The sequence below is a fragment of the Scleropages formosus genome, chromosome 18, assembly GCF_900964775.1.
Source record: "Scleropages formosus chromosome 18, fSclFor1.1, whole genome shotgun sequence".
Classification (NCBI taxonomy): Eukaryota; Metazoa; Chordata; class Actinopteri; order Osteoglossiformes; family Osteoglossidae; genus Scleropages; species Scleropages formosus.
This window is the reverse complement of record NC_041823.1, coordinates 24,520,190-24,581,137: the sequence shown is the minus strand read 5'-3', so window position 1 is coordinate 24,581,137 and position 60,948 is coordinate 24,520,190. Positions and strand designations below refer to the sequence as shown.

The window sequence follows — 60,948 nt, the reverse complement described above, 5'->3', positions numbered from 1 at the left end:
AAAGTGAGAAATCATGGAGAACCCATACCTAGCAGATCTGGGCCTGTGTGTGCAACAAGCTGAGTCTGTGATCTGGCCTGGTCCTTCTCAGCACCAGGATAACTAGATGTGTAATAACAATAAGGGACCAGGACCTTGACTAGTCTACCATACAGGAGGAGCAGAATGCTACACTGGTATGATCTCACACTCTGTGTAACAGTGCACAGAGCCATAGAAAGAGGGAGAAGAAGGTAAAGAATCAGTCAGAGGTGTTGCTGGGCCACAGTGTGTGCTGCAAATTTATGGTCATGAAGTAGATGAAAGTGTAATTTATGGTCCACATTCTACTGTTCTCTTCCCCCACCACCGATTAATGACAAACTGCTGTTTTTGTTGCAGAAAGAGGCTTCATAACGCCCCCTCTGGTCATTTCGCATCCTTCATTTTTAATTTTGTCTCACAATTTTAAAGGCTTTGCCTGGTTGCCAGGCTTCAACAGCACTTGGAGCCATGCCCTGCATGGAGCTGGGTTCCCCAACGAGCACATGGATGGACGTGCATGTCTCAGCAGGGCAGGAAACACTAGTCTACACCTGAGGTTTGTGCTAGACCAACTGAGGCTCAGTATTGGGAGATCCAGTGCAAAATCTAGCTAATATGTGATTAAACATTCATAAAACTTGGATATTGACAATCAGCCGTTATTGTCATTTCAGCCCTGAGCAACTGTCATGGTGAAGCACTGAGCGTGTAGAGAAAAGCAGGTCAAAGTGAGCATTTGCTGCTGCTGCACTGGTCCAAGGGTCACTTCCCAGTTGCTGGATGGCAAAGTCTATCTTGTAGCACAGCTCCCATATGCAGAAAACAGAGAAATAGGAAAAAAGACATTTTTGTACAATCCATTTTGGAGTGTCATTCAACACTAAAATAAGATTGAAGGGTTTCTACTCCTAAGGGGGGCGCGGTGGTGCAGTGGTGCAGTGGGTTGGACCACGGTCCTGCTCTCTGGTGGGTCTGGGGTTCGAGTCCCGCTTGGGGTGCCTTGCGACGGACTGGCGTCCTGTCCTGGGTGTGTCCCCTCCCCTTCCGGCCTTACGCCCTGTGTTACCGGGTAGGCTCCGGTTCCCCGCGACCCCGTATGGGACAAGCGGTTCAGAAAATGTGTGTGTGTGGGTTTCTGCTCCTAAGAAATATCCAAACTTAATCTCAAAAATATGAGTTCAAATAAGATCTGTAAAGACGTCTCATTTAACGTTCTTCAATGAACATAATAACATTAGTATAACATAATGTTTATTGCTCCTAAGGGACTATTAGGAGAAATAACAAATGTCATGAAAACTCACTGTGATTCATAAACTGCTTTATCACAAGATTGAAAACATGTTATAGAAAGCAACAAATTTTTCCTCTGGGGTAACCACAATGCTGTAATTGGAATAACAGTATTTCCTGACTAGCTTGTAGGGTGAGGTCCTGGATAAATGATTTTGTCAAACATTAGATCATGTTGAAGAGGTTCTTACAATCCCATCAATGTCCAACTGATTCTTAATGTTCAAATATCATTAAATTCCATAGTGTCATGCACCTGTTTTTCAGACTTAATATATCACAAACCAAGCACTTATATATTATAGTGGTGCAAAGGTTTTAGAGCTAAATAAATGACTCCAATATATTCTTTTTATTTAAAGTGGCCATGTTGCTTGTTTTGTCATTGATTCTAAAGACTCTATCTAGTTATCAGGGTTCATCTCTCTTTCAGAGTGGTCCTTCATTGTTTCTGAACCCGAGTAGAACACAGTACTATCCAGTGTTGATTCGCCACATGCAACGCATCAGTACCAAATTATGAAATGCTTCCTGCACTCAGCACTGTGTGGGGAAAGTTTTGTCTAGAGAAAACAGGATTACAAATATCATGCGTGTAGGTGTAGAAACTCAACAGAGAAGAGACCAAGCCCCAACCCATTGTCACAGGTGGCATTTCTGAGTGTTATCAGTCCCAGCTTGGTTAATAAATAATGTTGAGATATATTATCACAGAGGAAATTCAGTTATGTGTAGTAAAGAGAACACAGAACAAAAAGTATATGTTCAAGCCTCTTTTAGTTTATGTGTTAACTGCATTTGCACATTTATTAAGTATATGGTCTTTTCCTGTGTTATATTTCACTGTCCAGAGCTTCCACAGAAATAAGGGAATTTATAAAATATCTTTTTATAATTATCAACAAACCGAAGTGGACATTTCAGTGTCACAACCCACAACAATGCACATTGATATTTTATAAGGCTAGTATTTGGTGTAAAGCCAACAGATCCAGGTAAAGTTTAGGATGGAGGTGAAGATCATGACAGAACAGAGTAATGTCAAATGTAGAGCGATTTGGTCCTTTTCATCATGGAGTCAACATCTGCAGAAGCAGCCATTGACTATACAACACAAGAACTCCTTTACCTTAGATACATATTGTATTTTAATACTCACCCACTGAGGCTGTGCAATATTTCTGACCCTGTTGCAAACATACATGGGTACTGAGCAGCAGCTGAATGCTTATATAAATCCAAAGGCCTTTGATTATTAAGAAAGAATAATTTGCATTAAAATAGCTTCACTCTTTCCTGTCCATCCAATTTTCTGCTCCACAGGATGTGCCAGTCATTGCCATTTTGTATGCACATCCCTATACTCAATGTATGTATGGATGTATGTATGTATGTTACTGTCCAGTTGGTGTCATTTCATTTTAATCAAAGCATTATTTTTAAATAAATGATCAAGCAGCTACATTTTTACTTTTTGTCTCATAACAGGCCAACAGTATGAGGTCTGTGACAATGCTTACCATATGTTTTTGGTATTTTCAGAAAATTTTAAGCAAATAAGGGGAAAAGTTTGAATTTGAAGTTTTTCTGCTTTATCAAACCGCAAATTCCAGTGTCTTTCTCTTGTTCCATCATAAAACAGAAATACAAATAAAACATCTGAATCCTGTTCATTTTGCCCACAGAAAATTTGTAACACTCCTATAACCTGCTGCGGTACCTGCGGTAAATGTGAATGTAACCAACATTGGAGGTTTAAAACATAAGTTACAATGTTTTTTTTAAAAAAAAAAATCATTACTAATGGTCTGAATGTAACAAACCCTTGATCAAGCGGCATCCAGCCAAACTTCTCGCAGACCATAGATTCCATAGCTCAGCCAGTCTCTCAAGTCCTATTACCAAGTCGTGCAAGGAAAACAAAAGCATGAACAACTGTTCAACAGCCCCAGTGGGGAAGGTTTTTTGACAGGAGGACCTTGTTTGTATGGTGTAGTAGGTCTGAGGGTATGCAGAAGATACCACCACCTTCCTTTCCTTACAGTTCGGTCCCTAGATTATTGCAGCAAACCTCCTGTTCTAGAGCTTCTTCTTCAATGCATAGCAGCACAGATCCTTTTTCTTTCTTAGTGTTTTGTCTTGTTTCTTCATTTGCATATACCTTGTATATATAGTATACGGTGATGGATGTAGCCCTGGTCCTGTCCCCCACACTTCTCATTTCACTCAATCACTAGAGACTATTTGCTGCCACTAGGTGTGAGGGTAGGGGCAGTAGTGGCCCGGTTTTGGAACTTCCTCCTCTTTATACCATCTTTGGCTTCACGGTTCCTGTTCTTGCCATTCTCTTTGTTCCGCTGGTCCTCCGGTTTTTCATTTCTGTTTTTCCCCTTTTCTAAGGGGTAGAAGAAGAACATATCCCACTATTAGAACTCATCTAAAATCTTACTTCATTTCAACCAGCTGAATGTAATACAGTGGACTCTGTCTTCTGTTAGGTCACATAGTTAAGAGATTGATGAGAGTATTATGATGACATATTTTAAAACCAGGCCTTGGTTCTACATTCCATTTTTATTGGAACTGGAAAAAGGGTAAGCATGGTATTTATGACTGTTGAAGTCTGTAGGTTGCAATGTAGGGACAGCTTGTCGGAATCCCTGCTCTTCTTCTAGCACCCACTTACCTGTAGTTGTTTTGATGTGAACACCCAGGTGTACAAATGTGTAAACAATGGTACACTTGATTATCTAGCACTGTAAGTTACCTTGAATATAGACATCATCTAGGTATATGGTTTTGAAAACTGCTGGATGTCCACAGTTAACCTAAGCTTTATTCAGTAACAAAGTATGTATGTGAGATAATTTTGTCTTTACAAACTTCCTTAAATCTTAATCTAACTCTTCAAACCTCCCATAGCTGTTTGAAAGAACCATCTGATTTAAACCTTTTTTGGCCAAGGGCCACAATCATTATTGGGAAATTGTCTTTGGGCCACAAGTGTAAAAATCATCAAATATACTGAATCTTAGTTGTCTAAACCGTAGACAATAATTTATTTTATTATATTTATTTAGGTATGGCGTTTGTTGAAGTTTGTGTGTAAATTATGTAACTCAATAGAATTTATAGTATTTATGATAGATGTAGCATATATTTAGAATTTTTACAAATGATCTTGCAGGCTGCATTACATGACGCAGTGCGCCACTTGCAGCCATTAGACAACCCTCCTTTAATTTAAAGGTGTGGAAAACTGCATCCTTGTTTAACATCCTTTATCAGCCCAGTTATCTCACTCCCCTTCCTGCAGTAAATCATACACAGCTTTGTAGTTTCAGTAGCAACTGAGTGGAGGAATACACAGCCTGAAGAGAACGCAGACAATGCCTCACAAGCACCTGACTGATCCATAGATCTGCATTGTAGCAGGTCGCCAAATCACTCTTGTTTGATTTTTCTTACTAAGTGTGTCCCCTCCCCCTCCGGCCTTACGTCCTGTGTTGCTGGGTAGGCTCCGGCTCCCCGCGACCCCGCATGGGACAAGCGGTTCAGAAAATGTGTGTGTGAGAAAAACAGCTTTTTGCTAAACTTGTAGAGGCTCTCACTTGCAACTGCAGGGCCCAGTTTGCACTCAGGGAACTTATTGTACAAAAATTGCTCAGTAGACCCGTGCACTCTAAACAAAGACAAGCAATCATACAATGCAACAGTTTTGTTACCATCAACAGTACACCTGGTGCCTTTATCCAGCACAGATCCTGTCAAGGATTACAATGAGCCATTACAAATGTTACACTAGGATGTGGAACTGGCTGCCGCAGTAATGTGCCGAATGTTGTCACGGAGCCTCTCCTCATAGCCGTTTCACATTTCAACCGAAGGCTCCAGCTTTCCGAATCTATAACCTGCTGAGATAAAGAAACCAGAGACCTTCAAACGCACCCTCTGGGCTGACACAAGGCAGTGCTGGGGCTTGCTTTATGGGAAACACACTAAGGCTCTCTGTTTTTACACCATAACTACAGCAGGGAAAAAACATAATCAAGGCCCCTGTGTGAGAAGATGGCAACCAGAAGACGTTTTAAAGCCCTGTTTATGTCTTAGAGATGGAGACAAACGCAACATAATGGCCTTTGTAAACATCTCATGGGATCTGGCTGAGCTACTCTTCCAAGGGCACTCACCAGCCTGCCTTGAACCCCAGCTCCCGCTTGTCATGTTCTCCAAGTGCCCAACTGCCTTGGCACCCTTATACAAACATCCATTAGCAAGCCTGTCAAGTATCTCACATGTGAGATAAAACTGTGTAGGGTGGGTCACAGGCACCTATGTCATTTGCTGTTAACTGGCTCAGTAAGCATTCCCACTGTGTGTGACAACAGTGACAACTGGAACTAGGCCTTCTTTTCCACATCCCATTGTGAACCTCACTTTTATCAATATGAAATCTGGCACTGGCTTCATGATAAATTTCCTGCTCTTTCCTCTTTGTTCTCACACTACAGAGACTGCAGCATGAAGGAATATTTTAGTCAGAGTGAACTGTATATTTTTTTATTTTCTGCTAATTTTTATACCTGGAAAAAGTGAAAGTTCAAACATGCTTTCATTTAACCACTATTAAAGACATTTAGGAACCATTAAAGAACAAGGCTTGGGTTTAAATATTTGTTTTCCTTTGAAATGGGATTTATTTGACATGTCAGCAATTGCCAATGCATTAATAAACCCGTGACCCTATAAAAATTTTAAGTAGTGTTTATTCTTGACTAAGGGGGCACCAGAAATAAATTAGTGTAAGTTTTTAACATTGGTCTGGCATCCCTCTTGTTTTGTGGGGCATCCAGTTTTTGTCTTCAGTGAAACAGCAAACTAAGCCAGCTTAAGCCAGAGTGGTCCCACTATACAGAAGACTATCCTCCAGCCAGTCATTCCCACAAGAGCAGCATGCAACTGATGACTCAGTTTAAGAAGTTCTTCATGTCTGCTCTTATTAAATCTCCCATCAGTCTATAACACAGACTGATAAGTTTGATCCCAGTTTGAAACAGTACTGATGGCCATGATGGTAACAACAAAAAGACAAAAGTTAGCAACACAGACTACGTTGTAGAGTTTCCTGAGTCTCGTAGTCAATAAACGATCGACTAAAAGATCAACTTGTTCACTTGTCAGTGTTCATGCCAACTGGTTGTCAGAAAACAATCATGCTAATCATAAACAATCACTGCACTCTTCTCAGTTTTCACAGAGCAGGCACTTAATGTGCTTTTTTGTAAGTCTTCTTTCGGAAAGCAAATAGAAGATCCAGTAGCAACAGCCAAGTGGTCCAGTTTCACTAGCTTTTCTGCTCATCACCATCTCACAGTTAACCACTAATGGAGAGGATGTCAAATATATTAATGCATGGGAAAAATAACCATGGCACTTTTTGCTCCAAAACTGAACATAAAGGCCTAGCAAGGGCCATCACACAGTTTTTAGAAATTTTCTAAAAACTTCATGTGAATGCTTTTATTAAGCTAATGAAGGGGAAAGAAGAGAAGTGAATCTGGCCAAATCAAAGCATGAGCTTCACAGAGCAGTAAACAAGTGTTATACAAGCACTACCCTCTTGTATTTTTATTACCCATAGGTTGGCCAATTGCGCAAATGTGTCCACCAAGAATCTAATTTATCATGCCACGCAAAGCTCATGCAAAGGAAAAAAGTACATTGAGGTCAAACATTTATTGTTCAATCATATTTGCCTGTGGTTCTGCAATTAGACTGAGAAACAAGCATCTTTTATTCAAACCTGCTGCAAGAGACACTTTGGGAAACCTCTAAGTGGCAAGACAGTTCCTTCTTGACACAATGTACCCCTGCCTCATACAAATACACACACCTACAGAGATTCACACACACACACACACACACACACACACACACACACACACACACACACACACACACACACACACGCGCGCACAGAGTCCGCAGTTTAGAGATCTGGCAGGCCATGCAGCATTTTTATGGGGCAGTTTATAATATTTCACTGTTAATTATTCCTCTGAACTCAGAGTTGAAATTCTTTCCAGAAGGCAGGCGTCACGCAGTGTAAATCTGCCCCTCATTCCTCAGGCAGTGCTGTTACGGCCTGTCCGGGCCCAGGGCCCTCTTCTCCCAGAAGAATTACAAGCCAGGCTCTCTAGCCTCCCACCTCCAGCTTGTCCCTTCATAGTGGGGTGATGGAAAACAAGAACGAGATAACGTGGAAATAAGAGAACACTGCAATTACTTGTTCCAGGAAGGTTCTGGCATTCAATGGCTTAATCAAACCTTACACTATAATTCCTTGCTTTTTCAAATCCTGTGTAAAACATGCTAGGAAAAAAAATAAAGGACACGTGACATTCAGTGTGGCTGTTTGGGTCACAGAAGTATGTTTCAGTGAGATAGGTAAGCATATTTTACTTGTTATACAACCTCAAATTTTCACAGCGATTTCAACAGTAATCCAGGGCACCTGTTTTGAATTAGAGAGCTGTGATATAATTAAGACCTGGGTTTTCCCTCTATAAATCCCAGCTCACTAATAAAGACAAAACAAACAAACACACACACACACACACACACACACACACACACACACACACACACACACACACACACACGTACGTACTTCTGTAAGCTTGTTTCATTATCTATAGCCACTTACTGTAAGAAAACAACCACAAGAAAATAGTAATGCAAGCCAGAAGACACACTCCTAGAAAGACAGGAAGATGACATCTGAGAGCAAAGTGAAATCCCTGACTTGCCGCATTAGCTTTCTTGTAAAACATTTCTTCTTTCGTTTTTTTACAAGGTCAACTACCAGATGCAAATGGCACTTTCGTGATCCATGTTGTGCTTTGCAGTGTTTTTGCTTAGGCAGAACATTTCTGTTTGTTAAAGTGAGATATCTATCAGATACCCATCCTAGTAAAATTAAATGCTCACAATGACAATTCGGTCCAAATTTATTCTTTAACAAAAATGCTTATACTTTAGCTACTAAATAAAAAATAATCCATCAGTAAGAAAGACTAAAGTTTTTTAAAACAACTTAAATTGTTTGACCCTAAAATCATAACACCAAACAGGCTGGTAAATTTTTTATCCCGGGAAAAAAATCTGCATACAAGGGTTCAATCAGCAAAAGTCATAGGTCAGTTTTTACAGATGTCTGGACTTTAACCCATAGGGGTCTGGCCTGTGGGGAATGATACAGCAACAGTTTGTGTCCTCCCAAGGGCAAACTTTAGGCAAATTCAAATGCACGATTCCTAGTGCTCCAGTGCTTTCCTCTGCTTCGATAATCCAGGTATCACAGTAACCTTTAATTGCATTCCCTCCAGAGGAGTCCAAAAAAACACCACAGCATCTACTCCAGATTTTCAAAGTTCTAATGGATTACAGAGTTGTTGGCTGTGATGTTGGGGACAGTGAGGTGATAACTACAGTATATATCCACATTTGTTCCCAAAATTTCTTGCTCTTGTAGTACCTCCACATACCACCAGGGGCAACCACATACTAGACTCTCCCCCTTTAATTTTCCTCTTTTTCCAGAGCGTAGATTCATATATTTCAGACATTTAACAGCCCATTGTTCTCTGTAAGAAATTAGACTTGGGTTTCCTTTTCATTCTGTTACCTGTAGTACATTAATACACCTCATACACCTCATTGCTCTGAGATCTGAGTGCCTCTGCTCATTTGATTGTACTCCATGCTCATAATTTTAACAGCACACTAAATACAGGTTCTTTTAACTCTTTTTAAGAAATGCAAAATTATTCAGCATTTTGGATGCCTGACTTACAGTTCCTTGAAACAGAAACTAAGAAATAATGGGTTGACCATTTCAGTACATGTTTTATTCACACAATATGGAGGCATCTGTTGAGAACTATGGACTAAGTAGCAGGACAATCTTACAGAATCCCAAAGAAGGCATCTCTTCCTCTCCCACCCACCCTACTATTCTGTAGGTCTCTCATTCTTAAAGTTAAAATTTCCTTTTAAATCCCCCCCCCCCCCCCCCCCCCCCCCCCCGCAGCTATACCCCCTCCACTCTCACCTCCTTTGTTGCAAGGTACTTTCCTCTGCACTGTACACTTGCGGCTCTCTGCCTCAGGGGTGCAGGTAAGGGGAGCAGCCGGCGAGGCCGAAGTGTCTGGGCTAGGGCTCTGAACAGGCTCTCGCGCGCGTGTCTGGGTGCCCTTCTTAAACCCACAGGTCTTGTTTTTCTTCATACAAGGACCCCAAGAGCCCCACTCACCCAGCTCACACTGTGCTGTGGAGGACCAAAGAGGGGACGTGAATCAAAAAGAACACATTGGTACCACTGTGGGTGGTGCATCACTTCTATAGAGGTAGTTCTCTACTGTGGTCTTGGAAGTTGTGGTGAGTTCAGATTTTCAGTCTACATATGATCTACTTAAAAACTCAGTTAAACTGATTATTTCCCTAATTGAACTCATTTAGTCTTACCTCCTAGTACTGATTATTCTAGATTTAAAAAGAGCTGAAAAATACTCACACGCAACCCAGCTAGGAGCAGAGTTGAGAGCCACTGATCTATATGCATAAAATTTCAACAGGCTGTGAGTTCAAAGCATAGGAAATCCAGAAAAGAAATGAGACATTACAGAGTCTGCCCTAAGCTTCAAAAAGATTACAGTTACTATATGTGAGGAACTTACCTTTTGCTTTTGTTAGATGGTTTCACACTCAAGTCATCCCTACATCTGGTGAGCACTGTTTTTCTTAACACAGAAGGAGAATTTCGACATTTTTTTAAACTGTTCGGGTGATTCATTTTGGAATCATGCTTTTGAAGGGAAATGGGTCTAGAAAGGTTTTGAGTTGCCAAACAACGACAGAACGCTGAAAAACTGAGGAGATAAGAGGTGCTGCAGTACTGGGTCAAGGAGGGCAGGAGGGAGAGCGTTACGCCAACTGGCCTGCTTTGAGAATGAAGGCCTCTTTCCGGAGCTGGGGGGGTTGGTCCCAGAAAGCATCAATGTGTTTCTCTGAATACAGCCCTGTTTGCACTGTTTTTGTTTATTTATGACAGCGGTGTTTCAAAAGAAATCAATAAAATTGTGAAAACAGAATATGGGCCTTGCTCCAGAGCGACAGACATTGAGAAACAACAGAGGAGATCAAGAGAAAAAACAAGAAAATCCCTCTGAGTGGTCTTGCATATTCTGTTGTATTACTCAAATTATGCTATTTTGTTAGTGCCTTTTGGGATTTGGAACTTTTTAGAACCAACACGTGTTTTTACTAATACAGTCAATGGAAATGTGTGAAAATATAAAGAGAACAGTAATCACATAGTTCATAAACTATTTCTGCTGCAGGTTTAAAGATGTTACGTGCGGTTCGATTTTAAATTTGAGATCCTTCACCAAATCTCCTCCCCCCAAACCAGGAATGCATATTTATCCATTTCTGAGTGATCCTGTCAAGAAAATTTTGATTTCCGACACAGGAGATAAAACAAATGTCACGTGAACTTGTTGCTGTAATGGAGGTGAGGTGGTGACAGCACTCACCAACGCTGGTGCACTCCGTTGTTCCATTGGTAAGGCTGAAGCCGTCAGGACAGCTTGGATAGCATCGCCCCTTGTGTGCGTATAAGCCCTCCTTACATTTTGTGCAAAAATTTCGACTGAAACAGTCTTCGCAATTCTCTATTCTACACTCTGTACAGAGAGATATAGAGGAAAGCATGGAGTCAGGATTCAACGATACAATATCCCACAATACCTTTTGGCATGCAATGTTAACTGCCAGTTTTTAAACATTAACGCATATATTTGTTAATTGTTAAAGCTTCAAGATAAAGACTGTCGTGACTAAAACCGATTAGTTTGCCAGCATACTTTTGTTTACATATCACCCATCTCAAAAATTGCTCTGAAACAATCAGTTTCATGTACATTGATAACTTCTACATAAAGACAGAAATTCCAACCATATCCTAGGAGCAGACTTCCAAGAATCACAGTTGAACATACTGGGTATATCATTAGCTTTAGTGATGTTACTGTTATTCAGTTGTTTGTCAGATACTTCAGTCCAAAGAGATTTAGTTTACAAGTCTAAACTTTTACCTCTTTGTACAGCTGGATGTTTTTGCTGAAGGAATTGAGATTAAAGCACCTTACTCAAGAACAAGAGAACATAATCTCAGATCAGATCATGCAAACTTTTGATCACAATTCTATATCTTTTAACACTTGCTAAGCTGCACTCTGAAGGCCACTCAGCAGCGCCCTTACTCTTCTAAATTATTTTTTTAAAAACAGTCACATTAAGTCTAAAGAATTCAGTTCCAAGACATCAGTCATCAAGATTGTTTATGAAGTTACATCTCCAGCTCATCAAGAGCCAGGAAAGGAACTTGTTCCTTCAAACAAACATTTAGAGTTAAAATAATTGGTAACTATTGTTGCGGAGTGAATGGAAACCAGACCCAGAGTCCAACTTCAAGACCAGCAGTGTGTTGTTGTATTTCAAACAAAGGTGAGTCCTATATTTTAGTTATTGCCTTGCATATGGGGATGCTTAACATTCGGCATATTCGCTGACATAAGAGAGATGGTGATGGTAGTGGTTTAGCAACTGGGCAAACCAAAAAAGTACTGTCAGTACTGCAGTTATATTCATAAGGATGACATGACAGCTGTTTTAGTAGACTCAATTTTTAGTATATATTCAGCAGTTTAAGTAGACAAGGACAGCTGGTAGCATAGTGGTTAGTGCTGCAGCCTTTGAATCCACAGGTTGCAGGATTGGAATCATATTGTCACACCCACACCCTTGAGCCGATGCGGAACACCTGGGATGCAGCGCAGACTGGGGAATAAAAGGTTGCGTCAAACCACCAGCTGATGCGGAACCTTGTTCAGCCTTGTTGTTAGCAATCTCCTAGCCTCTTGCTCCACTCCTTCCTGTTCCCTGACGCCTTCCCCAATCCCGTCCCTTGCTCCTACGTTTCTGTACCTTCCTATGATCATCAACCTTTTGCCTGTGTACCGACTTTGCCTTTTGGATTCTCCTTGTAACGACATTCACTCCTCAAAGACTGATTGCCTGTCCCTTGACCTCCGCTCTTGGATTTCCCTGAATAAACCCCAAATTCCACTCTGCATTTGGGTCCACTGCTTCCTTCCGGAACCAACCATGACACATACGTCTGGTTATAGCACCCATGGGCAAGGTACTTACCCTAAAAACTTCTCCAGTAAAATTACCCAGCTGTTTAAATAGGTAAATAATTATGAGTTGCTTTCGAGATAAGCATCAGCCAAATGAATAAATGTAATACAGGATGGGGTCAGGATGGCAGAATCAAAGATGTCAAGTAAATACTAAAAACCCACAATCTAACCTTTTTTTCTCCCCTAGATTGGTTCTAAGAGGTTAGAACTGACAAATCGCATGTTGCCTGAAGGACAAGAACTGTCAAAATTTTTCCACAAGATGCTCTCAGAAAATTTAAAGAGCTAAGAATGAAACCAAGGAAAACCAGTCAGCTTTGCAGTCTAAGGCTGTTGCTGTGGATGCACTCAAAACAAATGGTTATTTCTGCTTTTGCTTTTAGTTGTATCTGTTGTCCTCTGATGAAGAACTTGTACAAGGAGTGAAAAAGATACGTGGCCAAATGAATATTATGTTTGACTGAATGATTGTAAGCTCATTAAGCAGGAATAAGTAAGCTGGAAGCTCAGTTTGCAAGGTTGGATGCTTGAAAGTTTTTATCCTCTACTGTGGCAATCTATTTGTGGAAAGAAAACTTAACCAGCCTTTGAAAACTGGAATGACAAAACTGAATATAGAATTTCTGCTATTTCTGCTAGGATTGAGATGAATCACAAGCTAAATCAAATAGCTGTGCTGGAGTGAAAAGCTGAACTGTAACAAATGAAAATGGATAAGCTGAAAAACAAAAACCTGCACAATAATCAGAAAATCATGAGTTTACCTGCGAATGCTGAAGGGAATCTCCAAGTATGGCACTTTTTTAATACACCTTGCCTTTCTGGGTTGGTGTGTCTGTCCCTAATTCTCAAAATGAAATCAATCTAGTATGCAGGTACCCTGCTGGTGCAATTGGCCCAAATGGTCCCCAAGATGGTTTACCATTTTTTTTAACATCAGACAGGAACCTTCTAATGCGATCTCACAGTTCATTGCTGCTCTTCTAATGTCTTCTTTGTCAGAAAAGCCCTACAATAAAACCAGTACACAGGCTTCCCTTCCATATATACTCTATCTGTATACTCACTTTTGCTTCTGTTTCCTCCCATACCCCAAAGACGTATGTTTCTAGTGAAATGGTACATCTAAATTGGAGATTTGACACTACCCTTAGAATTTTTATGTTCAAGTGACTGAGTGTGTGATTGCCCTGTGATGGAGTCCCATCCAGGTTGTACCCTGCCTCTTGCCTTATGCAATCCAAATAGACTCCTGATCATCACATGTGACATCTATAACCACAACGTAAGACGAAGGCTTTTTTGGTTTGACACTGACAGCATCCAGCAATCTGAGCTTTCACACTGCTCATTCTGACAAACATTAACTTAATTTAGTCAGGTACCTATTTCATTCATCGTTCAAGCTTTTCATATGATGGTCAACTGATACAATTAGAAGCAGGACTCTTTTCCTTCATTTCTTACTTAGTTTCTTTACCTTTCTGAAAGTGTATTGTAGCAAAAATGAGATATTCCTTAGCAAAAATTAAATACTTCATTTGGTCACATTATGAGTCTTCTGAAATAGCAATATATGACCACGCATGCTAAATATTGTATTGCCCTTTAGCTGTGCTATATACCTGTATGTATTTGTACTTTCTTGGTAAGCCCATTCCTACTCTATGTTGCTGTGACTCTGTTCTGAGGGAAAAAAAACTCTGTCTCTCTCTCACCAAGCAGGGTTGCAGCAAACCAGAGCCTAACACAACAACACAGGGCATAGGGCTGGAGGGAACACACCCAGGACAGGACACCAGTCCATCATAAGGCACCCCAAGCAGGACTGAAACCCCAGACCTGCCAGAGAGCAGGCACAGGCCAAACCTGCTGCGCCACTGGGCCCCCTAAGAAAACCTGCATAGTATAAACATCATGAGTTACCTTGGATATGGGCATCTCTTGTGCCAATACTATAGTGTCTTAAGGGTGATTCATTAGTTAAGGTAGGTATGTTTGCAAAGGCACTGTAGTAGGCAAGTCAGGGCAGCCATGTAGTAAATAACAGAATAAACTCATGAACAAAATCCCAGGCATCTGCAAGGCTTTGGGTAATACTTCCTTTCCCCATCACCCCTACCCACAACCAGGTTTTGGCTGGGGGGAGGGGGCTGCTGTGCGTGCTAGCTTTTCCTCTAACCTCTGTTCTCAATTACTTCATTAAACTCTTGACAGCTAAATTTCACATTAGTAACATTCACAGCAAAATACTTTTACACTCAACTGTTTAAAAATGTGCTCTTAACGCAACACAAATGTTGCTAACAAGACATCTTGGGATCTGGAGGAGTATCAAATGTATGCAGTTAATTGGATAATTACAACAACCCAGCCACTGAGGAATTGGTTGGAAAAGAAAAAATCAAAGTGCAATGCAGCTTTCTGGCCTGGATTGAAGACACAGAAATAGAAAAACTAGAAGGGCATAACAAAACAAAAGCTAACTGTCATACAGTTATATTTAAAGGACTCAGAGTATAATACTGAATTGAAATTTGATTTCTGTATCCAAAACAATGCTGTAGTGACTTCCATATGTCATGCTGAATTCACTGCAAATACAGATAATAACTGAAACCACATGTGCTGTATATGGTACTTATTATGAAAAAACCTTTAGTTTTCATGTTTGGCTTTGATAATAACAAGTACTTGGTATTTACATAAAAATAAAGCGTTGCTGGATCTAGTTATCTTAGCTCTAGGCTGTGACTCTCTCAGGGCATCCAAGCCCTTCTACACTATGAGCCGAATATTGCACAAATTTTTCCGTACAACATTGCACTTTTTTTTTTACCTTTAATATTGGACTCCACGTCCATATTTTGCATTTACATTTACATTTCTGGTGGGCTGTAGGGCCACCTCCTTGCCTGAGGTGCTGAGTGGGCTATCCACTGCATCTAATCCCACTGGCTTTGTTTCACTTCCTTAAGAAAATCTCAGACATCTGACCAAAGTTAAACTCGGCTACAACTGTATATCAAACAAATTTACAACATTAAAAGAAATACAGCTGGCATTTTAATCGTGCAACAAAATTTAATGGCTACAAGCTGCTCTCTGTAATTGCCTACCAAAATACACAGGCATCACAAAATAGGAAGAGAACATAATTTACAATCCTTTCCCCAGGAATCACAGCACAGTGCTAAACTTTTTCTCTATCTCACTGGAGGTGTTGGTTTGAGTCCATTAGCCCACAACTTTATAAGAATGCCCTCAAGAGACATAAAAATGAAAAGATTTAGTGGACATCCCTATGGCGGTGTCTGCTACATAATACTCATGTGGTTTTGCCACATTTACATAGTTTCGTACTGGCGTGAACTTTATCGTTTCAAGCCAAAATAAAAACGCAGACAAACAAGAGCTTGTTCTGTTTTGCTTTTGTTTAGATTCCTCTTCCCTCCGTGGCTGGTAAGAGGAAACAGAGCCTGGCAGGAAAACCTGGCAGCTCTGGGTAACAGACACAGGCCTGTGCTCCCGTCCCAACATCTTTCCCAATGCATCAATGGGGCTAGGCCTTTCTAAACCATTACAGCTGTAAAGGGGAATTCTCTGTGCCACCTCCTCTTCATTTAGCCACCCCCTCTCTACCTTCATCTCCCTCTCACCTCACTTTATTTATTTTCATTTCCCAAAGCAAAAGGCACACTCCCACTGACCTAAAATTTCTCTGCCATTGCTGTAATGTAGAGGCGATGTAGGGGATATGTTCTGAATAAGGAAGGGGGGGTTTCCCCTCTCGAGAGTCTACTCCTTTTCCTCTTGTGTCAGTCGGGTACATTACGATAGAACGTGTGGTAATAAAACAAGGCCCCTGCTTAAGAAACTAATTTCATGTGGGAATAAATGGAACGGTAGGCAGTCTCTTACTGTTGCACTTGTTCATGTCAGGGTTCCGAACACCGAAGTATCCCACGGGACAGGAGGCCAGGCACACGCCGATCTGCCGGATGTCATTTCGCTCCAGCAGGATGAACAGCTTGGGCATGCATTTCAGGCAGCCGTTGTACTCAGAGCACAGCTCGCAGCCCCTTGTACAAGATGGTGGCACTTCAGTACTTACTAGGGCAGGCCGCAGGGAGAAGGGTTGGGAGGACACAATAAAGACAAAAGTCAGAGGAAGGCATGGAGAAAGTGTAAATTCTATTCTAAATGTAAAATTAAGCATCATTGGAATATGCCACCTAATGCCCCACATTTAGCAATCCATAAAGTCAACTATAAAAATTAACTATAAAAGCTAATGTCAGTGTGCATTAAAACAGTTCCTAAGTTTGGTATGATTGGCCTTCACACACAAAATAAACCATTTTCCACTGTTTATTTACCCAAAAAATCAGTTCACCCATAACTGAATGCTGAGGTAAAAACACATTCCAATGCTCTCTGCAGTGATGGGAAGCAACCATGAACATATCCCACACACATTAGCTGAACCGCCTGTCCCATACGGGGTCGCGGGGAGCCAGAGCCTAACCTGGCAACACAGGATGTAGGGCCAGAGGGGGAGGGGACACACCCAGGAGGGGACGCCAGTCCGTCACAAGGCACCCAAAGTGGGACTGGATCCCCACACCCACCAGAGAGCAGGACAAGATCCAACCCACTGCGCCACCACACCCCCCACCATGAACATCAATGGCATTTATTTAATGAATAATAAAAGTGACAAGAGTTGCTGGTAGCTGATCTAAAGCCCATGCTAAACAGTCCTTGATGAAGATCATACTCACAGCTTGAACAGTCCAGCCTAAGTCTTCATAACTATATTGTTTGTAATATCTGAAATATCTTAAATACTTTTTAGGCTTTTGCCCATTTATACATCTGAGAATCTGTAAGTTTCCAACACAGATCCCTTCTTAAGTATAAAGCAATAACGCCCTTTGTGGTGTAAGCTCATTTCCGCTGCCACTACACTACTTCTCGTTGACATCACATACAATGGTCCATGGGAGTACAGGGTGTGGAATACCGGACAAGAGCCATCAGAAACAAAACCCTACCACTGCGGCACTAACAAAACTGGCTTCCTAGGAGCCACAGAAGGAGAAGACACAAGTGGCTAAGAAGCTACATAGGAGGTGAAGAATGTAGGTTTGAAATCAAATTCTCAACCTTACCATCCATGGCCATCAGCACAATCTTGGCAAAATCCCCCATATAAATTCATCTGAATGTTCCTGTGTTCTTGCCCCTCGTTCCAACAGAGAAATGGCAAAAGCACTTTTCTTAAGCAACTACAGAAAGTGTGTCAAAGTGCATTTCCTTTATCTAGGGGCCACTGAGTACAGTCAGATCTGTTGATTTGCAGACATTACATGCTGTATAAGCTCTAAATATGTACAAGTGCAGCACAATCCATCAGCCACACTGTCTGAAAGAGATAATCCAGATACTAAAACCGTTAAAAATGTTCTGTTTCCCAGAGCAATCCAACCAAATCCCAGTCATGACTACCCTACACGGGATATAACGTACAGTATGTTACCTTCACAGATGAGCTTTATACTCACACACACTCACTTTTGTTAACTGCTTGTCCAAGTCACCCATTTACCACAGACACATTTGGACTGTGGGAGGAAACCAGAGCACACAGAAGAGGACATGCAATCTCCATAGATACTGAGCCAGATTTGAACCTACATCTGAACAGCCCAGGCACTGTGAAGCAGCAGCATACTATACTTCACCACCTGAAAGCTTCATAACTTATATTAATTGTGATTTAAAAAAATGGAAATTGAACTACAATTCAAAGAGAGCCATTGGCAGCCTCTTGCCATTTTTTGGGCATATATTTATACACACCATTATGCTGTGACAGCACAGTTCCACTGCAGAGCAAATAAACATGAAATTCTCTGATTACCACATTCAAATGCCATGGTGACTACAGTTTGCGATGAAGATTTTAAAAAGGAAAGTAAATACTTTAAAATTTGTCTTCATCAACATCATCATCACTTTTTATTCTGACACCTCCTCAAAAAAACTCCATTTGACTCTTCACATTTTGTAACGTTTACGTTGTTACTTTTATTATGGATGGCATCTCAGTGTAGCGTCCAGAAGGGAGTCCGACACGGACGCGCGTTGCTATTACGTCCGAACACGGACGAAACGTAAAATGACCTCACGTGCAGTGTGATGTTAAAAGTGCACTGTGCATATTGCAAGACACTCGGTGGAAGTGAAACAGGAAACACGAGACCAGGAAACACACACGGTGTTTGAACTACGGTGAACAGTGAAACGCTACTCTGTGAGTATGACCGCAACCCCAAGACGTGACGAAATACCGGACTGGAACACTGGACCAGGACTGGAGAACAAGAGGCAGGAACTGACAGGACGGGCACTCGGGACTGGAGCATGAACACCTAGGAAACAGACTGAGGGAACAAGATACTACGAATCGCCAAGAGAGCACAATAGAACCGCTGATTAAGAATCCGCAAGTAGTTCTGCTCCGCTGGCTCCTTTAGGCGGTCGCCCCCACAGAGCGGGCCGATCTGGATGAGACCTATGGAAATCCTCTATAAGAGCCGGGTTCAATATGTCCCGTGCTGGTACCCAAGACTGCTCCTCCGGCCCATAGCCCTCCCAGTCAACCAGATAGTACAGCATACCCCGTCTCCGTTTGGAGTCCAGGAGGGCCCTGACGGAGTAAGCAGGAGAACCATCCACATCCAACGGTGGAGGTGGAGAGACTGCCGGGCTCTGCAGGGTGGAAACACAATGGGGCTTGAGGCGCAAAACATGAAACGTGGGACAGATACGATAATGAGAGGGCAACTGAAGGCGGTAAGAAACCGGGTTGATCCTCTTCAGGATCTTGAATGGGCTGATAAAACGGGGGGCAAGCTTCCTCGAGGGCAAATGTAGTTTGAAATCCTGGGTGGACAGCCACACTCTCTGCCCCGGTTGGTACAATACAGTCCTACGCCTCTTGTCGGCCTTCTCCTTTTGGCTGGATGCCACCTCCTGGAGACGGACATGTGCGGATTCCCACACCGATTCACTCCTCTTGTACCAGTCATCCACCGCTGGTAACCCACTGGTCTCCATCGTCCACTGGAACAGCGGAGGCTGGTAACCGAGCACACACTGGAAAGGAGTCAAGTTTGTGGACGAATGGATCAGGGAGTTCTGGGCGTACTCTGCCCAGGGGAGGTATCTGTTCCAATCGGCTTGATTCTGAGCACAGTAACTCCGCAGATAACGTCCAATCTCCTGGTTGAGGCGTTCCACTTGCCCATTAGACTGCGGATGATAACCAGAGGAGAGGCTGACTGAGACTCCTAAGCGGGCAAAGAAGGCCTTCCAGACCCTTGAGGTGAACTGGGGTCCCGTGTCGGAGACAATATCCTCTGGAAGGCCATACAGCCGGAAGACATGTTGGAACAACAGTTCCACGGTCTCCAGGGCTGTGGGCAGACCTTTCAGAGGGACCAGTCGACAGGATTTGGAAAAGCGATCTATGACGACCAGTATGGTGGTGTTTCCATCAGAACACGATAGATCAGTAAGGAAGTCCACTGCTATATGGGACCATGGACGGTTTGGAATTGGGAGTGGTTCAAGAAACCCTGCTGGCAGCTGTCGTGGGACTTTGGCCTGGGCACATGTGGTGCAGGCAAGGACGAAGTCTCTTACGTCCTGTTTCATGGATGGCCACCAGAAGCGTTCAGAGAGGAGCTTCAACGTTCGGTTGACCCCTGGGTGTCCTGTACTGGGACCATCATGGGCCCAGTGTAGGAGCTCGGACCAGATGGTGGAGGGGACGTATTCTTTCTCTTGGGGCTGCTCGTTGGGACCGGGTTCTTGACGTCGGGCCACTTGGATATCGTCAAATAAAGCCCAACGGATGGGAGCCCCAAACTGCGCCAGGGACAAGATGGTGTCTGGTGGGGAGAGCTGAGGCGATACCTCAAACAAGCGGAACAGCGAACCGGCCTTGCCGTTCTTGGAACCAGGATGATAGGTCACCGTGAAACGGAACCTGGTGAAGAACATGGCCCACCGCGCCTGTCTAGAATTGAGCCTCTTTGCCTTCTGCAGATACTCCAGGTTCCGATGATCAGTCAACACTAAAAACGAGTGAGTAGCCCCCTCTAACCAATGTCTCCACTCTTCCAAGGCCATCTCTATGGCTAAGAGCTCCCTGTTTCCTACATCATAATTCTATTCAGTAGGTGACATTTTGTGTGAAAAATACGCACATGGATAGAGCTTCAGGGGATTTCCCTGGCACTGTGAGAGCACCGCCCCTACCCCTACCTCAGATGCATCAACTTCCACGATAAAGGGCAGTTTGGGGTCAGGGTGCTTCAGGATTGGGGCAGAGGGAAAATGCTTCTTTAGGTCTTCAAAGGCCTGACTAGCCTCAGGGGTCCAGGTCAGGCGCCTAGGGGCTCCTTTTAACAGAGCAGTCAGCGGGGCTGCAACGGAACTGAAGTTCCTTATGAAGCGCCTGTAGAAATTCGCAAAACCTAGGAACCGTTGCAGGTCCTTTACTGTCTTTGGCTGGGGCCATGACAGAACTGCCGAGACCTTCTTTGGATCCATCATAACCCCTTTGGGTGTTAGGATGTACCCCAGGAAATCCACAGAATGCACATGGAACTGGCACTTCTCCCCTTTCTCGTACAACCTATGCGCTGCTAGCTTTTGCAACACCTCCCTGGCATGTACAATATGTTCCTCACGGGACCGAGAAAAGATCAGAATATCATCCAGATACACCAATACTGAGCGATTAATCAGCTCATGGAGTACTTCATTGACAAAAGCCTGGAATACGGAAGGTGCATTCGCCAGGCCAAAAGGCATGACCCGATACTCATAATGGCCTAGGGCGGTGCTAAAGGCGGTCTTCCACTCATCCCCTTCCCTAATCCGAATCAGGTTATATGTGCTCCTAAGGTCCAGTTTCGTAAAGATGTCATCACCGGAAACCTGTTCGAGGGCCGACGTGATAAGAGGCAAGGGGTGCGGGTACTTCACAGTAACGGCATTTAGCCCCCGATAATCAATACACGGGCGCAAACCCCCGTCTTTTTTCTCAACAAAGAAAAAGCCAGCAGAAGCTGGAGAAGTAGACGGCCGGATTAGTCCGGCTTCTAGTGCCTCCGCTATATAAGCCTCCATTGCCTGATGTTCAGGTTGGAAAAGAGGGTATACCTGCCCCCTAGGGGGTGTGGTGCCAGGCAAAAGATCTATAGCACAATCCCAAGGTCTATGAGGGGGCAGTTCTGCAGCCTTGTGTTTGCTAAACACCGCCGCTAGATCAGCGTACTCCCTTGGAATCTGCAGGGGCAGATCTGCATTAGGGCTCTCTATGGATGTGGAGTTACAAGACATCTCCAGATGTTTGGGACACTGCTTTCCCCAAGACAGCAGTTTCCCAGCACTCCAAGAAATAACAGGGTCATGGGTGACTAACCACAGATATCCCAGAACAATGGGGTGATCAGGGGACTTAATCAGATAGAACCATATCTGTTCCTTATGGAGGGGCCCTATCTGCAAAGTAACGAGCTCTGTGTGCTGCTCTATACGCTCAGACCCGATTGGAGCGCCATCAATAGCTTTAACAACCTGGGGTTTAGAGCATGGGGCACAAGGCAAGCCCCAGAACGCAGCGATATCACTATCTATGAAATTCCCTGCAGTGCTACTGTCTACCATAGCTTTTGTCTCCTGCTGCTGCAAACCCCAGGATACTGTAACTGGTAATATCAACAGGGAGGTATTGAGAGATACATCACTCACCAGTAAGTCGGTCCGTTGGGATCCACGGGGTGGCCGCACTGGACAGGAAACCTGAACGTGATCCACAGCTCCACAGTAAAAGCACAAGCGTTGCAGAAAACGGTGCCTCCTTTCCTCCTCTGTCAAATGCCCATTACTGAGTCGTATTGCTCCCTGCCTGACGCACTGTTCTTCGAGCCTTACATAGCTGACAGTGTTGTGTGCTTTTGCCGGCTCACTGTCACATAGGGCAACCGCAGGCTCAGCGCAGGGACACGAGGGGGCATCAAGAAGACATGTCTGCCAATAATGCATTTGTGAACTGGTCAGATCGGCGCCATGCCCACGGTGACTGAGGAGTCGTGTCAACCACTCCAAGTGATCCGTTATGCGGCGAGCGACGTTTGTACAAACCCGGAGTTGTTCTTGGTTCGCCTTTGTCAGCTCCACCAGTTCACGCCATTCTGCTGAAGTCATATTAGCGGGCGGATTCTTCTGTAGCGTCCAGACGAGAGTCCGACACGGACGCGCGTTGCTATTACGTCCGAACACGGACGAAACGTAAAATGACCTCACGTGCAGTGTGATGTTAAAAGTGCACTGTGCATATTGCAAGACACTCGGTGGAAGTGAAACAGGAAACACACACGATGTTTGAACTACGGTGAACAGTGAAACGCTATTCTGTGAGTATGACCGCAACCCCGAGATACCGGACTGGAACACTGGACCAGGACTGGAGAACAAGAGGCAGGAACTGACAGGACGGGCACTCGGGACTGGAGCATGAACACCTAGGAAACAGACTGAGGAAACAAGATACTACGAATCGCCAAGAGAGCACAATAGAACCGCTGATTAAGAATCCGCAAGTAGTTCTGCTCCGCTGGCTCCTTTTATACCTCCGTGTCTTATGAGATTGTGAGGTGATACGTGAGTGTTACCTAGCGGCACTGAGTGGCGCCGCCTCTGACCAGGAGGGGCAGTGACCCCGTGGGACGTGACACTCAGTGTTATCTATCTCTACTGAGTTTACACTATGAGCAGTCATGACACTTTTATCACCACAATTCAGCAGACATGTGCTGTATATTCCAGTAGCAACATCTTTGGCCACAAAAACACACACATAAAGATGTAGCTACACTCCTCCTGGAGGCATCAATGTATCAAGATTGTGTGGAAAAATTGGTAAATGGCGAGGCACACTGCCAAGTCAAAACATTTCCCAAATGGCTTAGAGGAGAACCTTGCAATACCAGCTATACCAAGGACTGATCAAGTGGGATACAGGTGAGGACTTCGTTTTGGATCTGAAAAATTTCTTAAATTCCAATCTGGAAGCTGAAAAGAAACCCCTGAAACAGCATTGGCAACAAAATATACTGAATATTTATTAGGGTTCTACTGAAATCAAATGCAAATTATGACATGGTATATGGAAGAAAGGGCTTACATTTAAAGTCACCGAAATACACACCGAAACTGCCATCTTATATTTTGTTTCTTCTGGATAGCTATAGAAATGAATGCATCCTAGAGGTCACCTCAGAATTATGTGGTTACAGACCAAAAACAAAGGGAGGTAATCCTTTGGCAAAATGATTACTGGGAATCTGCAGAAATGGATATCATTGCATGACAGGATGAATGCATAGTGGCTCTTAAAAATGTATTGCATCCCTGCCAACAGCTGTTGGGAACATCCCCTGCAGCCTCTGTGGTCATCATGTACTGCAGCATTTCTTCTCAGTCCTGGTATCACCACAGCAGACACTCCACTCTCCATCAGTACCCTGCTTCCCAGTGGCACAGCTCTAAGTCTCTGAATGCCAGAGTTGTGAGTCCACTGGAGGCCAGTAACACAGCACAACATTACTTGAAATGACTTGAAAAGAACCCTTTTGGTGTTTCTTTCAACAGGACATCGCCAAACCTAACTCTGATGGTATATTCTTTTGGTTCTAGAAGGGAAAAATAGTCAGTTTAAAGCCAAACTACATTCATAAATCAGGATCTTAATTACTGCAATATCAGAACATGGAAGCTTGTCTGTAAAGCGGAACCAAAAAACTGATGTACTCTCTGCTCACTCCCAGAATAAAAAGTATAAGTTTATCACAAGATACAGCACCTGCTCTAAATTATTTCTGAGAACAAGCAGTTAAGGTTACAGAATCGCTGAGCCAAGAAAACTTTCAGTAACCAGGATGAAATTGCAGAGTCTAATGCCGGGCACAAGGCTGGGGGAGGTACACCCTGGACAGGATGCCAGTCCATCACAGGGTAGTCGTAGGGTAGTCACACACAAATACAAATGCACTCTCCCACCTATTTATACATTATAACACATTACACATAGCTAAAATGCGGAAATTCCTTTGTAGACGGGATTCTGAGAAACTGGTCCATGTTTTTGTTTCCAGCAGGCTGGATTACTATAATGCTTTATTGTTGAGTTTTCCATACCAGACTGTATCCAGGCTACAGTTGGTACAAAATGCTGCCTCGAGAATTGTCACTAGAACTAGGAAGTTTGACCACATAACACCGGTACTTAAATCCTTGCATTGGCTTCTGGTCTCTTGTAGAGTTGATTTATAAAATCCTACTTTTGACCTATAAGGCAGTACATGGCATTGTTCCGGCTTACCTTTGTGAGATCATTAATTTTTATATCCCAGGACGATATCTCCATTCATTAGATGCAGGTTACCTTAAAGTACCTGTGATCAATAAGACCTCAGTAGGAGGTCGCGCCTGCCACGCCCACACCTCCGGGCCAACAAGGAACACCTGTGACCCAACACAGACCGCAGCATAAAAGGCTGCGTCGGACAACCAGCTGATGCAGAACCTTGATCTGCCTCCTCGTTAGCGACCTTCTCCAGCCATTTCCTGTTCCCGAACACCTTCCCCGAACCCGTCCCTTGTTCCCCCGATCTACTGCCTCCTTCGGATCATCGACCTCTTGCCTGTACACTGACCTCGCCTTTTGGATCCTCCCTGTTACGACGTTCGCACCTCGAAGACCCTTTGCCCGTCCTCTGACCTCCTCTCTTGGATTTCCCCGAAGACACCACGATTACCGCTCTGCACTTGGGTCCGCCGCTTCCCTCAGACGCGACCATGACAGAAGGTTCCGCCTCGTATACGGATCCAGCGGAGCTGAACCAACTCCAAGCGGAGTTGGATTCGCGTGAAGCACGCTTGGCAGGTATGGAACAGACGCTCCACAACCTCATCGCCTCTTACAAGCAGGTGGTAAGCGTGCTGAATACGTCGCGTGCGCCCACACAGCCCATTGAGAAACGCGCAGCCGGTCCTGCAGCGCCTGACTCGTCGAACGCCACTCCTTTTCCTTCACGCGGTTTCCACTTGTCTCCCCCGACCCGCTTTGACGGGACCCCAGCACAATGTGAAGGCTTCTTGTTTCAATGTGAGCTCGTTTTTTCCAGTATGCCCCCAGTTTACAGCACAGCTCAGAGCCGGATCACCTACGTCCTCTCTCTGCTCACGGGCAAAGCACTTGAGTGGGCGACAGCAGTCTGGACAAATGGCTTCCCCAGCACTTATACGCAGTTCAAGAGCCGGTTCCTCGCCGTTTTCGGACTGGTTCAACCGGAGGAACAGCTAAGTGAAAGACTCATGAGTCTACAGCAAGGTGACCGACCCGTGGCAGATTACACCCTAGAATTTCGTGTTCTCGCAGAACGCAGCGATTGGGGAGAGAGAGCCTTGCTGGCTAGTTTTCGCCGTGGTCTAAACTCATGCATCTGCGGTGAAATGGTGTTCCGAGGAGAAAGATGGACCCTTGATCGGTTCATAGAAACCGCTGTAACCTTAGATAACCAGATCAGAACCCAGGGACCAGCCTCAGAACCGGCTCCAGAAAGATGCGGTCCCGAACACTCTGAAGCAAAGCCGATGCAGCTGGGGCTAGGGCGCCTGCCCCTCACCGAACAACAGCGAAGACTACAAAATCGCCTCTGTCTTTACTGTGGTGACCCTAGTCACTTCCGTCTCCAGTGCCCTGTCCGCCCTGAGACCAAGGTGAGTGGCACCCTCTGTTGTAACCGCCTCGCGGTACCTGTAATGTTATCCTGGGGAGCAGGACAGGTACAGACGCAAGCACTGGTGGATTCGGGAGCAGCAGGGTGCTTCATGGACATTGGGTTTGCTCGGTCTCATAGCATTCCTTCCAAACCCATTGGGGGGCGTCTTAAAGTGACCGCCCTAGATGGCCAGCCCCTCGGGAAGGGTTTTGTGGACCACCAGACAGCCCCTGTAACTGTGAGAGTAGGTGTATGTCACCAGGAAATGTTGAGTTTTTATTTGATTTCGTCTCCGGAGTTGCCCGATTCTTGGGTTCCCTTGGCTCTCCAAGCATGACCCGGTTTTTCAGTGGAGTACTGGGGAGTTGGTGGCTTGGGGACCCCAATGTGAGAGAACCTGCTTACAGCTACCCTGTCGAGCTACGTCTATAGAAGGCTCAGAATCGGCACTGCAGGTGCCAGTTCCTCCCGAGTATCAGGATCTTGCGGAGGTTTTAAGCAAGAGACACGCATCCGAGCTCCCACTGCATCGCCCGTGGGACTGTGCAATTGATCTCTTGCCGGGTACCACGCCTCCGCGTAGTCGCATTTACCCGTTGTCCAGACCCGAACAATTCGCCCTCCAGACTTATATCACCGAAGCCTTAGAGACAGGAATTATTCGACCATCCACGTCCCCCGCGTCTGCCGGGTTTTTTTTCATCGAGAAAAAAGATGGGGGGTTACGCCCCTGTATTGACTATCGGGGGTTGAATAATATTTGTGTGAAATATCCACATCCTCTGCCTTTGATCACAGCCGCCCTTGAGAACATTCAGCAGGCGCAATGGTTCACGAAGCTAGACCTGAGAAGTGCGTACAATCTAGTCCGTATCCGGCAGGGTGACGAATGGAAGACTGCTTTCAGTACCACCCTGGGTCATTACGAATACCTGGTTATGCCTTTTGGTCTTGCGAACGCACCCAGTGTATTCCAGGCGTTCGTGAATCATGTGCTCGGGGACATGATCCACAAAGGTGTCCTGGTATATCTTGACGACATCCTGATTTATTCTGATACGTTGGCCAGGCATGTATTGACTGTCCGACAGGTGCTCCAGAGACTGTTGCAGAACAGATTATATGTGAAGTTGGAGAAATGTGAATTCCACAAGCAGAAGGTCTCCTTCTTGGGGTTCATACTTACCCGAGACGGCATTGCTATGGATCCGGGTAAGGTCCAGACCATCCAGCAATGGCCTCGCCCAACCACCACTAAGGCTCTCCAGCGATTTTTGGGGTTCTCCAATTTTTACCGCCGGTTCATCAGGAACTTCAGCATGATCGTCGCACCATTGACAGCACTTACCGCAAGTAAGACCCCTCGTCTCCCGTGGAACCTAGAAGCCCAACGAGCCTTCGAGAACCTTAAACTCAAGTTCTCTACAGCCCCCATTCTGCATCAACCCGACCCTGAGTTGCCATTCATGGTGGAGGTTGACGCCTCTGAGTCAGGGGTAGGCGCTGTCCTTTCTCAGAGGCAAGGTAAGCCCGTGAAATTATACCCTTGCGGATTCTTTTCCAGGAAACTGTCTGAGGCCGAACGAAACTACGACATAGGAAATAGAGAGCTCCTAGCCATTAAGTTAGCCCTAGAAGAGTGGAGACATTGGCTAGAAGGGGCACAACACCCTTTTTTGGTATTCACGGATCATAAGAATTTACAATATCTGCAGACAGCCCGGCGCCTCAACGCGCGACAGGCCAGGTGGGCGCTGTTCTTTTCTCGGTTCAACTTTACTGTCACTTACAGACCAGGTCCAAAGAACATCAAAGCGGACGCCCTTTCCCGGCTGCATGACGAAACGCAGGAGGTAACGGAACCAGACTACATCCTGCCCAGGTCCTGCTTTGTGGCACCCGTTCAGTGGGACTTCACCCAGGACCTGGCCCAAGCCCAACAAGGGGACCCCGAACCACCAGGTAAACCTTCTGGAAAACAATATGTTCCACCAGGTCTGAGGACGACTCTCCTACAATGGGCCCATGACCATCCAGCGGCAGGGCACCCAGGGTTTGGGAAGACTCAGGCTAGGATCCAGCAGCTCTACTGGTGGCCGTCTCTCCGGGAGGACGTACAGGACTACATCCGGGCGTGTCCAGTCTGTGCTCAGTCCAATGCTTCAAATCAGAGTCCAGCAGGGCTCCTGGAACCCCTGCCGGTACCCAACCGTCCCTGGACGCACCTAGCGTTAGATTTCTTAGTGGACCTCCCACTGTCAGATGGTAAGACCACCATCTTGACCGTGATTGATCGTTTTTCCAAGGGTTGTCGCTTGATTCCTTTGCCCAAGCTCCCCTCTGCCTTGGAGACAGCGGAGTTGCTGTTTCAGCATGTATTCCGGCTCTACGGTATACCCGAAGACATAGTGTCCGACAGGGGTCCTCAGTTCACATCGCGTGTGTGGAGAGCCTTTTGGAAGAAACTCGGGGTCATAGTGAGTATGACATCGGGGTACCACCCTCAAGCCAATGGGCAGGTAGAACGGCTACAGCAAGACATCGGTCGGTACCTCAGAAGCTATTGTCTTGAACACCCAACTCACTGGGTTCGATACCTTCCGTGGGCAGAGTACGCCCACAATACGCTCACCCATACCTCTACAGGTGTCTCTCCTTTTCAGTGCATCTTGGGGTACCAGCCACCATTGTTCCCATGGCAACCGGGATCCAGCGATGTGCCGGCTGTGGACTCTTGGTACCGAACCAGCGGCGAGGTATGGGCAGCTGTCAGACGACATCTCCAAGAATCACAAACCCGTATCAAACATCAAGCCGATCGACATCGGCGGCACCTCTCCCTTACACCCGGACAGAGGGTGTGGCTGTCACCCCGGGGTCTCCAAGGACCGTATATGTCAAAGAAACTCAGCCCAAGGTACATAGGACCCTTTAAGATTATCTGCAGAGTTACCCCGGTCTCATATCGCCTGCAACTGCCCCAACACCAACGCACACACCCGATGTTCCACGTATCCTTCCTCAAACCCTTGGCCACCTCCCTACACCAGCCCGCAAGTACGCCTCCAGACCCAATTCTCCTGCCTGACGGTGGTGCACCAGCGTATGCGGTACGGGCGCTCCTGGATTCCCGCCGTCGTGGAGGGGTACTCCAGTATCTGGTGGATTGGGAAGGATACGGACCTGAGGAACGGTGCTGGGTAGCGGCACGAGACATCCTTGATCCATGCCTCATCGCCGACTTCCACAGCAGTCATCCGGATCGGCCCGCACCTCGGCCTCGAGGCCGTCCCCCTGGTCGCCCTCGAGTGTTCGGGACCGATCCTCGGGGGGGAGTACTGCCACGCCCACACCTCCGGGCCAACACGGAACACCTGTGACCCAACACAGACCGCAGCATAAAAGGCTGCGTCGGACAACCAGCTGATGCGGAACCTTGATCTGCCTCCTCGTTAGCGACCTTCTCCAGGTAATTTCCTGTTCCCGAACGCCTTCCCCGAACCCGTCCCTTGTTCCCCCGATCTACTGCCTCCTTCGGATCATCGACCTCTTGCCTGTACACTGACCTCGCCTTTTGGATCCTCCCTGTTACGACGTTCGCACCTCGAAGACCCTTTGCCCGTCCTCTGACCTCCTCTCTTGGATTTCCCCGAAGACACCACGATTACCGCTCTGCACTTGGGTCCGCCGCTTCCCTCAGAACCGACCATGACAGCGCCTTTAGTTAAAGAGCACCTAAACTGTGGAATAGTCTACCAGTTACTGTCAGAAATGCCCTGCCTGTTTCTGTTTTCAAATCCTGACTAAAGACTTACATGTTCACTCAGACATTCCACCTCGTAATGTAATTCCACCTGCCTTGGTTGTTTTTTTATCACCTTTATAAAAATGCATTTTAAATTTACTTAAGTAACATATTACTAACTTTGTTCTATCTTCTCGTTGAGCACTACCTCGCTATATAAGACCTGAGGAGGCCAGCCAGTTGTGACAGACGAATCCCGTGCTGACAGAGGATGATGTCCATCTGACGATGGAGACGTTCCATGCCGAGCTGGGGATCCAAGATGCCATTTCCCAACATTATCATTATTACTTGTTACACACTGGCTTACAAATTGTTACTTTCTAGAATGCCCAGGAGGGGTGGGCAACCACTGGCCCGTGGACCCCCAGAGGTTTTTTCTCCCTTAGCCTTCAGTTGGAAGTTTTTGTTCCTTTCCCCGGTGGCCAGTAGGTATACTTATAGCTCTATAATTTCTTCATTATGGTAGCCATTATTAAGGGGGTGCGGTGGCGCAGTGGGTTGGACTGCGGTCCTGCTCTCCGGTGAGTCTGGGGTTCGAGTCCCGCTTGGGGTGCCTTGCGGCGGACTGGCGTCCCGTCCTGGGTGCGTCCCCTTCCCCCTCTGGCCTTACGCCCTGTGTTGCCGGGTAGGCTCCGGTTCCCCGTAAGGGACAAGCGGTTCTGAAAATGTGTGTGTGTGTGTGTGTGTGAATTGAATTATGGGCAGTTCAGCATCACCAGTTCACCTGAATAGCATGTCTTTATAATTTGAAAGGAAACTGGAGCACCCAGAGGAAGCCCATGGAAACAGGAGAACATGCAAACTCCATACAGACTGTGACAGATTCGCATCTACTCCCAAACGGCCCAGGCACTGTGAGGTGGCAATGCTACCCCTTGCACTGAAGTGTCGCTCTTAGATTTTTTTTAAATTTGTTTTGCAAATGAATTATTCAATGAATTGTGAGTAATAAAACAATAGAACTGAAATAATCACACATTTAAAAGAAAGAATTGTTTGAACTTGTACTTGGGAAAATTTTCAGACATTCAAAAACAACAATGCAAAACTGAGTCTTAACCCATGAGAGAGATACATTAGCATACCTCCGTTTTCTCAGTGTTAGAGTAAGAGTGACCTTACTTCTTACGCAAGATTGGCTAAAAAGGTTTAAACCAGCTATGGTGCATGGAGTTCAGTGCTGTTCCAGTGTCCTGCTGCCTAATGTAATCCTTTAACTTAAGTTAGGTGTTTCAAGTCTTGGTCCTGGAAAGATTAACTTATTGCCCATGTTGGCTTTCATTCTCCTGGAGCACCTACGCATCTGACTGAACTACTTAAGCAACTGAGCTTCTTTATCACTTTCTCAACACTGGTCCTTTCAACAGGACTGTACAACTTGCACACCATTAGAACTGTAATTATGTGCCTTCCCACAGGCCTCAGTACCTTCTAAGGCCCGCAGAGGGGGCTCTACCACATGCCACACAGCTCTCTGAATAACACCAGGAGCCCTGTAAAATTAGTCAAAACAAGGACTTCAGAAAAACTCACAGCCCTAAATTGCTTTTCAGTAATAAAATCATAATTGTTTCGAGAAAAATAAAAACTCATTATTTTGGAAGAATAGAACAATTCTGGTTAGTAATCAAGGGGGCGCAGTGGGTTGGACCACAGTCCTGCTCTCCAGTGGGTCTGGGGTTCGAGTCCCGCTTGGGGTGCCTTGAGTGGACTGGCGTCCCGTCCTGGGTGTGTCCCCTCCCCCTCCGGCCTTACGCCCTGTGTTACCGGGTAGGCTCCGGTTCCCCGCGACCCCGTATGGGACAAGCGGTTCCGAAAATGTGTGTGTGGTTAGTAATCAAATTTTTTAGCCATAATACAACTCCGTATACCCAAAGACTAGAGCTACAAGAGAGGGATCTAAACATTTTGTAAACTGCTTCAATAAATTGTTTTGCAAGTTGAACAAACAAATTTATCATTATACAGCTTAGCCCTTTCTACCTTTTCAGTGATCCTTCCTCAAATGAGCCATGCTTCACCTGAATTCCCTTTCAGATGCATTTAATTTTTAGCACAGCTCCCCCTGTTGCCCTTAAGAACCACAGGACCATCTGTCTATCTGTGCCCACAGATCTACAAGTTTCACTCGGCAGAAGGAATTTTGCTTGCTTTGCCAAATGCTTTCGAGGAAAAACTACATTGTAGGAGTGGTCTGGCTGGTTATAACTTATTACATTGGTGTACTGTCAGCTGGGACAAGATCATACAGAAGACCAAAATGGGTCAGATACCTCTCCTGAGACATATTTAGGAATGAGACAAGTGTTTATATTAAATCAAATCTGAACTGGTGCAGCAAGTTCATAATGTGGCTTGAGATTTCGATTCATGTCTGACTGTAAGCACTCCGTGATGGACATGCCATCAAGTAGAAGCCCTCATAGCAACCACTTGCATGCTTTCCAAGGACGGGGAGGGAACAGAAGCACTTTGCTAGCGCCTTCTTCCATGCATGTCTGCAGAGTCACACAGAAAGAACATACAAGCTCCACACACCCTGAACAGGACTTAAACCCCATGCCCACCAAACAGCTCACCAACTGCAAGGTACCAGAATTACCTGTTGCGCCACCATTAAATACTCTGTACGCTGATTAAAAATATGCTTAAGACACCCAAGAAAAACATAACTCTAAAACTGTGGAAGAACAAGAGGTCAAAAAATCCTTCTAGGCAAAATAACAAGAGAAAAAACTAATTCTGATCTCTATGGATCCAGTTAATCAGTTAAAAGAATTCAAGGGCCACTGCAAACAGTGAAAATGCCTTACAGTGCCTTACAATGCAGGCCACCTGAACTCACTTACTTCGCCTTTGCCTCCGTCCCTTTGAGTCCTTGAGGCTGTTGCTATAATCCATGAAGCTGAGGAAGACCACCACTGCAACCAGTCCAAGCTGCATAGTCACTTCCCAGCCACGTGGGGTCCTCTCAGACATGCAGACTGATCAGGCAGGGGGCACCCCCCACCTGGTGGGTGCTCCACGACAGGTATGCGTGCCCTGTTGCTGCCAGCAACGCCGCTGTGGCTTCTGCTGCACTCTTTGAGTCTTCACTGCTGGCTGTGTCCGTAGCTCCTTTCAGATACAACTCCAGACATGCCTGGGGCGTGAGCCATAGCCACCCGCAGGGGAAGGGGGATCAACGGGGATAGGATGGGATGGAGAGGTAGGGCAGGAAGTGGTGCAGAGGTGATAGGGGAAAAGCGTAGCCCAAGACAAATGTGGTTTGTGTGCAATTCAACCCATGAAGACCACTGGTGCCATTGGCAGTGGGAAAGCAGAAGGTGGGTTTGGCAGGAATAATTACTTGTACGTTTGTGTCTGTGTGACTACAGCTCAGAGGTTCAGGGTGCAGGGCCTGTTGAGGATGCTTTAAGGGGGAAAAAAAAGGAAAGACGAGGATAAAGGCTCTGCACTCCTCTGCGTGACAGTAGGTCCGTCACTGCCAGGACCTGGGGAGGAGAGAAATACTCACGGGTATTATCAACAGAAAGCCACAACAAAATATCACCTTAACTTGGCAGGTCAAGAGGGAACAGTGGCAAGAATGACCAACTGTTTCTAACTTTCTAGCTTTCACTGATTATCCTCCCACCTCCAACTCAACAATAAGACAGATAACATAAAAACCCATTATACAAACACAGCTGAGTTTTATAACACACATGGTTGCCAGCACAAGGTCAATGCTGCATGAGAAGCATTGTGCAAAATCTGCGGCTTCAGTACAAGGACTGCAACTGACCGAGTCTATGGCCAAACTTTGACAAAACCAAGTTGTACGTTCCTTGATTCCTGATGCCATTCCCTCACATTCCACAGAGATAGGCATAATCCTTAACTTTTTCAGTGCACTGCTGACAAACAACCCTTTCCAGCCTGCCACTATGCTCTGTCGGTCCTGTTTTGTTCGTGGAGAGCAGACAATATTGATGTCGAAAGGTAGAAGTATGGGTGCAAACCGTTTTCCAACAACACGGCTGAAACAGCCCAGGAATCTCACTGACAGATGGGCAAACTAGTCACAGCGAGAATGCCTATCAAAATAGCTACAAATATCCTTAACTACTCCCTTTCAAGTGGCTTCTGATGTAAGTAATGAGTATAAAATAGCATGATGGAAAAACAATAAGATCATTCAAATCATGTTTCTCTTGAGATTGCAACCAGGCTCCGTATACTTAGGGCCTGTACTTTAAATGCACAGAAATTCAATTTAGAGCAGTTTATATATTGCTTCTGGAGATACATAAACTGTGAAGAACACAAGGAGAACAGACTCTAACATCTGTAGGAAAAGCTTGTCACAGAACCTAATTTCTTGAACAATAATTTCTTCAGATGGATAAACTGTGGATGGATAAACCAGTTCAAGGTTATACAAACAATTTAAAGGCAGGGTGGTGATGCAATAGGAGCACCTTTCAGCTGTACCCCACTGCTTCTGATTTTTTCATTCAGTCAATTTAGTGCTATAAAGAAATAAAACTGTAGAAAGTTGCTCCAACATTAAAACAAATATCTAACGGTAATTAACTTCTGTATGATGGTGAATTCAGTGTTGTCTAATTCGTATTCATGAGATGGTGCAGATGGGCTCCCTGCAGCAACAACCAAACAGCGGGGGAAAAGAGGAAAGATTCTGGGGGAAAAAACATCCCCTCAGTCAAAGAAAAGGATTCCAGTTGCGTTATTTCATTATTCATGGGAGATGTGATAGCGTTTAATTACAGGGGCTTTCTCTTTCTGTGTCTACTCTGTATGATATTTCACAGCCCTCTCAGACCTGGGGGTTTGAGGACAAAAGCAGATCAGCAAAGAAAGAGTCACAAAGCACTTGCACATGTGTGCACCAACATATACACATACACACATATGAACAATGAAGTTCTGACTGAGGCTAAGAGAGCAGGAGCACAATAAAAGAATCAAACAAACCATCAAAAATAAATAACAAGCCACATGGTGACCCATGTGGAGCAGTCCCAAACCAGACTGACCATAGAACAGTCCCAAACCAGTCTGACCCCAGATAAGTCACATTCCAGTTGGTTTAAGACTTAACCATCAAACACGCACACAAAATTGACTAAATGCAGTGAAAACAACTGCAACATCACACACTAATCAGTGCCGCCACTTTCTATAATGTGTATTCTGGGTCCTTTTCAGATGTGAGGTGGTGGTTACCCTGGAGAAACTGAAATATTTTGTGAAGACCTCCAGACCCACATGAGAGCTCGACAGACAGAGTCTTTTCCAACACACACGTCACAGTTCCCCCTCCTGAGGGACAACTGGAGCCAAAGCTGCATCGCCGCCTTTTTGTTTGTGTGGGATCTGTCCACTTTATTAATTGGAAGACATTTCAGCCACAGCAAACATGCCATTGCGCTGGACACAAGCATTCCCAGTGCTGAGTCACTAAGGCTACCATGCTGGACAGTTTCATATGCTTTATCACTGTATTTCCCAGCCTTTCTCATATATGGTGCCCATTATGGCTTGGGAGATCACAGTAAAACAATGGGTAGGCTACTTTGGATTAATTCATGTGGCTGACCCTTTCGCTAAAGAAACTTACAATGATAAGCTACTAATAGCAGTTACTTACACATTTAAACGACTAGTTAACTTCCATTTTCAATTCATGATAAATAAATTAGCAAAGGATATCACATCAGAAGGTGGGTTTTGAATCCTGGCCCTTTGGGTGGAAGGTAGCAGCTTTAACCTCTAACAAAACCTGCTACCCCCTGTTGCCTTGCCAAGTAGAGTTTTCATACTGCCAGAATAATGACCTCATTTGGGACGCATAAAGCTCTGCATCTCTGTGTCAATTATACTTCATAAAAGAACCTACACAGATGTTAAAGGAAAAAAATATGAGACTTTGCTGCCCACTATGTGTGTTTATCTGACATATTCCCTGAGGAAGAAGAAAATTACCTGCCTGTGGTGATATCAGCTTCCAAGAGTCTACTGTCTTTTACCGGCTCATCTCCTAGTCTCTCAGCTCCACTCTACCTCAGCATGCAGCAACCATCTCCATTGTACTGTACATTCTGTCTTAACAGAATACAAGAAAGCATAGCCCTTCCCCAAAAATGGAGCAATGCATTACAACAAAGCAATCTGCCAAGCAAAACAACAATATAAAACATTAATTGACCTGGCTGTTACAAACTGCAATCACAGAAATTGCTAAACCAATTATACAGTGGCTGCCAACTAATTGGGGTGAGGGGAAGTTTCCATGCTCCCCTGCACCCTCAGTAAGTGCTATTACACAAGGTAAGTGTTCTCTTTGGACCTTTAATTATTTTTACTTTTTTCCACCATAAACCCACTTCAGTGAATTTCCAATGCCCCCGAACTCCCAGGAAACAATTTTGCTGGTTCTGTGAAGAACCATATGGCTAGGGACATGAAAAGGCAGAGAGTTGTAAACAGGCCATAAACACCCCTGGCAGTAAATTCATGCGCTTTGACAGACGTCCCATGTTCAGATCCACGGCTGCCCCTGAATGGTGTCCACTTGCTGAATCTGAAGATGTGAGAAAAAGGAACCCTTAGGTTGTGATCCTAGGAGCCATATTCACCCATATCCCCCACATCTCCATTTCCACCACATTTTCTCTCACTTTGCTTATCTAGACCAGAAGAGGAGCTTCTGGTGATTTTTCCAACTTAAAATACACAATATTTGTTGTGTGTAGAGTAGCCTGTGGCTTTAAGAGACTTTTAACAGCAGAGCCCAATGAGAGGCAGGGTCAACCAGGGGCCCATCCAAATTTGGGATATTTTTTGTCTGCTTTTGCTTTTCATGTCTGCCTTATCTGTATGTCTGAGTATAATGTTCTCATTGCATTGGGTGGACTGCCTACAGGTTTGTGACAGGAGAAAAAAACACAACCCACAGCTGCACTTACTCAGACCCAGAAGAAGAGAGCAGAGCAGAGGGGATATATATGTGTCTGTGAGTATGGCAGTGTTGGCTTAGGTGAACTGGGAGGTGAGGTTGCTCCTTGTTTCTACTCCAGTCCTAAAACCCTGGGAGGACTTCATCATTGTGGAGTGGCCACGAGGAGGCGCCGGGGGAGCCTGGTCTACAGGCAGCTCCAGAACATATAGTGGGTCTCACTCACCTAAGACTGTTACACCCTGCCCCATGGTCTTTCTGCACATTCCCACCTACAGATGTCTCAACCGGACTGCTAAAGCAGTGGAACATAGGCGCCTGGTTGAAGTCTGCACTCTTTTGTGCAAGATCCAAACAGAGGGGACAGCAAACTTCAGACCAGGACGGGAAGAGGCAGCTGGGAGCAACGAGAGGCTTCACAAACCAGTGATCTACCAAACTGTCAAAACTGCCAACAGTGGAACCAAGTGTCAAAAGAAATGCTTGATGTCTGTATGCTTTGTTTTCTAAATATAAGTGATGCTTGAAAATCCAGCATATGTCTCACAAAATGCACAAAAATGAGGGGATTTACTTTGGCTAAGATTTCAGACTGACAGGTTCAAGTAAAATACCTTTTAGAAAAGTATCTCGTTTTCAGTTTTTCTTTCTCTTACAGCATAGCTTTTGCTTTACATTAATACACTAATAGTCAGACCAAACATTTTCTTTGACCATCATGAACAGAATTTTGATACTCGTTAAAATACTGAATCATCTAAAATGAAGTAACACCCCATGAAGTAATCCACCCCTTCTGTATAACCTGACCCTATACAATTTTTTTTTTAATTTTGAATTTTTGTGTTTACTAACCTCTGTTGCAGTGAATTAAAATGCTCCTGCTTTTCAGATAATGAACTCCTGATTTACATTTAATTAAGGCTTTTCTCCAAAGCACTTTACAATGTTATTATTTACCCATTTATAAAGCTGGGAAATATCACCAGAGCATTTTAGGGTAAATACCTTGCTCAAGGGTAGTACAGCCAGAGGCAGGGTTCAAACCTGCAACCTTAGGATCCCAAGGCAGTAGCTCCAATCACTATGCTACCAGCAGTCAGTGGCAAAAGATTCTAAAGTTTTACAGATTTGTTTCACATTAATTTTATGTTTATTCAAATGGACATAATTATTTACCCAGCTAGACAATTTCACGAGAGCAGTTTAGGTAAGTACCTAGCTCAAAGGGTATTACACCTGGAAAGGAGAATCAAACCTGTGCCCTTGGGTCTGAAGGCTGCAGCCATAAGCACTTTGATACACTACGTATTACTACTTACATAAGAGTTAACAAACAACCAAATGAGGACAATTCATTCAGAGCAATGAATTTGTTGCTTATTATTTTGCATGTCACACCCCAGCTAAATAATAATAATAATAATAATAATAATAATAATAATATGAAGAAGAAAAAGAGAAAAAGAAATACAATCACAATGCATTAAAAATGATACAGAAGCCCTTAATCGGATGTGTAATTTATGATTCATCTACACGCTGACGCAATTTCAAACGGGATCACACTGACACTGATACTACAAGGTGGACCACTGCGCCAGGTCAGTCACAGGCAGAGGTCATATCTCTTCGTCGGAATGATGGAAGCGCAGAAATATGGAAGCAACGAGTTTCTTTCACTGAAAACAAAGTATGACACGTTGCAAAAATTTTACATGAACAAATTATTCAAACAAAGGCAACGACTGTACGACAAAAGTGTTCAGTAAATGAAAAAAAGAGACGAGCGAGCTCTTGACCTGAGTGTCTGACGGAGAACCTACCTGTGTTGGCTACCGCGGACCGCACGCGCCGCCCCGGACTGCCTTCACGCGCTCCACTCTTCTTTTTATAGGGGGAAAAATCCGCTACTTGTAGGTTTTTAAACGAACTCCTCCTACACGACACCTCCAAGGAGATTAAGGAACGTTATTTTTATTTATTGCTATCATTTGAGAAGGGCACTTTTTCTCCTTCGTCGTATTTTGCTTGTTTGGTAATAGTGTTATCTGCCTGCTGCTGGTCTCTTCTCCATGGTTGGTATTGCAAAAATACACACAAATTATTTACATTTCAACAGCCTTAGTATTTAAAATGGAAAATCCCTGAAAAAACATATCATCTTGATTATTGTTTGCCTGTTTCTAATCTAAATTGGCATTATGTACAAGATTACTGTCGCGGGTCATTTCAAAGCAATTTCCACATAAATCCACGTTGAAGGACAGGAAGGCATCCAACTCGAATCAGTAAGTTACAGTCTCAGGAAGTTTGCATCCGAGCCCATCTCGTGCCGCCGCTGCGCGCGGGAGGCTGTGCAGGCCCCGCCCCTCCAAAGCGCCCAAGTGAGAGAGACAAATCCTGAGCTGGAATCAGCTCGTGCTAGACATTGTGGCTTGTGACGCCTCGCGGTCGGAAAGTCCTTCGGCATACTAAGTGTTGTAACGGAAGGATACGTAGAACACAGCGACAAATATCAGATTATTATTTAATTATCCAACTGCTTTGTGAGACTGAATGATAATGATCTGCATGAACTCGGTTTAAAACTTCACTGGTGTACATACACGGTAAAGCCAATGGAAACAGAAGTTTGAACACGTACTTAGTCTCCGTACAGATCTCAAGCAACAGCTGTGCATGATGAAATATCTAAATATATGAAACTAAAAAAACAAAACAAACATTTCAGTAACATAAATTGTATATAAATAACGAAACCTTGTTCTCGGTTAGGTATTTCATATGCTATGACTCGCCAGTCATCGCTAAATTGCACAGATACACACCGGTATCATAATACTACAACTTCGTATATTTTATTTTATTAAAATGCAGGAGCAGCGCCGTTGTATAGATTTTTTAGGGCTGGGATGCACCCTAAAAAACTAAAAAGACCATGGAAAAACAAATTAATGCTGTGGCCAAAGAGAAACCACACAGCAGAGCACATGAGTGTATTGAAAGGTATTTATATGTTTATTTTATGTGCATTGTTTAACAGGCCATGTATTTGATTATTTTACCATCTTAAATTAAGTTCTTTCCAGTCCAGTTTTCTTCTCTTATCATACTTTCATATCTTAATTCACAAGGGTGAAAGCCGAAAGATAAAGTTTACAGCCCACGTGTCTTTTACTAGAGAGTTACTTTCCTCTCACAGAGTAATTGGCTGTTTGTGCAAATATACACATGCAACAAACAACATGTTAGTGTCAGGTGAGAGCTGCAGCACTGTTGGAAGTGAGTCGTTCATGGTGTAACTCACAAATCCTCCAAAAAAAATCAAAGAGTTGCTACTGGGTGCTTTCTCTCTGAGCTATTTAAATATTTATTGAGGCAAAACTCTGCTTCATTTGGCCCAGAACTTAATGAGTTTCTTCACTCAAGCATATTTGTTTTCCTAAAGGTTGCAGGGAGTGGGAGAGTGGAACCCAATACCGGAGAACAGCCTCAGGGGTCATGTTATCATTTCAGGCTGCCAGCTATATGACCTTGACTCCGACTGGTCAGATGAGGTCAGCTAGTTGTATTTTGGGGCTTGGCAGTGTTTGTCTTCAATTATGATAAAAACCTAAGGGTGGGGGTGAGGGAGGAGTTTATTGCTGGTTAGATTCCACAGCCTAAAACATCATAAACCATCCACCAGTTTATAAATGCTGCAGCCTGCCTGTGCTGAGTGACTCTGTATTGATCTTTCTCCAAGGCATACTGGTCAGAGAATTTCACAGCTGTAGCTCTGCCTCCTTGCTCTAGCATACAGGCAAGAGTGGCGTGCAGTCTGCTAATAAAGAGCAGGAAAGTTTGTAATGAGTTTTGGCCCTCAAATGAGGCAAAAAGAGATTATGCATTGTTTACACCAGCACTGACCTCATACAAACCAATCGTGCATGACATGGAATCATGCTAAACATGTTTCTTAGTAGCAGAGAAACCAAAAGACTTTCTTGGACCTACATTTCTGTTTACTAACAAGTGATGGTATAACCGTTGGTTAATTTCTGCTCATAACAGTTTCGGAGTCTTGTTTTTGTTGAATACAAAGGGGCCTGGAAGTCTATGGTAGCATGCTGATGCTCCTGGCCAGACAAGAAGACACCATATGTGGCATTAAAAAATGAATAAGCATTGAAGAAATCTACAGCATTCAGATAAAAAAAATAAGTGCTACTAGTTGCTAAAATTTGCTTGCTATAATTCTTGAAAATTCTTTGCCATAATGGTTCATCAGTGCCTACAGGCAAATGTCTTGAAGCACTTTTGCATTGTAAAGTAAATTTGCAGTGGGGCAGGCAGAGTCCTGGCTTCAGCACATCATAGTGGTGAGTGCAGCAGTGTCTGGAAGGCCTAGTCTGGGCAATGTTCAGTTTTGGTGGTATGACAAGGTCCACAAGAAGAAGAAGAAGCTTATTTAGGAGGTGGTGTGCACGATAGTGGAGGAATAATAGTCAGCTCGGATGACTGAGAAAGCAGCCAGTAGACCATGGACTAGGTGGAAAAAAGCAATGGTACGTAAGATCTCATGGACCCAGCATATTAAGATCTTGATCTAAGCAGTTTATTATGTGCTGCCCTGTCTATCCAACCTGTATAGCAGGGGAAAAGATGATTCTTTGTCATTTCCATTATGTTTAAAGAGAGTGATATTGGAGCATGTCCTCAGCAGTTCCCTATGACTGCTAAGTAAGCATCTCTATCACTGGTGCACACCCAGGAGGTCCAGGCTTTGGCAGAGTCTGTCAGTGTGCGGATAGTAGTAGGACCAAAGCAGGACCAGCAGACAAGCAAGGCAGGACATAGCTTTGTTAAGGCAGAAGAAAGAGCTGAAATAGCACCCAGTTTCATTTAGGGCTCCTGGTGATAGTTCAAGACTGGCAAATGATGTTAGACTTAAGACAGCTTTCCAGCCACCATTTATGAGGCCAGACATCATACTGCTGTCTGAAGCTTTACATTTGTTTAGCAGACACTTTTCTTCAAAGTAGCTTCCACTGGACTCTATGTAATGTTATCAGCCCACACACCTTATTCACCAAGGTGACTTATACTTCTGGATGCACTACTTACAATGGGTCACTCATCCATAGATCAGTACAACATACTCTCTCTGGCACTCACACACTATGGGTGAAGCTGAATAACATGTCTTTGAATTGTAGGAAGAAACCCACACAGACACAGGGAGAACATGAAAAGTCCACACAGACTAAGCAGGGATCAAACCCATGTCCTCTCATACCGCCCAGGCACTGTGGCACAGCAGCCTTACTTGCTGTGCCACCATGTCATTCATGCTCTTGCTTCCTTTTAGAGAAGTTATCTTGGTAGAGTATGTAGTTCATTGGGAAGGACAGATGAAAGAGCCTAATAAAATTATGACAAGGTCTAAGATACTGGTGGAGCACTGCCACTCAACAGGCTGGATGGCAAGGTGTGTGCTCATTAGCATGGCCTGGAGGGGCTTTGCAGGGAAGTCTTTCTATATGACATATACAGTGCTGTGAAAAAGTATTTGCCCCCTTCCTGATTTTTTTATTGTTTTGCATATTTGTCACAGTTAAATGATTGAGATCATCAAACAAATTTTAATATTGCACAAAGATAACCCGAGTAAATACAAAATGCAGTTTTTAAATGATGATTTTATTTATTAAGGGAAAAAGCTGTCCAAACCTACCTGGCCCTATGTGAAAAGGGGTTGCAGAAAGGGTTTCTAGATGGCAGTGAATGTGGAGAGATTAGCTGTGGGTAGTACTACCTGAACACAGGCTGGGGTTTGTTCAGCTGTGTGTGATGTTGAAATACCTTGACAGCTCAAGTTACATCACTGATGATGTGTTCACGTGCATAGTAAGATGTATAATAGAAAATGTCATTTTGTTCCGATTGTTCCAGTGTGTTTGAACCATGGTTGTAGAATAGTCCATTTGGGATATAATTTGATTTTATATTATGTGAATTCGGACTGGACAATATTATTCAGAAACAATGTTGAATTTATTTTAAAAAATTACTTAAAAATATAGTTTAATATTTGGTCCATATGAAAGGGAATGAAATGTAACACACCAGTCAACCTGTAGGCGGCATGAGGATACAGACATTTAACTTGAAAGAGGCACCTGCCAAAATGATAGTTTATGGGGAGTTTGCATGTTCTCACCATGCCTGTGTAGGTTTTCTCTGAGTGCTCCAGTTTCATCCTGCAGTGTTTCGGGATTATTAGTGATTCTAAAGTGCCTGTAGTGAGTAAACGTGTGAGTGTCTGCGTATGTCTGGCTACCCTGCCACGAATAGATGTCCCATCCAAGGTGTACTCTCCTCAGCTTTCCATCCCATTGGTCTCTCCTTCCAGGACAGGTTTCAGACAACCCAGCATTGGATAAGCAGTTACTAATAGTGAGTAATATTTATTATATTCATGTAATAAACAGGTTATAATATTTATATTAAGGTAACAAGAAAAACAATAATAAATCAGTTACGAAAAAGGTCTGAAAATTTTTCAGAGATTTGTTGTCCTTGTATATAAAGAATCCTAGAGGTACACTAGTTGCAAAGTGAGTGTGAATATGTCTCTGTGTGAAGCAGAATCTTCTCAGCTACACTCTTGGGAGTTATATGTATATATGAAGCTGACATTAATCTTAAAGAAGTTTCCATTTCCCTACAATCCAACAGGGGAGAATAAGCAGCAGTTTCTGGAGATTCGTTTGAGTCTCTTTGTGAACTGTGAATGCTAGGCCAGGGGTTCCCAACCTTGTATAGCATTTCAATAGACGTGTAACAATGCCATTTTAAACCACAACTTGCCAGTAAGTGCATGATGAATTTATATTGCTTATTTTCTTTGTTAATTTTGACATTACTTCCTGACTTACTTTAACAGAGGGAAAGCAAGAAATGTTAGTTTTTATTATTACCTGCTGATAACTGTGGCATGTCTAAGGAGGGTTTCAAACATTTATCTTATCTTAAACGACCCAGATGCAAAACATATAGACAAGACTAGCTTTGAGAAAGGTAGTTACCCTAAATTGCTCCAGTAAAATTTACCAAGCTTTATAAAAGGGTAAATCACTGTAAAAGTAGCTTAAAATTATAAGTTGCTTTGGAGAAAAGCACCCTCTAAATTTAATAAATATGAAGCAAAAAGCCTGTTATTTGCAACATTTGGAATTTAAAAGAACAGGAATGTTTTTTTCTAATTCTCCGTGCTTTTTGTGTGTAAAAGACATAACATATTAGGTTAACGAATGGCTGGATTTCTCTACTTTCATATCATTTTTGGACCCTGGTACCCATTGTGTTAACACTAATGAGCTATTGTATTTTTATACTATACAATACTATCATTTTGTTTTGTATGTTTTGTTAACCTTGCCAGAGAATGCTACTAGAAACATAGGATCATATAATTTTGAAATCTTTATTTCTGAAGAAAACATGATATTGTAAGTATGAATATTTGCTTTGAAAAAAGTATTTTAATAAAATCCTAAATTTTTGACAATAAACAATTAGCTTTTCATGTGTCTTTTTGTTAATACTGTTCATTTTCTTCATCATTATCAAGGGTGTAAATCATTTTGGAAGGCTCTCTATCTATGTATGCATAGTTCCTTTGATATTAAAGGAAATGTACAAATTTGAAAACAGCACATTCAAAAATTTTTCACTGAAACATTAAAAAAGCCTGGAGAGGTGACTAAAAAGTCTTGAGCAGTCCCAGAGAGGCCATTTGAAGAGCAGCCTTGGCTCTAAAAGATTAATCTTGTTTTAATGCAGTTTTGCAGAAAGAACTGTGAGGTTGATTTGCTACGGAGGAGCATCAAACAAAGGCCTTGTGAGGTAAAGAAAGTCTTTTCTTCTCCGTTTTTCTTTAAAGACCACACTGTTCCTTTGAGTTTTTGGAAAATTAATAAACTGTTATTACCATAATCCACCCCCAGTTGTTTAATCCAATGTTTAATGAAGAATATGATTCTGATTATAACTTTGTCTGCAGAATTTGAGGGAAAAAATCAGATACATTTCTGAAGAAAGTCATGATTTAACGGTGGCATGAAATTCCCAATGGATGGTAGATAAAAGGCAGGATTAACTCCAAAGACACAACATGTTCCCCTAAAAGTTTATACAGGAAAGAGGCCAGCAGAGAAAACCAGACTTAATGTCCTCTCTGCACAGTTGCTCAATGCTTGAAACACTGGACTTTGGCAAAATGAATGTCCATTACTGCCCTTTACAAAGAGATCGGTTTAGGCCATCACTTAACCAGTTTTGAAGGCAACTAACAAATCCTAACAATGAAAAAACAGAAACATCGAAGCAGTCGTAACTTATACCACGGAGTCTAACATTAGACCAGTAATCAAAAAAAAAAGCAAAATTCTACTAGTGCTTTGCTCAGTTGTGAATGCGGACAATTTTGAGGCTGTTTGGTGGTTTCTAACATATGGTCTTAATCTTAGAGAGAACACCTACATTTAGTGAAAGGGCTGCACAGTTTGCCCTCAGCCTCTCGATTTTCAGTACAAACAATTAGGAGCAAAGCTTTCCAGTTACCAAAGCGATTACTATGCGGTCAGGCAATTCATTACAGCTAAGGCTGCTGAGTCCCCAAGTAATGGAGAACAGCCATATTTTGGCTTTTATGTTATTTTTTAGCCCTATATTTATTTTTACATTTATTCCTATTTGCTGTCATATTGTAAATTTATGCATTTCTTGGAAGCAGGATTGAAATGGGGATAACTTTGTGGTTCTGTTGACTAAGGTCACAGAGTCTTGACTGGGCTCTGAACTTTGTTTCGGGATGGATCTGAGCATCTTGCTGTGCCTTGAACCTTATCAATCTGTGGAACAAGTGCTTGTGAAAAGCTGTTTCTGATCCCATAACACTGTTTTCTACGTGCTGGCAAAAGCCTGATGTTGATGAAAATTAGGATGAAGGAAATGAAAGGTGTTGAAGGAAAGATCACCTAATCCTGATTATTTCAGATGCTGGAAGGAAACGTAAGCAACTTTTAATTTGACAAGCTGAGTAATTGTTCTGAAACCACTCCAGCATTGTCTTGGCTATGCTCTTTAGATTGTCGTCATACTATAAGGTGAGTCTTAACCATAGTCCAGTTTTGTGTCGCACTGGAGAAGATTTTCTTCAAGGATCTTTATGCATGTGGCTGGTTTCGTCTTCCCCTCAATCCTGCCCAGTCTCCCATTCTCTGTTGCTGAAAAGCATCCCCACAGCATTATGCTGCCACCACCATGCTTCACGCTGGGGAAGGTATTAAGCAAGTGATAAGTGAGACCTAGTTTTCATCAGACATGATGTCCGGCATTCAGGCTAAAGATTTCAAGAGTCACCAGAGTATCTTTCTCCTCAATCTCCCAAAATCCTTTACGTGCCACTTGTCAAACTCCAGATGATCTGCAGTTTGTCTTTTACCCAAGAGTGGCTTCTGCTCAGCCACTGTACCACAGAGACCTGATTGATGGAATTCTGCAGACATTCTTGTCCTTCCAGTAGGTTCACCCACCTGTACTCAGAAACTCTGACATTCTGTTACTGAGGCCATTGAGTTCTTCTTTACATCCCTGACAAAGGTCCTTCTGGCTAGAGTACCCAGTTTGACCCAGACAGCAACTTTTGGTTTAATTTACATTTCTTCATTTAAAATGTACGATCCTGAAGTTAAAAAGTGGAAGAAAATAGACTTAGAACTGAAACTGAACATAATAGTGCAGCATGAATATAGGCAGTCCCCGGATTACGAATGTGTTGCGTTCCTAAGTCTGTCTAAGTCAGATTTGTATGTAAATTGGAGCAATTAGGTACGGTTCGTGTCCAACATCAGTTAGTCAAATGTTTTTCTTAGTATATAGTATATCGTGTACCTTTCTACACATAATAAACATTAAAGAAACACTTCTGGATACACTAAAACATCTTTAAAATTACAATATAGTAATAATAATACAAGGTAATGATAATAATGATAAAAATAATAATAAATGTAACTATAGTATTTATAACAGAGATATAGAAACAGACAATAATAAATGTTACTACAGTATTTATAAGAAAGAGAGAGGAAGAGGAGAGAGGGAATGTATGTGTGTAGGTATAAAAACATTAAAGAAACTCTAATGTTTGCTTTTCCAATATTCGTTGCGTTTCACTTTTTTTCTGATCACTTTATTATTGCCACTTTATTTTCAATTATAATTGTTTTCCTTTCCTTAGTACATCACCATCACTTACATCACATTTACACTTTGGTGCTATAGTTAGGAGGGTAAAAACAAAAAAATTCAAGCCAAATACAGTAACACACGAGACACTGTTAACAGCAACGTGGTCCATGTATTATTGAGCGGGCAGGAGACTGAGGTAGGTATGTGTGTGGACTCAGTTGCGGGATTTTTATTGTTGGTACACAGGTGAGCAAGCGAGATTCATAGTTGGGGACAGGCATGGGTCGGTAGATGCATAAACGTAGGTCTTGGGGAGAATCCGATGTTATAGTTGAAGAGGTGATGCAAGTGTTGGGAGCCGTGTACATCAGGAGCTGGAACGAGGGAGTGAGGAGAACAAGGGACTTGGAAGGACAGGTAGGTTGTCGTGCGTTCACTCGAGAGCACTGGAGAAATGGGTTTCTCAAATGAGATTCCACAACCAGGGTGTGCAAGTGCAGCTTCTTTCTATCCTACTGCTCTGATTTTGGACAGGTGCAGAAGTTCAGGGCGAGGTCGTGGGTGTGACAGTCCGACTGAAAAGAACCAAGTCTTACCTCGGGCTCACGCTCCCAGGAGCCAACAAATCACGGTAGATGCACAATGTTTTGGTGCGCGTCACAAAGTAGTGCCTGTTTGTTATTATGAACCATTGTATATACACACACACACACACACACACACACACATTTTCGGAACCGCTCGTCCCATACGGGGTCACGGGGAACCGGAGCCTACCCGGCAACACAGGGCGTAAGGCCAGAGGGGCGAGGGGACACACCCAGAACGGGATGCCAGTCCATCGCAAGGCACCCCAAGCGGGACTCGAACCCCAGACCCACTGGAGAGCAGGACCCGGTCAAACCCACTGCGCCCACCCCCTTGTATATAACTTTTTGCAATATATAATATAATAGGCTTTACATGGGGTGGTTCATAATTACAGGTTGTATGTAAGTTGGGTGTTCGTAACCCAGGGACTGCCTGTATGTAACACACACACACACACACATTTTCAGAACCGCTTGTCCCATACGGGGTCACGGGGAACCGGAGCCTACCCGGCAACACAGGGCGTAAGGCCGGAGGGGGAGGGGACATACCCAGGACGGGACGCCAGTCCGTCACAAGGCACCCCAAGCGGGACTCAAACCCCAGACCCACCGGAGAGCAGGACTGCGGTCCAACCCACTGCGCCACCGCACCCCCTCCTGTATGTAACATTCCACTTTATTAACAATTTCTGACATTTACTTATTTGGCTGATGATTTTCTCTGAAGCAGTTTACACTTACTCATTTACATTTATTTAACAGACACTTTTCTTCAAAGCAACTTCCAATAAACTCAATGTGGTATTATTAGCCCTCACACCTTATTCTCCAAGGTGACTTACAATGGGTCACTCATCCATACATCAGTGGAACACACTCTCTCTGTCAGTCACACACTATGGGTGAACCTGAACACGTTTTTGGACCATGGAAGGAAATCGGAGCACCCAGAGGAAATCCATGCAGACACGGGGAGAACATGCAAACTCCACACACACTGAGAGGGGATTGAGCCCATACCTCTCAGGTGCCATGAGACAGCAGTGCTTCTCACTGTGCTGCCCATTTATTCATCCATTTATACAACTGGGTAATTTTAGTGGAACAATTTAGGATTAGCACAGAGGGTAGTTGGATTCAAACTTGAAACCTCTGCATCTGAAAGGAGCAGCTCTAGCCACAGCTCTTTCATTTTAAAAGTGATAGAGGGCATTGTGCTCTTGGGTACCTTAGGTGCACTGTCAGTTTTATATACTCTTTTCCATATTCCTACATTGACACAATCCCGTTTTTGGAGGTCTGTAGGAAGTTTCTCGGACTTCATGGCTTGGTTATTACTTTCTCATGCAGTGTTCAGTGGAACCTTACAAAGACAGGTGTGTGCCTTTGTAAATCGTATCGTCAAGTAAATTTTCTACATGTGGACTACAATTTTATGAGACGTCTCAAAGATAATCAAAAGAAATACGACTGAGTGCTGTGTAGATTGTCTTAGTAAAGGGTTCTTAATATTTATGTATATCCCTAATGCATGCTTACAAAGGGAAGCTGGTAGTGTAGTTCTTAGGGCTGCTGCCTTTGGACCCAAAGGTCACAAGTGCACACCTCATTTCCAGCTGTTGCATCCTTCAGCAAGATACTTACCCAGAACTGCTCCAGTGAAAGTACTCGGCGAGTAAATAAATGGGTAAGTAACTATGAACACATGAACTTTGTAAATTGCTTTTGTAGAGTATTCTGTCAACTGATCACAAAAATAATAAGTATTTACATTTATTCATTTAGCACTCGCTTTTCTCCAAAACAGCATATATCACTGAGAAAAACTGAATGATTACATTACATCAATAGAAGGCGAGATTTGGATGAAAGCAGGTGATTCTCGAGTACAGTCAATTTGTCACATTCCACCATATGAACCAGTACACATCATACAAGTAGCTACATAATGGTTTACCCATTATTCAACAATTTCTTCTAAAAATTAAACATAAATATTTACACATTTACCATTCACATTCAGTCCATTCTGAAATAAGTCTAAAACACAACAAAATATGAAAAAGGGGAGAGTCTCAATACTTTCTTTCTGAAGGCATTGTGTATGTTATTCTCACATGCTGTAACATTAGATGTGGCAGACACTGGGGTGAATTACTTAGAAAATTAAATGCTAATTTGGCAGGTTCAACAAAATGACTGACTAGTGCTGAATAGTGTGCCGTAAGTAGATATCATGCATATGACAATGTCCAAGACTCTAATTAAACAGGGTCCAGACTGACCTCAGGTTGGGGGTATCTCCCTTGCAAAAGCTATATTATTTTCACATTAGTGGTGAGAGCAGCAATGTCCAACACACCAGCCATCACAGTATGACTTCTGCACCAGGGGCAATTGAGGCAAAGCTCTAAATTTGCACTAACAGCTAATTTACTAAAAGGACAAATTCACTGCAATCCATCACAAAATGAAAACGGCACACAGGACTCAGACTGCCAAAAGACATCCCAAGGGACTCCTCAAACTGAGGCAGACAGTCTTTTTGGTGTCAGATATAAGATGCCTTTGCATGCAAATATTATAAAATAGACTTTATTAAGGTCATAATTTCTATCCGAGTCTATCAGCCAACAGTAGTTAGGGTCACAGTAATACCTTGTGGGTAAATGGCACTGGGTCCAGTTTTATGAGATTTGCAGTCTTTAGGATTAATGATATTTAATGATAGGTTTATGATTCCAAAATTGGGCTGTTCTGTAGAGTGGGATTTGAATGTCAGGGTAAAATATATGTGTCTTCTTCAAATCCATCACAAAGAAGAAAGCAAAGTATTAACCAAGAAGCCAAAAAGAAAGAAGAAAGGGGTGAGTGAGCAACGAAATAAAGTGTATTCCCAATTTCATTCCAAGCTAATGGCAAAAACATTTTGTTTCTTAAAAAAGAAAAAGAGTTGTTCCTTTAGTATTGATGTGATTCTTTTCCTCAATCCTCTACTATATTTATTCAAATGAAATAAAAGAAATAATGCATAGGTACCAGAAGCTGTACTCAAAACAGCTTTAATGCTCTGATTCTCAAGAGTAAGTTGTATAATCTTTAATACAAATGGACATTGAAGTGAAAGACCAGGTTCAGACAATACTCTGATCTAACAATATTGTCATGTTACAGAAGCTCTTTTCAAATTTATATACTTGGATACATAGGACAAATATTTCAGAGGTAAAAAAAAATGACTCACATTTTAAAGTAGTCAAAAGCAAAAATGCGCGTTCCACGTTTTCATCTAGAAACTTGAGTAGTAATGTCAAAATGACAGTCTACTGAATTGATAATATTAATAACTGAGCTTGGGTGCTAAAAGCCCTTCTAAATACATTTACTTCATACCATGTAAGGATGCGCTTTGGCTGGATCTTTTTTAGTAGTGCTCTGCAGACTGTGTCAAGAGGTACATGTACAATTTATAGACCATGCAACAGGTTTTGACATTACAACTGTTGACTGCACAAATAACAGAAAGGAAATCATTAATTAAAAGGCACAAAACATAACCCAAACACAAGGGCAATATATGGGTTGTAATTGTGATACTGTATAATAGTGACAATAATATAAAAGTAATCAGAAACAATGAAAAGCACATAATAAAAATTAAGCACAATTACCATCAAATATTTCAAGAAAAGGGGGTGCGGTGGCGCAGTGGGTTGGCCCACGGTCCTGCTGTCCAGTGGGTCTGGGGTTCGAGTCTCGCTTGGGGTGCCTTGCGACGGACTGGTGTCCCGTCCTGGGTGTGTCCCCTCCCCCTCCGGCCTTACGCCCTGTGTTGCCGGGTAGGCTCCGGTTCCCCGTGACCCCGTATGGGATGAGCGGTTCTGAAAATGTGTGTGTGTGTGTGTATTTCAAGAAATAATTCTTAACATTTCCTCATTGACACCAGAAGGTGATATGATAGTTTGACAGAGAATGTTCCAGGCTGATGAAAGCATCTAGCTAAACTAAATGTGTCTATGCATTGCACTAACTATATTTATTCACTGTCTGAAAGTGTTTTCCCTTTTTTATTCTGAAAACAGCTAGGAAATAACTTAACATTCAGCTTATAATTGCAAGTTACTGCAATATTCTGTTCTCCCTCTCCACCTGCATTATCTGTCCTCCTTTGAATGGCATGCTGCCCCAATCACTCTTGTTGTGGTTGTTCTTTATCGCTCTCCTGGCACTCTCGGCTGCTTCCTGGATGACCTTGACATCTTGTTGAGCTCTCTCCCAGGGGACAACACCCCATTGATTCTTCTGGGTGATTTCAACCTGCATGTCAACAACATTCATGCAAGTGGCCTTCTGTTGCTCCTACAGTCCTTCGATCTCTCCCTGTCCCAATCCCCTGCTACTCACAAAGCAGGCAATTGCCTTGACCTTTTATTTTCCTGTAACTGTGGCTGTCCTGTCCTCTCTGTTAGTCTGCTGCATGTCTTTGATCACTTCTACATTTCCTTCCAACCCTGCCTTAGCATTAGTCCCTCTCCTTTTTCTGCACCCATTGTCACCTTCCACCACTACTTAAAATCTCTCTCACCTTCCTGCTTTGCCTCTGCCGCCCTATCTGCTCTCTCTTTTGCTGCACAATTCTCAGATCTATCAACAGACAATGTGCAACAGATAGAGGTGGAACCAGGTAAGTGCTTTTAGTGCTTGTGCTCTTTTATTAACCCTGGTGCAGGGGAGGTGACACAAGGCGGGGGGGGGAAACAGGGAAACCAGGAACAGGTGTTCGGAGGTAGTGCATCGGGAACCACTGCGTTATCCTGGGACTCAGGATCAAGGGCGGGCTCGTGCATGGGATTTGGGGTCGGTGTTCAGGGGAGCGTCTGTGCCTCTCTCTCTTCTCTGTCCTTTCTCTCTCCCTTCACTGGCAGACCCAGGGGAAGAAATAAAGCCAGCAATTAGTCCCAGCTGTGGGTGTCTGACCTCGGGGCCCGCCCCCTTTCGTTGCCGCCTCGGCGTGTTACACCATGCCACTAACATTTTCCTCTCTGCCCTGTCTTCCTCCCTTGACTCCCTCTGTCCACTATCTTCCAGACCAGCACGCCGAGCTACTACCCCATAGCTGACTGATACGTTATCAGTTAACAGGACCAAACTCCGGGCTGCAGAGTGAAGATGACAAAAATCCAAGACTCGCTTGGACCTGGATGCCTACAAAGAACTCTTAGCTACTTTTCACTCTGCTGTCTCTTCAGCTAAAACTACCTTCTACCACAACAAAATATGGTCTGCAACTAAAAAACCACACAAACTCTTTGCCACCTTCTCATCCCTTCTTTGTTGTCTGCTGCCCCCTTCTTCTTCTTCTCTCACTGCTGATGACTTTGCTTTGTGTTTCAGAGACATAGTCAATGCAATCATGGCAAGTTCTTAGCATCACCCTGCCCAGTTCACGCTGGACCTCCCTGTGAAATCATGCTCTCCAAATTCAAACCACTCTCCAAATCTGAAATCTCCGACCTCCTGATACCACACAGAGCCACCACCTGCTCGCTTGATCTGATCCCATCATCACTACAGAACATCTCCCTCCAAACCTCCACCTTCATCTCTAAGATCATCAACTCCTTGCTCTCCTCTGGCTGTGTCCCAGCTGCCTTCAAAACTGCTTTTACTTCACCTCGGTTAAAGAAATCCTCCCTGGATCCCAACTCTGTTCAAAACTACAAACCAGTCTCCCTCCTGTCCTTCCTGTCTAAAACTCTAGACCGGGCGGCCTATGATCAACTATCTGAATTCCTCACTCGGAACCATCTCCTCGATGGATATCGATCTGGTTTCAAACTTAATCACTCTGTAGAGACTGCGCTTCTGGTGGTGTCCGATGCTCTCCAGTTGGCTAGAGCCGCCTCCCTCTCCTCGGTCCTCATTCTCCTCGATCTGTCTGCAGCATTTGACACTGTCAACCACTGGATTCTACTCTCCTCTCTTAGTCAGCTTGGGATCAAAGGAGCAGCACTAAGATGGTTTGGGTCCTACTTATCTGACAAATCCTATGAAGTGGTCTGGCGGGGCTCCGGTTCTTCTCCTCTGCTTCTCTCAACCGGTGTCCTGCAGGGCTTGGTACTGGATCTTCTTCTCTTCTCGATCTACACCTCCTCCCTCGACTTGGTCATACCCTCCCATGGATTCAAATACCACTGCTATGCTGATGATACCCAGCTTTTCCACTCCTTTCCACCTGAAGCATCAAATATTTCTGCACACATTGCTGCCTGTCTGTCAGACAACTCTGGATGGATGTCTGGATGGATGAACACCGGTACATAAAGTGGAAAGAAACAAACTAGGTTTACTTAAGAATCACATCTCTGCAGCTATGTCTCTTTTTCTCCTCATGTAATGCACAAATTGTATTTTCTCTGAGATGTACTTCACTTTTGAGAAAAGTATCTGCTAAATGAATAAATGTAAATTGCGAGTCATTATGCATTTTTTTTACATTTATTCATTTAGCAGACAATTTTCTCCAAAGTGACATCCATCTTACAGAAATTACACACACACACAATGGCTACAATCGCTTGTCCTGAAGCAAACCAGAGCCTAACCCTACAACACAGGGCGTAAGGCTGAAGGGGGAGGGAACACATCCAGGACAGGACAGCAGTCTGTCGCAAGGCACCCCAAGCAGGACTCAAACTCCAGACCCACCACACAGCTGGCCCCAGCCAAACCCGCTGCGCCACTGCATCCCCCATCGTAGAAATTAGGAATGCGTAAAATGAATATTACAGAAGTGTCTGTAAAATAAAACAGTCTTTAGCAGCAGGGGGTGTGGTGGTGCAGTGGGTTTGGCTGTGTTCTGCTCTCTGGTGGGTCTGGGGTTCAAGTCCTGCTTGGGGTGCCTTGTGATGGGCTGGCATCCCATCCTGGGTATGTCCCCTCCCCCTCCAGCCTTGCACCCTGTGTTGCCTGGTTAGGCTCCAGTTTGCTGCAACCCTGCTTGAGATATGCAGTTTCAGACTGTGTGTATGTATGTATGTAGTCTTTTGTGTTGCAGAGGCATTTGAATCTTGTAACTGGGTTCATAACCACAATTCTGCAGCTGTATAAGTAAACAAAAGGTTGCAGTGACAGACATATTTTCTCATGAGCATCTCAATACAGTCAGTTGTGTATATATCATAAAAATTCATGCTGTCTTACAATTTCTGTAATGTTTATTTAAAATAACTAACTTTAAGGTATTTCAAATGCACAAAATTTGGCACATATTCTTTGGCACGTGTTGTCTTATCTTTTGCTAATTTTCAGATGTAGTTGATAAAGACATTACTCTTTAAATACACCTGCGTTGTCAAGTAATCCCTGGTTTATTTTGGTTGCAATCACATACAACACTAAACAGACCAGATGTGAGAGGAGATATTTGAAATTGAGAGTCAATGTTTTGATTTATAAAGGGATTCTTTCTTTAACTTATATAAACAAATACCTTGGCTTAAAGGTTGTTTCTTTATGTTTCCTTCTTTTTTCTTTGATATTAATCTGTTTCTGTGTTGCAGAAGCAAAGAAAGAATTATTAAGTTATTTAAATATACAACACATACATGGTCAAATTCAGCCATCAGCAGTTTGGACAACTCTTTTCAAAATAGAAAGTAGTGACTATTGTTGAAAGAGAGAATAATGTGTTTGTAACTGTTTCACGAAATACTGGAAAATGACTACATTCTGTAAAAAAAACACGAACTAACAAATATGGAGCTGTTTGAAAAGGATCAGATTTACAATGGAAAAAGACTTCTTGGCAAAGGTAACCAATCATTCTAAAGATTTTTTCCCCCAGACACATAACAGGGGTTTTTGCTGATGAGTGCGCTTATACAGATGAGTATCTCTGGGCAATCATAACATAAAAAAATAAAATATTGGTTTTTGGTGGCAAGGGATGTCTAGTGTCATGGCAGTGCAGGGGGTTTGGCCTGTAGTTGCTCTCTGGTGGATTGGGGTTTGAGTCTTGCATGGGGTGCCTTGTGATGGACTGGCATCCTGTCCTGGGTGTGTCCCCTCCCCTTCTGGCCAGGTTAGGCTCCGGTTTGCCTCAACCCCGCTCGGGACAAGCAGTTTCAGACTGTGTGTGTGTGTGTGTTTGCTGGCATGGAACAAAATATGAGCTATGGTCTGCATGAAAGATATCTGAGAGAACATTTCAATCCTAATTTCAAGAAAAAGACAACATAATTTAAATGTTAAAGATTATAACACTTTCCAGTTTTACTAGTTTAGAATCTTAATTTTCGTAAGAAGTTTTAACTTTTCTCTAAAGCAACTTCCCATGAACTCTATGTAGTGTTATCAGGCTACACACCTTATTTACCAAGGTGACTTACACTGCTAGATACGCTACTTACAATGGGTCACTCATCCACACATGAGTGGAAGAGACTCTCTCTTATCACTTACACACTATGGATGAACCTGAACAGCAGGAAGAAACCCACACAGACACAGGGAAAACATGTAATCTCCACACACACACTGAGCAGGAGATCAAACCCATGTTCTCTCGCACCACCCAAGCACTGTGAGACAGCAGCACTACTCACTGTGCCACTGTGTTACACTGCTTGGGGCTTTTGCTTGATTCTTTCATACCTGCACTTTGAGTGAATGTGAAAAATAACATAACAATAATTGTGCTAATGACCGTATTGCTTGTATGTGTGATGTTTCTGCTCTTGTTGTTAAAACACTCTTACTTGATACCTTGTAAAAGGATCATCATAAATTAATATTCATTGCAGCACCATGTTGTGGAAGGACCAGAGCCCTGTACATGGTTGTTTAACATATATCTGACTCCAAAACAAGCACAGGAGATCACGTTGCTGCCAACCAGAGTCTAACAAGGTCTTTAAAATCACTTGAAAAGAGGAAGTGGAAACAGTTGGAACTTGGGCCTTTTCAGAAGAGACTGATGATAAAAAAAATTATTTACAGAATATGTGGGCATAAACTGGGGTCACCATGGACTTTTTGGACTTTCTAAGATCCAGGCATAACAGCATTTAGAAAAAATAATAATCAAAAGAAATGCATAACATTTCAAAAAAAGAATATTATTGTCATACACACACACTTTCTGAACCGCTTGTCCCATACAGGGTCGCAGGGAACCGGAGCCTACCCGGCAACACAGGGCATAAGGCCGGAGGGGGAGGGGACACACCCAGGACAGGACGCCAGTCCGTCGCAAGGCACCCCACGTGGACTTGACCCCCAGACCCACTGGAGAGCAGGACCCAGTCCAACCCACTGCGCCACTGCGCCCCTGCGCCCCTGCGCCCCCCCACTATTGTCATACATATATATGTTATTTAAAAAAAATCTGAAAGTTGCCAAGTCTCATAAAAAGTATGCAATAATTTCACAAAGTTTTTGCTATTAATGCCATTTAGATTTATCTCTTTGATTACTAATAATTGTGACAAAAAGTTTTCCAGTCTGACAACAAAATTCTATGAAAATCTTGATCTCCATGCTGAGAAAAATAACTATGAAGACAGCGATTTCTGTTTTGATCGCATTTTTCAGCCCTTTCATGACGGGACCACACTATGCCTTGGCTGACTATGCACTCCTCTGCACTTTGCCGGAAACAGACATAATGGCACAGCTACAGACGATGTAATCCCCTGAGAGTGCCGACATTATCTGCTGGCGGGTTTGTAGATCAGCCATGGTCTGCAGCATGTGCAGAATTGTTAATCTTTTTTCCTCTTTCCTCTATCCCCACCCTCCATCCACAGGAGCAATGTAAGCATTACCTAATACACTGCTGGGCAGATGACTTTTAGGCCTGTGTAGAGCGAAGAGATTCACCTAATAATGCTGGTAGAAGGTGTATGCACAAAAGAGTGAGGGAGCAAAAGTGCCAGATTATGTATGTTCTCATCAAACACAGGAGCAATTTGCCTAAAAATAAGAATTTAAAAATCCCTGTTCAGTAAGTACATGAAAAGTGAGCTTTTTTACCTGATGCTTTTCTTGAAAGTGACTCATATTTATTTACCTAGCTGGGTAACTTCTACTGGAGCAATTTTAGGGTAAACATTTTGCTTAAGGGTACTCTAACTGGAGGTGAGATTCAAACCTGCAACCTTTGGGTCTAAAGGCAGCAGTGTTAAGCACCACACTGCCAGCTGCCTGCTATGTGTACTCTCAATTAATGATAGTGTTCATTAGTTAATATTTCATATGTACAGAAATTAGCGTATAAAGATTCAAAATACAGCGAAGATGGCAAACAAGCTTACTGAAATAGTTATTGTTGAGTAGTATGACCAATATGTTTTGGTGGGATCCCTTCATCAGTATGTGACACTGAAGTAGGCATCTCACTGAAACACTTCCATCTCATTACAAGAAACACAACTAGTTTAGTAAGCTTGTATGCACTCTCCCTTCTTTGATTAGTTTTAATATGTACAAAGGGGTTCTTAGCACCCAAACCCTTTACTGAATTCTTACACTAAGTTACTCTTCTTACACTAACCTCAGTTTTTTTTCAGTATATACAGAAATCACACACAAGTTTATGTTCTTTATCATATTTCTGCAGTGATTTACTGATAGACATGACAAATTTGTGACTTTTGCATGTTTACTTTCATTCATTCATTTATTCATTAACCACTTTTTCTGTGCAGGCTTGAGGTAGGGTGTAGCCCCAAAAGGCAGGGCATGCCTCAGACTCTATGATACTCTATGTCAGACACTGACACTCTATGACAGGGCAACTTCACACACTCATTCATTTTACACATATCCACACCATGTCTTTAGATACTGGGATGAAACTGGAACATTACATGTATGTAAATATTATATGTTGGTAAACTGATTGTGTGTGTGTGTGTGTGTGTGTGTGTGTGTGTGTGTGTGTGTGTGTGTGTGTGTGCATTTTGATGGTTTATTACTTTTCACCTGCTTTTTAGTGCTATAGTGCTGGTCTGCAGATCTTGTAAGAGGCACAAATAAATAAATGTTTTCTCTTTTACTGTTACTGCAAACATATCTTTAAAAGAATCACAAAGAAATGCTGGTACATGTCAAATAGCAGTGCTAAATCTGTCATAATTTCTATATATTCTAATTAATGACATGTTCAGCTGGAATGACAATCAGGACAAAGAGGAGGTGCTTCAATCCAGAAATCATTTAGTAGGCAAAGAATGTTGGTATTGTAATTAATGAGATATTCAGCTGGAATGAAATTCGGGATGAAGAGAGGATGCTTCAGTCCAGAAATTATTCGGTCAGCATTCCAATCCACTCCATAAATTTCCATGACATTATTGTCACAAAGGGGGATGTGGTGGCGCAGTGGGTTGGACTGGGTCCTGCTCTTTGGTGGGTCTTGGGTTCAAGTCCTGCTTGGGGTGCCTTGCGATGGACTGGCATCCCGTCCTGAGTGTGTCCTGTCCCCCTCCAGCCTTATACCCTGTGTTGCTGGGTTAGGCTCTGGCTCCCTGGGACATGTGGTTTGGAAAGTGTATGTATGTATATGTATTGTCACAATTAATTTTGTACTTCCTACCATGTTCTGTGTGCCACTACTCATGTCATGATGCATTTAATGTTACTTGCTTTTAGTTTTTTTAACTTTAATTCTTCTGTATGAAGTTAACCATGGGGGTGCGGTGGCGCAGTGGATTGGACCGCAGTCCTGCTCTCTGGTGGGTCTGGGGTTCAAGTCCTGCTTGGGGTGCCTTGCGGCGGACTGGCGTCCCGTCCTGGGTGTGTCCCCTTCCCCTCCGGCCTTACGCCCTGTGTTGCTGGGTAGGCTCCGGTTCCCTGTGACCCCGTAAGGGACAAGCGGTTCTGAAAATGTGTGTGTGTGTGTATGAAGCTACTTATATAATGTATGATGGTTACTGGTAGACAAACTGACAGTATTGACAAAATCACATCTGCACCTGTATGTCTGCAGCTGTTGGTGGAATGCCCTTTTCTCTGAGTTGTATGTCTCTTTGCAGAAAAGCATCTACTAACTTAATAAATGTAAATGTAAAAATTAATGTTCCGAGAATTTTTTAATTCAGACTGAAAATATTGCAGTACTTGCAATATTTCCTGGGTCGTTCTATTAACATGAATATTCCGTGAGGTTGCATTGTCAAGGAGTTTGAAGAAATATAATTAACATGCTGTTTATCAACCAAATACACACACACACACATTTTCAGAACCACTTGTCCCATACGGGGTCACGGGGAACCGGAGCCTACCCGGTAACACAGGGCGTAAGGCCAGAGGGGGAGGGGACACACCCAGGACGGGACACCAGTCCGTCGCAAGGCACCCCAAGCGGGACTCGAACCCCAGACCTACCGGAGAGCAGGACTGTGGTTCAACCCACTGCGCCACCGTGCCCCCCAATATCAACCAGATAAGTAACATTAAATTATTTCTTAACCGGCCTACTTTTCAGGTTTTTTTAAATGGTAAATTTTTTGCAAGAGAAGAATAGAAATATTTTGTGAAACTGAACATAAGGCATAAGGTGTAAAAAAGAAAGTGTACACACACACACACACACACACACACACAGAGCCAACCCAGTAACACAGGGAGCAAGGCCAGAGGGGGAGGGGACACACTCAGGACAGGACACCAGTTCATCACAAGGCACCCCAAGCAGGACTCAAACCCCAGACCCACTGAAGAGGAGGACTGTGGTCCAACCCACTGCACCACCGCACCACCGCACCCCCTGAAAAATGAAGCATCCATATAAAAATGAATTACAGCTAACAGCAGCTTTATACTGTAATTAGATACAAAAATGCAATAAAAAATGTAATGTAAACAAATAATGCATAAATAGATA

The 60,948-nt window shown here is 43.5% G+C and overlaps 1 protein-coding gene across 2 annotated transcripts; it reads right to left on the bottom strand.

Moving 5' to 3' along the window:
- Positions 1-2,611: 2,611 nt before the first annotated feature.
- Positions 2,612-39,157, bottom strand: rspo1 (R-spondin 1). Of its 2 annotated transcripts, XM_018727031.1 has the most exons (7): positions 39,048-39,157; positions 36,249-36,846; positions 33,107-33,751; positions 16,506-16,697; positions 10,914-11,063; positions 9,431-9,646; positions 2,612-3,712 (listed from the first exon to the last, which is right to left on the bottom strand). In XM_018727031.1, exons 3-7 carry the CDS (start codon positions 33,234-33,236, stop codon positions 3,558-3,560), a joined length of 843 nt encoding a protein of 280 aa, XP_018582547.1. In that variant the 5' UTR covers positions 33,237-33,751; positions 36,249-36,846; positions 39,048-39,157; the 3' UTR covers positions 2,612-3,557. The 2 variants fall into 2 exon arrangements, with proteins under 2 accessions (XP_018582547.1, XP_018582546.1); XM_018727030.1 differs by lacking the exon at positions 36,249-36,846.
- Positions 39,158-60,948: the final 21,791 nt, after the last annotated feature.

Bases quoted from the DNA above. Each gene is read 5' to 3' on its own strand.
- rspo1 (XM_018727031.1), bottom strand. From the start codon at position 33,236: ATGTCTGAGAGGACCCCACGTGGCTGGGAAGTGACTATGCAGCTTGGA. The intron at 16,698-33,106 runs GTAAGTGAGTTC...GGCCTGCCCTAG, and splicing joins GGGACGGAGGCAAAGGCGAA to TAAGTACTGAAGTGCCACCA. The intron at 11,064-16,505 runs GTAAGAGACTGC...CTCTCTGTACAG, and splicing joins TGACATGAACAAGTGCAACA to AGTGTAGAATAGAGAATTGC.